General features: G+C 39.1%; 2 protein-coding genes across 2 annotated transcripts; both read right to left on the reverse strand.

The window, feature by feature from the left end:
• Positions 1-5,146: 5,146 nt before the first annotated feature.
• On the reverse strand, positions 5,147-6,082 carry LOC121439362 (putative olfactory receptor 5AK3). The gene has a single exon (XM_041639876.1). The coding sequence runs from the start codon at positions 6,080-6,082 to the stop codon at positions 5,147-5,149; it is 936 nt and encodes a 311-aa protein (XP_041495810.1).
• Positions 6,083-24,056: 17,974 nt separating this feature from the next.
• Positions 24,057-58,823, reverse strand: LOC121439354 (fatty acid desaturase 2-like protein FADS2B). Its single transcript, XM_041639867.1, has 12 exons — positions 58,515-58,823; positions 47,652-47,762; positions 42,123-42,320; positions 41,736-41,837; positions 35,739-35,864; positions 33,095-33,155; positions 30,507-30,583; positions 30,242-30,339; positions 29,106-29,202; positions 27,108-27,187; positions 25,605-25,730; positions 24,057-24,409 (listed from the first exon to the last, which is right to left on the reverse strand). Exons 1-12 carry the CDS (start codon positions 58,821-58,823, stop codon positions 24,361-24,363), a joined length of 1,434 nt encoding a protein of 477 aa, XP_041495801.1. The 3' UTR covers positions 24,057-24,360.
• Between the last annotated feature and the right edge of the window lie 2,548 nt (positions 58,824-61,371).

The following is a 61,371-nucleotide window of genomic DNA, read 5'->3' on the forward strand; positions in this document are numbered from 1 at the left end:
ATTTCCCTTTCAAAATAGGGCAGGCCTTCCAGGGATATCAACTGAACATGGCTTAACAATTACAGTAAGACTAGACATCACCCCTCATATCATGGTTAGATGAAGCAACCCAGCAGGAGAAAGGGCCCCAAGTGCAGGCAAAAGAGTCAGAGACGCCCACCCCTCCACCCACTGTAAACACAAGAACACCAAGCTAACAACCATAATATATATGCAGAGGACCTAGCTCAGGCCCATAAAGGATCCATGTTTTTTGCTTCAGTCTCTGTGAGCTCCTATGAGCCCTGCTTAGTTGATTCTGTGGGCTTTGTTCTTGTATCCTTGACTGCTCTGGGTTCTACAACCCACAATCCCCCTCTTCTGCAAGGTTCCTCTGTCTTTGCCTAGTGTTTGGCTGTGGGTCTCTGTATCTGCTGGAGGAAGCCTCTCTGATGACAGGCTACCCACTGTTCTATGAGTATAGCAGAATATCATTAGGAATCATTTCATTGACTTTTTTCTCTTTTTTTCCCAGTCACAAAACCTTCGATGTATTATCTGTCCTGCCTGCAAGATGCAAGATGTGCTGCGGTAATGGTAGTGCAGAACTTGTGGGAGTGACCAGCCAGTGACCAGTCCAGCTTGAGGCCTGCGCTTGGAGAGGGAGCCCAAACCTGACACTGTCTGGATGGCCAGAAACTAGAGGTAGGACAGCTCAAAGCTGAAGTTTTGTAAGGAAAAGCTTTTAGCATAGATTTAAATATGAACAATAAGGGAAGGAATGAGAGCAAGAAATTGTTCTTCAACACCGATGATCTTTTTTCTTTGTTATGAACACTTTTGCACATCTTTTCCCATGCCAAAGAGCTCATGTTCAGTTATGTATAAAAATCAATGTCAATATAATTAGTAAATAAAAGATAGTCTTTTGTAAAACAGAAAATCTGAGTGTACCTGAAATCTAAAGGCATATGATATTCATATTCAGTTTGACAAACAGATAGAGTGTTACATTAATTCTATAGTACAACATTTGTCACTGTCCATTTTATACTTGATTTTTTTTCTCGCTTTTCTAATGAAATCAAATATAAAAAGCATTTCAATGCAGAGTAATTTATTCTACTTGTACTTTATTAAATTAGAATATTTCATTTCACTTTCTGGGGAATGAGACTGTGAGTTTCATTTACCTCAAACTTTTAAACCTTTGACTTAATGGATATAGAAAATTCTTGCCTGAGTGAGTTTGTGGTTCTTTGGTTCGTTGGTAATGGAATGAAGAGAAAAAGGCTGCTGAATCGGCGTTCAGCAGTCCTCACTGATGGCAACAATCCCAACTTGGAATTTAATTGCTCATAGAAGACCAAACATTGACTTGAATGCAAGGATTTATTTTTCTTTCAAAACAAATGTTTGAGAGTCAAGATGTTTATGCTTCCCCTAGTATTTCTTACGTGCTGGTTACCTCACAATCCAATGCATATGTTGTAGCTCTGAACTTTACCTTACCCATTGTGGTTTGATAATAACAGACAAAGAGACTAGAGTGACAGCCACACCTGCGAGCTGGCCCAAGAGACAGAAACTTCCCTTACACTTGGTGGTCTTGCACTTAGTGCTATTGGTTAGGGCTGCATAAGACAGCAGCAAAGTCTCCGTCTTGTCTCATCAGCACTTGCTTTTAGAATACTTGCTGCGGATAGTTTTGTTTATCCCTCTACGCATTAATATCTTGTGGAACCTCCCCTCTAGCATTATGAGTTTCTGTCTCTTAAGATATGGAGGAGAAATCATCACAGTTATGATATATGTGTGGAGATATTAACATCTACAAACTGCCATCCAATGGAAGAGGAGAGTTGATTAAAAATCTTGTCCACATGAGACTCAATGTAGACTTGATAGCTTTCCAGAATCCCTTGTAGAATTCATCATAACCCAAGTGAGCATTTTTTCCTTTTGTATCTTTTTGCTTACTTTATTGGCTAGCTAGGAAAATCACTTTTAAAAGATTGATAAAGCTACACTTTATGAAGAAATAGTTTCCACAGAAGCCATTTTCCTTTGTACATCCCCAAAAGGTAGTGGCTTCCATGGTCACATTTTAAAAAACTTTTTTATTAATTCTTTGGGAATCATGCATCCCAATCCCACTCATCTCCCCATCCCTCCATATCTGCCACCTGCCTTTATAGCCTCCACAAAGAAAACAAAAAATAAAAATGATAAAAAGAAACACACACAAAAAAATCTTGCCGTGGAAGCTTTGGTGTGTTATGGTGTGTTGCCCAATCTGCCCTTTGCCCAAACAGCTTTACTTGCAACGAGTCATTGACCTGGTTCCAGGCTTCTGGCTTCTTCTGCTAAGCTCTCAGTACTGGATCGTCATCCGGACCCCTCTCGGATATCCTGTTACTTCCCTGTGTCGTGGAGATCTTGCACCTTTGGTTCTGAAGGACTCGGCATTTCACATGCTCCAGCAGTTCTTAGATGGGGTAGATGTTAGGGTGGACCAACTCAAAGCACTGAATCTGGGCCTGGGTGGTTGCTAGGTTGGTTAGCATACCAGCTTTCCTATACCCACACCACCTGCGCCATCTCTTGCAGCTTTGTCCAAGTGAGGGGCGGAACCAGTTCTACCGCCTATGTTAGCTAGCGAGGAACAGGACAGGCTCTCTGGCTCTCAAGTCATCGGGGCACCCACACCAAGTTCATTTGGGGTGCTCCAAAATTACTCTTACATAATAGTTCACTGGAATATATCAGAGAACTTTAGTGTTATGGATCAAATGTTTATGTCTTATTACTTATGTTAGTACTCGTTCTGAAAACCCCAAAACAGAATGTGCCAGTATTAGAAAGTGAAGTTGTTGGGTATCCACAAGGTCATAAGACTGGGGCCCTAATGAATGAGAATTGGATCTCCATGTTCCATAAGAAAGCTCTATTCCCCTCTTTTCTCTCCCTCAGCTGTTTGAAGTTGACATTGGAAGATGTCAGTCTGAAAGTCAAAAGTGAATTCTTCCCAGAGCCTGATCAGGTTGATGCCCTAACTCCACACTATTCCTCTCCAGATCTGTGAGGAATATATTTCTGTTGCTTAGTAACAAATGAGGCTATAGTAACTCGTTATAGCAGCCCAGACTTCCCAAGACCGAAATTTTTACACAGAGAGAAGGACATCTGTTTCGAGTGTTTAGAAATAGGAAAGCAGTTCTGGGTGTAGGTCGTGAGTAGAGGCAGGAGGAATTTCAAGGTGCTGCAGAAAAAGTTAAATGATTCATACCAGAACTGATGGGGGGATGGAGAAATTTTTGTTTATTCTTGGAGTGTAATTAAGAAACCATGTATACTATATTGGTAGAAACATGATGGATATAGTGTTCATGAGGAAATCTCTCAAAGCAAGTTTGAAAGGCAGTGCCACCCCTACGTATTCAGGAGCAGTGTATGGGGTCAAAGGAGATTATTCCCCAACTTTAAAATATCAGAACTCACCTCCAAGAACTCAAAGCCCTGAATCTGGGCCTGGGTGGTTGCATGTACAAGTGCCTGCCAAAGGACAACATTAGATATTCTTCCTTGTTTTTGATACAGGGTCTCTCCTTGATCTGCACATGGCTGAAGAACTTAGGTTGGCTGGCATAAAGTCCCAGAGAGTCACTCTCTTGGCCTCCCTGCTTCAGCGACTAGAAATGCCTTCCACTATGCCCAGTTTTCTCATATGAGCGCTGGGATTAAAAATCAAGTTCTTTTGCTTGCAACACATGCACTTTATTGCATGGCCACTCAAGCTGAATGAAGACTTGAGGATCTACAGTAGTCGTCAGGAACTACTGAGTTTGCACCTCATAAACCATGATTTGCCATCAAGAGTTTGTTGTAGCAGGGGTGTAGGTACTATACATTCTCTCTCAACGGCCATAGTTAATTCATTTGTGCTCATGCTTTTTTTTATTCATTTAAAAGAAGCTATATAAGAAGACTTATATAGAAGAAGACTCAACAGGTTGGACTACTGGCTGCTCTTCCAGAGGCCCTTGACTTTATTCTGAGCACTGGCATGACAGTTCACAACCATCAACAACCCCAGTGCCAGGGCGTCTGAAGCTCTCTTCTGGTACCAAACATGCAAATAATGCACAGACATACATTCATTAAAAATACTCATACGCATAAAAATTTAAAAACTCTATTAATAAACAACTAGTAAATTTCTGAAATTTAATAAGCATGGAGGGTATAATAATGAATATCTTGTTTTAACAGAGATCAAGTGGCTAGTTTTTGTATATGCATCTGCAGTAGGCATATCATACAGTCTATTCAAGGTGTACCCTGAGAAACAGTTTACTTGGAGTGACAGTCTACTGTTCTCCAATGGATCTTTCCTAGATTCCTTCAGATTGTTGATATGAGGTACAATATGGTAATACAGCTTTCCTGCTAACTAGCTCTTTGACTTAAAGTGTTTCTTGGTTCTACTGGAATTCCTATTCCTATTGAGTTTCTGAGAAAAAAAAGAGATTCATATGCATTTTTAAAATGGATATTTATCGGAAAGTTTTTAGATTAATTCACTTAAAATTATCTCTGTTGGAGACAGAAATAGAATATGCTCCCAGTAGTTCCCTTTCCTAGAGGTGTAGATAATTATATTAAGAGGATTACTTATGACATAAATAAGTACTTTCAAGTACCAGGGAAGGTAGCAATTGTGTAAATATTGAGTAGAGATGACAGCTTGGGTAAAAAGGATGTTTTTAAATAGGAAAATTTATTTAACATCCTTGTTATTTGCAATAATTTGAGCAGAATTAGCAATGGACCCCATTATAGATAACTTAGACAACTGTTTAAGTGATTATAATGACTTAATTTTGATAATGACAGCGAAAGTAGGGATTTTTAAGTAGTTAAAATATGCTGGAAATAACACTTTTTCAGATGTCCATTTACTTCTTAATATTTGAATGATATCCACAAGTGTTTCGTCAGGAGCTGAGATGCTTTCCAAAGCTGCTCTAGGCAAGAAAGATATTCTGTATATGATTTCAAAGATCAGGATTATGAATGAAACAAGCTAAGTGATGGTTTGTAGATAATCTAGAGGAATCTCAACTACAACAACAATCGTCTACTGTATGATATGATATACTAAGTTTTAATAACTTAAATTCAATCTAAAGAACCTTTTCCCTGTGGCTTTTATAGCGTCTTTGACCTCCTTGTTTCTCAAGCTGTAGATCAGAGGGTTCAACATGGGAATCACAATGCCATAAAACACAGAGGCCACCTTCATATTCTCCTCAGCCTTGTCAGAATGAGGCTGTAAGTACATGTAAGCAAGGGTTCCGTAGAAAATGGTGACTGCTGTCAGATGGGAGGCACACGTGGAGAAGGTTTTCTTCCTTCCTGCTGTGGAGGACATCTTTAGGATGGCGAACATGATGTATATGTAGGAGAGGATAACGACCAGCACAGTGAATGTCAAGTTAAATCCAACAAAAATTAAAATTAGCATGAAGTTAGTGTCCTTGCTGTAGCATGAAAGAGTGACAATTGGGGGAATATCACAGAAAAAGTGATTGATTTTTAAATTACAGAAGGACAGCGAAAATGTAAATCCTGTGTGCACTGAGGAGTTTATTGTTCCCATGAGATAAGAACCAGCTACCAGCTGGATGCACACTTGTCGAGACATGATTATGGGGTAGCGAAGGGGCTTACAGATCGCCACATAACGGTCCACTGCCATAACAGCGAGGAGGTAACAGTCACTGGTTGCAAATATTGCATAAATAAATAATTGTATTAAACATCCCTCAAAAGTTATTGATTTATCTTCTGCTATGAAATTCTGTAGCATCTTTGGCGTGATGGCAGATGTGTAGCAGATATCAACAAAAGCCAGATGTTGTAAGAAGAAATACATGGGGGTTTGAAGTCTGGAGTCTGTGTTGATGAGGAGGATCATCCCAGTGTTACCCAACATGGATGTCACATAGATGACAAGAAACACAATGAAGAGAACATCACATTGGACCCCAAATCCTAGAAGATAGAAGTCAATGACTTTGGTGTCATTTCCTTGGGTCATGGCTATCAAGAGTCTGTAGGTGATAAAAAAAAGGAGTTGAATAATAAAGAAAATCTTTTATTAGATTAAGAAAGGTCTTTATTTTTCACTCCATTCTATACTTTGATATCCATAATAAAGACTCAAAAATGGGTTTGTTGCTTTGCATGTGTATGTTAGTAATGTATTTATTTATAGGTAATGAATAATTTATGGAAAAATCAACTTTGAACATACAATTCTAAGAAATGCAAAAATCTCATACTTTTCCATTGTATTATACATGTATCTATATTTGCATATGGCAATATGCAAACATAATTTTGTCCTTCTCAAAAGGCTATATAATTTTTACACATTTATCATTTTAGCCTCTTAACTGTGCTTCAAACTCTTGAAACTAATGGAGTAATGAAAATAATGGAGACATTTGTAAGGTCTACACAATTTTGCTGGCTTCATGATGTTTTTGTCCCTATTTGTTCTAAAAGAATCCTCTCATTTTATATATGTAAGGGGCTGATTTGCATCCCATGGAGTTGAATGGTTTTCTTTTTAGCTATTACCAAGGTTAAGGCGAAGCCATGTGCTAACACTTCGATCTATATACACTGGTAGTTTATTTTAAAATCACACGTATCTTTTTCTTCCCTGAGCTATAGAATCTCTGCGCCTGACTGGGTGTAGAGTCAAGGTGCATCCATATGTGATCTTCCCCACAGTGCAGAGCTTTCAGCTCCATGAATCCGTGTCTTTACAGTTATTTCCTTCCAGATTGTAAAGCATTGCTCAGGTGGAAGTGTCTATCATCACCCTCAGTTTGGTAGAAACCGGTTCCTGACACACGGATGCACCTGCCCTTTCCTCGGGGAACAGGGATGAGTTTCAGTCCCAATCCCACTTGTGCACTGAGATGATTTCAAGGCCCATGGTCACACTACTAGACTCTGTCCAATGGGATACGGACAAGGATAAAGCATGCGGCATCTCAGGCTCATCTAGGCTCTCAATCCTGTTCCTATGGAAACTGAAATTACACAAATTTCTACTGTTTTTATTTCTCATCTGTTACATGGATCAATATTTAACAAAGTTTTGTAAGCAATATGTTAGGTGACTGGATACCAGAAAGGACATCAGGTTAAAATTCAATTTTATCAAATAACATAATTTTCATCATAATGGACCTTTAGATTTTTTATTTTTTTATTCTCCAAGACAAGGTTTCTCTGTAGCTTTGGAGTCTGTCCCAGAACTAGCTCTTGTCAGGGTGGCCTCAAACTCACAGAGATCCACCTGCCTCTGCCTCCTGAATGCTGTGATTAAAGGCATGACCCACCACTGCTGCCTGACTTTATTATTTACTTTTTATATGGCAATTAAATTTTATTCAGTATCATTTATTTTTATTTATGAATTCTGATACCCCACTTCTGTTGCTTATTAAAGCCTACTTCAGATGTGTTACAGATATCAACAAAAGCTTTAGGATATATAGGAGTTGGAAGTCTGAAATCTGTATGGAGGAGGAGGGTCATTCCAGCATTATCTGCCACGGAATGAATTTACAGAGCAGGGATCTTCTCTTACTATGCTTTGTGTTACTCTAGCATTTGGTAATTTATAAAGAAACTTGGTAATTTATGTGTAAAAAAAATAGGTGTATTTGGATCACAGTTCTGGTGGCAGATGTGTTCAAGAGGAGAGGCTCTATCAAGTTAGAGTCTCATTTGCATTGTTCCATGACAGAAAGTGGATGGTGAACAATATGGGGGGACTAAATCTCTGGCATGGCAAAAATATTTTACCTGATGATAGCTAACTCTGTCCTACAGGGATGTCATTAACTCAATAACAGGAATAGAACCTTTACAATCTAACCACCTTCTCTTAGGAGACGACCCAACATGGTTGCCTTGTGTAATGTTTCCAGAGGTGAACTCTGAGGACCCATTGAGTTTAAAGTAGTTCTTCATACAGACCCTCTGGAGTTTGGGTTACACGCACTTGTGAGTCACTTGTGAGTTACACGGTGTGAGTGCTGGAACCACTCTTGTACCCTCTGGAAGAGCAGCAGGTGCTCTTAACTGTGGAGCCATCTCTCCAGTTCCTGATTGTCATATTTTAAAAAGATAATAAAGATTTTTTAATTAAAGGGCATAAATCTATGAATTTTTAATAACTACACATTTGTACCTCAAAAGGTGGATTCATGTTTGCTAATTACTGATTTATTAGAGTCAGGAAGAACCAATCCTAAGGAAAAAGTATGTAATTGTATATATGCTTATAAAAAGCATATAAGGAAAACATATAATTAACTACATTTACCTGCAAAATCCCTGGCTGGTTCAGGGATTGGTATTGACTTGTCTACTGGGAGATGACTGAAAGGAATATTAAAACAATGAGCACTGGTCAGAGTCCTCTGGAAAGCAATTCCCTAGTTATAACATTATCAGTGCACCACAGACAACAGAGTTTCTATGACTTACAGTGTGAATACCCAACACAGGCCACCTGGTACCTGAAGCCTAGAGATAGAAACAGTCACCATTGGAGGAAGCACAAACTGAAATGAAAAAGCTTCATCTTTGGGACTCGGAGAACTCATTAACCATAACACACCCTTCATAGAGAATAAGTGGAAATTTAATTACCGAAGGGCAAATGCTAGTACTAAACACTAGGTTTTGTTTCCATTCTGAAGTATGCTCAGCAGAGGTGAATTATTGTTTGTATAATTATAATTCTTATAAACACACCTTTGCACCTGCAAAACAGTATATAATTAAAGAAATTCCTCATGAACAAGTAATACTCCAAGTACACACACATGGGGGCAAACACACAAAATAAATGAGTGTAATTGAAAAATGTTGTGGAGAATTCACCAAAATTAAGGTGGAATTAAATACTATGTGGAAAGATATGTGACTTTTTTGGGTGACTTCTCTCTATTACTCACAGTGCCAGATATAGAGAGTATGAAAAGAGAAAACTACTCCCCAGCATATCACATCAGTGCACAAGCAAGATTCTTTGAAAACAAAATATCAGCAGTTTAATTTTGACACACATGTAGAATTGCATATATGATCAAGTGGGATTCAGCCCATGATTATTTTGGTCTCAGATAGGGAAGTCAGTTGGCGTCATCACATATATTCATATCAGAAAGAAGAAAAATAGTTAAATATATTTATGGACAAAGATGTTTGGAAAAAATTCAACACTTCTTCACTATTGCTAGGAAAACTTCTTAATATTAGTTCTGAACTTGATGGAGAAAATTACAGAAATCACCATTGATGATTAGAGATGAAATAATTGCCTCCTAAAATCAAGAACAAGATGAATATATCCTCACCCCTGTTATGATATTCATCATACTTCTGAAAGTTCTATCCGGAGCCTAGATATATAAAAGCAGCACATTTCAGGAACCATGGAACATCACTTCTTGCAAAAGACACAATGGTCTATATGCTGAGAAGCTGAAGCTTTCAGAATAAAAGATAGCCATATGGACATCAATAGTATTTCAATATAGCAATAGACTAGTGGGAATTGAGGAATAAATATATTTTTATTGGTGTCTGAAAAAATGAAATGTTTAAGTATAAATGTAATAAAATACACATAAAATTAGTAAGCAGAATATTAGAAAATATTGACAAGAGAAATGAAAAATATTAGAAAAGGAATACTGTTTTAATGAGTTGTAACACTCAAAATATTGAAATATGAGTCTTCTCAAACTGATAAACAAATGTGACAGTGCCTATTAATTTTCAGACATTCTTTAAAAATTGATGTTGAAAAGAAAGGTTAGAATATCTAAAACAATTGTTGAAAAAATTTAAGTGCACAAATCAGGCCCCTCTCCATGTCCAAGACCTCCACCATTTGGGTTGCCCAATCTCAGTGGCTGCTTTGCAAAGACTGCCAATTTGTGGCTATGTAGGTAATAGGCATTAAAGTAGACTCTACTACTATTATTTTATAAAATTGAAATAGTGTTAAAGCAATTCCCAGTGACTTACCACTGTGCCCTTAGATTAATGCATTTCTAAGTTCTTACCAAAGAAGCTTCTTTATGCAGTAGATGGCTATGAACTTGTCAAGGTCAGAGAATGAGTCTGCAGAGTTCTCAGCCTTAAATAGCACATCCATGTCACATCCTCTTTTCCCATGGCTTAGGGATCATCAAGGAAAAGAGAGCACAATGCGTGTAAGAGGCAGAGGCAGTGGGTGACGATAAGGACACTGTTTTCAGGGTGCAGCAGGACAGTTGTGCAGTTATCTCACAGCAGTTTGACAACAAGCACGAGACCTGTGTGAGCTCAAGTCAGACGAAATCCCAGGGTGGAGAGAGGAAGTGGCATGAAGCCAGCTCTTAGTTGAAGAGCTCTTGGTAACTGCTAACTGTGGAGCAAGAGGCAGTCAGTTTCCTTTAAGGTGTGGCTCCTGGCCAGTTGACGATGCTTCAGTGGGTGATCTCACATATAAAAGTATTCGGGTAGTGCAAATTGGAGTCAATGGGCTTACAAACGTGTGTAAGGGGTGTGGAGCAAGGTTGAGTTTACAAAGAAAGAGGGTGTGGATTGTGGAGGAGTTGGGGGGTGAATATGTTAAAAACATATTGCATAAAATTTTCAAAGAATGAATATAAAATGAAAAAGATACATACAGCATTCCACTTGTTTTCAGGGCTTTTGTGCCTCTATGCTAATGAACACTCTAATATTAGGGACAGACACACAGGGGAAGCACAGTTGGGTTCTGAAGAGTAAACTGCACACAGATGTATGCACTAGTTTTTGATGAAGATAAAAAATTATTGAAAAAAAGGGAAAATAGAAAATTGGTAAAATACATAAAAAGACTATTTTACCAGAGGGATATATGTAAAAATATATGAAAACCTGACAGATGTATCAGCCATTAGGAAGATGGGAATTATCAACATGATAGGATATTGTTGCATGAAGCTCGATGAGCTATTGCTGCATGGCCATCATCACTGCTGACATAAAATCAGTGACAATACTAAAGGTGGCAGAGACTCAGAACTCTGGATCTTTTATAGATTGTTGTGGGCACAGAAAATGGCAAAAATCACTCTGCAAAAACAATTTGGTTGTATTTAAGGAATCCAAACACACAGTCCAGCCCCTGCACTGCTAGCCAGATTTGCTTACACAAAACTTATGCTCGTGTCAAAATGGGAAAATATTTCAAAAAAGCTTCACTGGCAATAATTTAAGCGTCAACAGCTAAAATGTTCTTTAACAAACTGTTGGTTAAACACATTACGTTACCACACCGTGAAATAGCACTTGCAATCTGTGAGATTGAATCCTGGGCAAATGGTGGCTCTCCATGACAATCTAATCTGCAAAGGGTTGTGTATGATTTGGGATATAATCTTACCAAGATGGCAAGATTTTTAAGATAAAGAAGAGAGACGGGAGCTGGAGAGATGGCTCAGAGATTAAGAGCACTGGCTGCTCTTCCAAAGGTCCTGAGTTCAATTCCCAGCAACCACATGGTGGCTCACAACCATCTGTAACGGGGTCTGGTGCCCTCTTCTAGCCTGCAGTCATACACACAGACAGAAATTGTATACAAAATAAATAAATAAAAAAAAGATAAAGAAGAGACTAGTGATTGACTTGAATTAGAACTAGTAGGTGGCTGGGGTGGTGTGTTCAGTGGGGCAAAGGTGAGAGAAGTTTACACGGAATCAGATCTCTGATGGGTATTTGACATTTTAACTAATATGGCAGCTACAGGAATCTATCTAAAAAAGGGAGAAAAATGCCATCTAGTCACACAGACACTACCAATAACAAAGCTGTGGTCTTAATGCCTAGGGTTATTATACAAGATGAAACCATAAAGAGAGAATCATCCAAAGGTGTGGGTGGGATTTGCTGCATTATCTTTAAAATTTCCTGTGAATTTGTAAGTCTTTAAAACCTGAAAACAGAGTTCATAGAGAAGCAGAGTCTGCGGTGCAGTAATGGAAGTATCAAACAAGCAAATTTATGCAGACTTCTCTGCAGAGCAACCGACATTGAGTTGAGCTCATCCAAACAGCTGTGATAACTCATGCCAACCAATAATTAGATGACCCTTTCAATTATTTGTTCTTTACCATCTTTCCCAGGAAGCCTCAGACATATGAAAACACCCTCATCACACTGTTACCTCACCCATGGTGGAGTGCAGCCTCTAGGCTCTAGGTGACATTCTGGGACTCTATCTCTGACCCTTTTGTTCTGCTGCTTCCTGTCCACACTGCAGTGATTACAGCTGATGCTGAAAAATGACATTTACTTACACTGAGTAGCTTGCAGATTTTCTCTCTGCACTTGGTTGAGGTGATTGCCGACCAAAGCCTCTGTTTCTTCCTCATCAGAGAGTTTATATCTGGGGCCTAAGGGATTTATATTCTCTTGACAATCTGAGGTCTCCAGGGCTGAGTGGAAATTGGATAAACAATAATCATTAGTGATTTTAAAAATTAGCACATATTAATCATAATAAAGTCACTATGATAATTTTGAATGCACATATATTTTGATTATGTTTGTTTCTTATTAATCTCTCTTATACCCTTCCACTCCCTTGGTTTATCTTTACATTTAGCAGTTTGTCATTTTAAATTTATTTGCTCATGTAACTGTGTGAATGTGCACACATATGTGGTGTGAAGGTACAGGTACCTGGGAGTGAGTAGAGGTCAGATGGGGCATCGGATACCTGGCAGCTGGAGTTATTACAGGTGATGTGGGACTCCCAGCTTGTAATGAAGGAGCTTGGACCTGAACTCTCGTCCTTATGAGCAAGTGTTGTTAACTGCTGAACCTCTCCAGTCTTCTCTTGCCCCTAGCTAGTTATTTCTGACTAATCAATTTAAATGTTCTGTATAAAGCTTTTTATTTAATGTTACTTTATTTCCAGAAGGGACACTTCTTTCTCATGCTACCTAGTCTTAACAATTATTATCTCTTGTTATGAATCAAGTACAGCATCTTTTCATATTGTTCAAGGATCTATATTTATAAAGATATTGGTGTAGAAAAAAATAGATGCCTATAGAATCAGTGAAGAGAAATCAGAATCTAAGCTAAATGGAAGGGCATTTTGTCCCTATTGTGACTGTGTGGGAAAGTGCTTTGTAACATCACGTTGACTATTGGTATTTATTTTAAAAACTGTATTTCTTTCTTCTTTCATTTCAACCTAAAAATTCTATGTTCTTTTAATTCAGTTGTAGGCAAATACATGTTTCCACTTGCCCTTTATAAAAAATACTTCTTTCTATGATTATAATTTTATAATTTTCTGTTTGCTTTTCCTTCTTCAAAATCCTCCCATTTGCCTCTCACTGAGTTTCTGTAGCTCTCATCAGTGCATTTATATGTGCACTTTATAAATGCAATTGATTTTAGACATCTATTTCTACAAGTATTTTATGTATAATATTAAAAAATACTTTAAAAAGTTCTTCCTTGGGTAGGAAAGAGATGGAGTAGGAATAACAAGGGTAATTACTGACAAATTGCTCTGAAGTGCTGAGAATGTCAGACATGTGAGATGTATTGGGTAGGAAATACTACTTTAACCATAAGGTAATATTAAAGTGATATATGTATTTGTAGATTTGTGCAAAAATTAGAACCAAGTTCACAATAGACTTCATTGTAGATGATTTAGGAACATTTTAATATTAATATACAGCATCAGATAATTTTCTATTAAAATATTTGAAGGAATATTTTTAAAGTTTTATATATGTTTCTTAAATTTTCTTTTCTATAAAGACTTCCTCCTGAGGAATAAAAGATGCTTTATAAATGACATTACATAAAAAATCAGTTTTAGGAGCAGGTTTTAGGACATTTCTCACAATCTAAGATATTACATATTGATATATCGTATTGATTCATAAATAGCTGAGCATGTTTTCAGATTCAGGATGATTAAGAATGATAGACATAAGACTATCAGACATGTTGATATCCCCAGTTTCAAGGCTTTGCGTTCATTCTAAATGTCCTCACTTCTGCAGTTGAGTTTGTTGGTTCTTTCTCACTGGCCTTAGTTATTGGACTTCCTGAAGTAATTTTGGAATCCATGTTTTATATCTTTCCTACTTTTTATCCTTTAACAACTGCTTCAGTTCATGTCTTCTTTTTTCTTTTTATCAAGATATGGTTTCTCTGTGTAACTGCCCTTTTCTGACTGTTATGGAACTCTCTCTATAGACCAGGTTGGCCCCTAACTCACAGAGATCTGCCTACCTCTCCCGACCTCTGCCTCCTGAGTGCTGGGATTAAAGGTATGAGCCACTATGGCCAGGCTAATGTCTTTCTTATTTCTGCTTCTCAGTCAATCTCTTCCATACCGGGTTCACTTTTTTACAAATATAGACTCTTAAATGTGCGGTTAGTGATGTTTCTGCTGACTCAATTCTTTTCATCACTCCCAAGGTCTTTCGACATAAAACTAGAGAGTTTGGCTCAGTAGGCAGGAGCTTTCACAATATTCTTACTACTGATTGCACTGTTGCTTCTCATGAAACCAAAGCATTTCCTGCATCACACTCTGAAATCTCCTTCCTGCTTCCCTTTCCTTCCTCACCATTCACCTTCTGAGTGATCAGTACTTGTCCCATTGATTTGTCTTTGTGGGGAATGTACACCTCTCACTCTTCATTGTCTTTCCATTTAGTTCCCATAGAGTATGGGCATAGCTATCCACGGTCCCTATGTGATGATTAGTAAGTGAACAATTTGTTTGCATAAGATATTTTACGCACTTTAAAGGCAAGTGTGGTTTTGTGTAACTGTGTGCCCCTGTGGAATTTCTTTTCCTCCCTCCCTCCCTCCCTCCCTCCCTTCCTTCCTTCCTTACTTCCTTCCTTTATTCCTTCCTTTCTCCATTTCTTCCTTTCTTTCTTTTCTCTTCCTTTTTTTTTTTTTACCTTTCCTGGAACTCACTTTGTAGACCAGGCAGGCCTTGAACTCATAGAGACCCACCTGTCTCTGCCTCCCAAGTACTGGGATTAAAGGAGTTACGCCACCACCACCCAGCTGCCTGTGGAGTTTTATGGTCTGTAACCAGAATCTTCATTGAATAAATGAGAATAAAAATACATGATTTGTGAAAGAGAAATACAATCTAATTTTTACTTTTTGAAAATAACTGCTGTGAACTGAAAACCAACACCAATAACAATAATGATAAAGTTTACTGAGTTTAACATTTCAAAAGCTTATAATCTAATAGATTTATGTGTAGTGTTTTGTTCAATATATAAATAAGTAATACTGTGTCTTAAGAACTGTCGGTATCTGCATTTTACAGATTAGAGATCTGAGACTCAGAGACATTTGAAGGCTCAGGAGGAGTGACTTTAGTACTTTCTTTAATATGTAAAGCACTCTGTGTCATAAGTGTTGTTCATATCTGCATTTTACAGATAAGGGATCTGAGACTCAGGCTTGAAGCAACTTGCCCATGTTCATGCAGATAGCACTTACCAAAGCTAGAATTTAGGGACTTCGCAAGCTAAACAATAGTTAAATTTGATAACTGGAGACAAAGTGCTACAAGCAACCCATGGCTGCTGGGAGAAGGAGAATTGACCTTCCCAAGGATGAGGCTCCTTATTGGTTGTGCAATGCAGACTGGTCAGCCCTGAAACCATAAACACATAAGCAGCAAAACCAGACTCAGCCAGTTGTATTTATATATGTTTGTGCACATACATACACATACATATACATGCTTTAATGTATACTCCAAAAAGACAGAGTTTATACTGATGACATTCAGACTGAATTAAGGAGGTGAGGTAAACTTTGACTCCTAGATTCTTATCGTAACCATTCATGTGAGCTACAGTGCTGTATAACTGTGATGGAAAAGACACAAAGAAAGGTTTACAAGAAAAATGCAGTAAAACCAGATATGATTTTACAAAGCAAGCGAGCAAGCAAGCAAGCAAGCAAGCAAATAAAACCCTAACCTCAGTTCTCAGTGAAGTTAAAATATAACAAAGCATGTCACAAAAGAATTTTAAAGGACTTGGTAAAAACTGAAAAAAATGGTAAACAGCTTCTAACAGAGATCCAAGGAGATAAATGGGTCTAATTGGCCTTTCCTGGAATTCCCCAGTAGACATTTGCTGGGCGCATCTCTTGGCAGGACAGAGTAGGTACTGATCTAGGCAACCTGCTGCCAAGGCTAAGGTCCTATCCATTTTGTCTCCTCATTCCTTAAACTGGAGTCCACAAGGATGAGGTTAGTTAAGCTATAGACAGCGGCCTGCAGACATGAGCAGGTGTCTTACATTAATTCTAATGCTTTGAGCAGCAGGGAGGCATATGTGGTCTCAAGACTATTCCGTTTCTGACAGTTTATAAACTTGTATTGTGGCAGCATAAATAAGGTGTATTGATTCTTTTAACCTCCAATGCCTACTTGTCGCCTGCTATACCATCCTGCTATACAGAGAATATGAAACTGACTTGGTCTCCTGACTTCTGTACTCTTTATTCACCTTCTTTATGTTAGCTAACACTGGAATTTAGCTCTCAATTCCTAAAATATCTATTGATAGACTGTTCCCTGAGCTAGTAATTGCTTCCTGAATATTTAAGCAGTTAACTGGACATTTATCTGAGATATTTTTAGTGATACAATTTTATTAGACTTTTCTATTGTCATAATTCCTGCCTGGTTAAGAGATTTTGTTACACAAAGTGGGAAGATAATTATCCATTCAATCATTCAACAGCTACTTATGAAGACTTTCACTTAATCCTGGTGCTGCCCTAGATCTAACAGCTAACTGGTTGTAGGGCTAAGGATAAAGCTCAATGGTACTGCTCTGATTCACATCCTTGGGATCTTGAGCTTGGTTCTGAGAATGAGAGAAATACGCACAATGACACATACACATAGACATGCACACACAGAGAGAGACAGAGAAAGGACAGACACAGAGAGAGAGAGAGACAGAGAGACAGATAGGAAAAAAGAAATAGAGATTTGATTTGATTTGGGTTCAACGACCAGAAAGCCTAGCCTATTTGGTGAGATCTAGGCCAATGAGAAACCTTATTCCCCAAAATAAGGTGGATGGAGTCTAAGAAATTACTGACTTTTGTCCCCCTCCGTATTCATACACACACACACACACACACACACACACACCTGCTCATGGATGCACGTACTACATGCACACTTAAATAGGCAACATTAGGAACTGGGCAGGTTGCATCTCTGTGTGTGTGTGTGTGTGTGTGTGTGTGTGTGTGTAGTGTATATCTGTGTAAAACTGGAAAAAAAAGGGCACAAATTTTTAAGTAGAGGAAAGTGGGTGTGTGGTACATGGCAGGGTCTGGGGGGAGGAAAGATGACTCTAGTTTGTGTCAAGTGGACAAAAAACTAAACAGGAGACAAGGTCGCATATGCCTATTCAATCCTTTGAACTGGAGCTTGTTTCTATCTCGGGCACTTAGCACTAGCCTCTGATGATGTCAGACTCACCTGGTGTTTTCCTCCTTAGCTCCTCTCCTGATGATGGTGGAGATGATAATGATGACGATGGACTATTAGTATTGGATCTTTTGAGACAAGGTCTTACTATGCAGACCTTAACTGCTTGAAATTTACTATGCAGGCCATGCTGGTCTCTAACTCTTAGAGACCCACCTTCCTCTCCTTTCAAGTTCTAGGATTAAAGACTTTTGCCACCAGGCCTGACCAGCATCCTGATTATGAACATCTTGACACTGTTCTTTGTTTTCTTTATATTTGATTATTTTGATTTTCTTCCACTAACATGTTGATTAATGGTCTCCCAGAATTCGTACAGTTTCCTGCTGCTTTCTTTTTAATCCAAGTCAATACCTGACCATGCAGGTGTTCAAGAAATATCATCCAATGAAAGAGAATAATTAAAATACATGAAAGATATATAAGCACACGCAAACTAACACACACAAATGTAAATCTGTGTGAAAGTTTGTTCTGCATTGAGTTAATTGGTCTTGCAGAGAAGGTAACTACATTATAATTCTTTAGAAATAAAACTGCAACACGTTTTTATGCCATTTTTTTTACTAAAAATGAGAAAATACACCATTCCATTTGAATTACCTGAAACTTATTTTTTTAAGTAACCCCTGGAAATTTACTTTGAAATGCATAAAATAGAATGTGTTAGTAGATAGATTGAGATGTGGTTAGGTAGAAAGATACAGGATGAAACAAGTTTGCTAAAATATTGATCTTGAAATCATTTGATAGCTACAGAAATGTTCAGTGGAAAATTCAATTTTTTTTTTGTTCCAAGCTTTTATAAGCAACCCTGGGAAAGAAAAAAATACCCAAGCATATTCACACTTTCAACAGAATTTAAATCCAAGATTCTATAATTTCTGCACTCCTAAAATTGAACGCAGAGAGTAGTTGGCTATCATGGAGGCATTCAAGACAAATCTTTATTGTATATTAATCAACAAACAGTATTCTTATGTTTGGTAAGATTTGTTAGAATAACAACTGGGCACTTATATTGTTAATCAAGAGTTGGGTAGCTAGAACACTGATTTCTTCTATCCTTTCAAACTAAGATCTGCATTTGGGTTCCAGGGAACTGAGTACAGTCAGAAACTGTAGGTGGCTCATAATTGATACTTGTTGCAACTGGAAAATTCATGTTCTTATTTGTGACTCATAATCCTCTCATTTAAAGAAAGCATCCTCATCCTTGTAAAGATGAGTCAGTGGCTTTCTATCCTGTCGGTCTGTGTACTTAGGTCCTCTTTCAATATTCGTAGTTGTACTATGGGGAAACCCCTGATTATAATAATTACAATATGAATCTAAGGGTGTTCCCACTAAGCAACCATTCCACTTGCCTGACTTTTGATTATTACAGTCATGCTAGTAGTGTGTATAGGCACATACTATTATGCACCATACATAATTTACAGACATGGAGATTGAGGTAAGTGATCTTGATAATTTCACTGTAGAATATAAAACTAATGGTTTAGGATTAGAATGCAAATTCCTGGAGCTAATTCATTTACCTAGCCAAAAAAAAAAACTAGTCAAATTGTCATTGCTTAATTATTTTAAGCAAAAATAATGAGGAGCCAAGCTATGTGGGAAAGCCATCCAAACAACATGGGTATGGTGAGCCCACAAGACTATGCAGCCGAAGCAGAGATAATGGACCAATAGACAAATCCATAGGAATGTGATCTGGTGGAGAACCCGTATTGCAGAGCTGCAGGAACACTTGTTTTTGGACAGTCACTGTCAATTCTGTGAAAACCTTGTGAAGCCGTGACTCTTCTCCCTTTCAAAATGGGATCCTTCCCCAAATATTCCAGCAGTATATAAATCATTTGTTAAAAAATTCTACCTGTATGGGCAACTGTGTACCTTTGCCACATCTTGAAGGCCTGATGTGAAAGCATTCACTCACCCAAATCTTTGCTCTCATAGTCAAATCTACATAACACTAGCTCCTCTCCTGCCAGCTATCCTATTGACAAGACTTCCACAAAGAAAGGAGCCCTAGGCAGGAGGAACTGAGCAGAGAGAGTACATCTGGGTGGCCCCTGAATTCTCTAGCAGCAGACTCAGGAAGGTGTAGTCTACTGGACTTTTTGCTCTAACCTAACAAGCTACTAATATTCTGTATTTCTTCTTCACCTTGGTTTCAATTAATGTAAGGTCATAGCCCGGGAATGTAACTGTTTATGCCTTTAGATTCCTTTAACCCAGACAGCTAGACACTGATGCAAATCGAGCACCTTACCTTCCTCCTAAGCCAACAAATTGCTATGGTTACCAATGTTGTGTCCCAATCACTGGTAAATGATGCAAAAGTGTTCAGAGTGCAACAGCCCTGTTGTGTTTTTCTGCAATTATTAATCACAAACTTCTAGTTACACTTAAAAAATGTGGTTAGTGCACAGAAACTTCTTAGAGTTTTTACTGATTCCTAACTAATCCTCCAGGTATCTGCAGGTGAGCTTCACAGCCATGCCCCCTTTGAAAGGTAAGGCGCCTCCTTGTCAGATGCACAGGTTTCTGTGATTCTGTGAAATGCATTCTTGTTAGCTGTCTATATACAAACTGGAAACCATGTGGGATGGGTAGAACAGCGAGAGAACAACAAAAAACATCGAGAGAGCGTTGGAGGAGGCATAGAAAGAATAATGAGACAATGATAAAAAGGACTTAAGTGGGTTAATTTATTTCTCAGACCTAATCAGTAAGTTTTTGCCGGCTATAGTAAAACTATCTGAACCCTGAGAGGTTTAGTGGTTTATCCCCGACATAAGCCTCCGTACGTGGGGAGTATGGATTTTAGCTGGGTTGATTCATGTTTGTTACAAATCCTTAGATTAGTCTCCCATTCTGCTATTCTATATTTAATGCAGGATCCGTCATTCTGAAAGGTTAAGACCCAGCTTGAGTCACTCCCGTGGGAAACTATCCTGATATTTAAAAGCTGATGTGCGGAAGTCAGCCAAGATGGACCTTCCCTGTGCTGTTCCTGGTACCTACCGTACACTCCTTTCCTGCCTCCTGTGTAGGTCTGCACTCTGGTGAAGCACACTGGTGCCGAGGGCTAAGTGGTATTCAGTGCATATGCCACCAGCTTGCAGAAAGCTGTCAGAACATTCTAAAGATGCTCATACCTTTGAACGCCTCACTGAGCTCCCCTGCGCTGGGGTTTCTTGGCATGAAAATGAGTGGACATTGAGGGTAGAGTCATATATTCCTAGGTCTGAAATCTACTCCACCAATTTGTGAATTCATACAAAATGCTCATTATCTCTAGGTGTCACATTTTTGATTTTTATAAGGAATTTAACAGTAGCATCTGCCACATAGGGCTGTGGTAATAAATGGAACAATGCCCATTAAATACTATAGCTCATTACCCAATGCCTTGAACCAGTAAGAAGTTTGTGGAGTTTGTGTCTAAAATAATTAAATTTAGGATATCAAAAGATATTTGTTTTTCCTCTTCATTGCAGAAATATTCATTATAGTTAAGATGTGTAATTAACCTGAATATTCATCAGTAGATTAATGAATTAAAATTAGGAACATATGTACAAAGAATGTTACCCAGCTTCAGGAGAGCAGAGAATCATGCAATAAACAATAGTGTGAATTAATCTCAAAGATAACACACTAAATGAAATGAGAATATAAAAGATATAGCACCATTTTATTTTTAAATATTTATTTATTAGCTCATTCCCTTGTGTGTGCCCATGACACATGTGTGCCAGCATTGTGTGGCATTAGGGAACAGCTTGCTGGAGTTCTCTTGACCGTGAGAGACTCAGAGACTGAATTCAGAGTGTCAGTCTTAGCGGCAAGTACCTTTGCCCATTGAGCCATCTTACTGACCCTAGAAATGCTTCTTAAATACTCAATAAAGCTTATTTCTACCTGATTGGAAGGGATTACATTAACATATTTTTGAAATCAGAAAAACCATGCATCATGAAAAATGTTAATGGTACTTTAGCTACGGAGTAATTTTAATTTGTCTTGTTGCCAATTAATAAAATTATCATCTTTCTAAATTCCCAACCAAATAATTTTATTTCCCACTGATGATGTTTGGTGTTTGTGTTGGGTGAGGTGTTGGCTGTGTTCATTTTTTTGTTGTTGTTTAATTGTTCCATAGAGGTAGAGAGCCAAAACATGCTGTTTTTGCAACTTCTCTGATGAATGATCACAGAATGGGAGAACTGGTTCTGTAGGTAACTTTACTTCTTCCCTTCATACTCCAGGAATCAGATGTGTGGGTCAAAAAGTAAAGTGGCTTAACTATCCTGGCTCTGGAGTCTTTAAATGAAATGACCTTGAGAGCTATATTAAAGGCCTACTTTTTAGGGGATTCCCAATGAACTTGTAATAAAGATAATCAGCTCCTCCACTCTGAACCTCTCTGGCCCTTGATCCTGCTGCTTTTTCAAGTCTTCATCTTCTTTCGTCCACAGGGTCTTTTCCCTTGATCCCAATGTCTGACTTGTTCTATCCCCTCACATTTTACAGAGCTGAGCTGTCATTCATCTCCCTTCATACTGTCACATTTTTTTTCACAACATCCACTATCCCGAATTTTGTTTCTATAATTCCCTAGGTTCCTTTTCTAACTACTCTTATGAATTGTGATATAGCATATGGCTTAGTGTATTTTTTGGCAATGCTCAGGAATATAGAACATCATATTGGAACACTACAAAAGTTTCACTCTGACAAGCTGTGTAACTTAGAAGGTGTACATAAATTCTTAGAACAACACAAATTAACAAAACTGAATCATGTAAAATAGGAAATATAAAAGATTAATAAGGAGTAAAGTATCATAATAGGGTGTTAACCCAAACCTACCAAGAAGGAAAAGCCCAGGACTTGCTGACTAGATCTATTTCTTATTTATTTAATTAATTTTCATTTCCCCAATATAGTCTCTCTACATTTCCTAACATTTCTTTAAAAATTCATAGTAATACAATGTTTGCAGAATTTCAAGGGTAGTCAGGTTTTAATACTGACTAGGAATTCCTTTGAGGTAATTAGGTTTGGACAGCAAAAGCTCTTTGCTTTTTCTAAGGACTCCCTTCCCCCCTCCCAAAAAATACCCAAGAAAAAGCAATACTTGAGAGCATCTAGGAACTGAACCAGGTACACCTAGGGACACCCACCAAATTGCAATTTCACCCCACATGCATGTTTGAGTCTAGGCAGGAGAAATTACCCTTGGCTCTACTAACACTGGGAAGAATCACTGAGTCAACAGAGTTCTGAATTCTTCTCATCTTCTTGCTCAAATTTCTTATTGGGCATTATGACCATTTCATAATCATAACTTTCTTCTCCAGAGAGTTGATTCCTATTTTCTTACCTTTGGTATGTGTGTTTGTGAACCTGCAGAAATAGTGAGGAATTGAATGTGTTGTTCTTTGCAGGGAATTCGATCAGGATGCAAACAAGTCTGGAGTATTTTTAAGACCTTTGGGAGAGTGAATGACATGAAAGCCTACCGAAGACTTCAGACAACAGATCAGCCAGCAACACTTCTTTGCTTAGAGCTATAGAAGAAAGTCTTGTCCTGACATGCTTTCTCCCTACAAGTAAAGTCAAGTTTTATTATATCCTTTATGAATAGTTTAACAAAAGAAACCAGTGTGGTCAGAAAACGTCCATTCATTAGTGTGTGCCTTTTAGTAACCAACAGACAGAAGATCCCAAGAGATCACTACAAACAATTATCAAGAGTTAGAAAATCTGTAAAAGGAGGGCAAGTTCCTAGAAATATGGGCTGAAACCAAGACTGAACAAAAAAAAAATAGAAATAGTGATCACTTGCGAAATTCACTCATGAGAGAGAAAATGGTTACGAGTAGGCTGAATTTGCTGCTTGAGAAAATGGCTTAATATAGCCCATAGTTCTTCCCTTCACCCAAGTGATCCAGTAAGTGATTCCCATTTGGGGAGTTTTGTTTTGTTGGGTGGGGAGTAAGAAACCTAGTCCTATATTCAAGAAACACTATATTCTTTAGCCAAACAGAAGCACCTTTAAACAGATATTCTTTATCAACTGTTACTGGGATTGGAGTTTGTTAATTCTTTAAGGAGACTTTAGAGAAATTCTAATTTCTCCACATAGAAACACATGCATGTGTACACTAACTACACACATGTTAACCACAATACAGAAAATCCAAGGTGAAGATGAACATATGAAGATATTTTAATGTTAATTATGACAAATTTTTAAAGAAGTTTACTTATTTGAAAGGAAGTAAGCAAAAATTTGTATTTCAGAAGGAATGTCTTAAATAAAAAAAAATTCTCTTCTGAGAACCATTACACTGATTTCCAGTGGACTTTGTCAGAGATCTTTATTACTTTTCTCCATTCCATTTATGTCCACATCATCTTATACTCCATGTGATAACAGTTTCACTAGGTCCAAAATCCTACTGAAAACGTTGAAACGGTGAGCTACCATTTCCCTTTGATTAGTCTGACCAAAGTCACCTGTGTTTCTCCCCCCTCTCAGTTACAGAGAAGATCTTCAAAGTTTACATGTGCCTTTGGGATTCACATTCCTGGCACTCCCAGCTGTGCCAACACTGCCAGCTAATTCTCAGTTAATCAGACAAAAGCTCTTGCATGGGCACCACCCCCTCTAGAGACACCAATAAGTGCACAACTCTCCATCATTCATAGTAAGCTTCCATCCAGAGTGCAGCAGACTTCTTTAAGGACCTAGAGGAGTAAACAAAATAGTCAGAAAATAAAACTCAATGCAAAGGAATTTCCCATGAAATTTTTGGGTGCTTTGCTTGTTTTAAGAAAATGTAGTTTCTAGCCGCTTTTGGTAAGTGTCACTATCTGTTCATCAGAGAAGGACATCAAATGCACTGAATTCCCTTCAGCAGATGAGTTTGGCTTTCTTCCAGCAAAGTTTGAGTTTTGTTTTTATTTTACTATTTTTATACAATATACTTATATATTAACTCATACCATATTCACCTACCTATCTATTTTATAATAGAAGATGTATTTCTAGGATCTTCATAGGTAATATCAACAGAGACAGAAACTAATCCTTTTCATATACACTTTTGGCCTTAATTGAAAGATAAGCATTAAATAATTGTTTACTCAGCAAGCTCTTTAATCAAGGCTATGACAAAGACTGTGATAAGGATAGATTTATTTAGTCTTGAGACCAGTGAAGGCTGACATAAGGGAAATATTGCAATGAGCCTTAGAGAGTGGTAGGGAACTGAGAAGGTGAAATGAGAAGTAGTTTTGAAGCATGTTGCAGGCAGAAGAAACATGGCAAAGGGATGAGATACTCAGGCATAGGGAGTTTTGGAGCAACTGAAGGATGCGGAGAAACTGACAGAGGCAGATGAGATCACATGTGACCATGATGGCCTTTACAATATTCCTCTGGTATTTTTAAAAAAGAGAACTTTATTAAACTCAGACCAGTGGTTGTAAATTTGTCCAGTCCCATGTCCTGCAGGGAAATGCATACATATGCACATGGATTTGCTGCTAGACTCATTAGGCATGGCTGGTTACCCAGACTGATTCATGCCATCAAATCACTCTAGGTGGTAACAATTTCTCCAGTGGATCAAAAGATTTGATGGTCATTCCTATCATGTTAAAGTCTAAAACATGTCCAGGGATCTATATGGAATAAAAAGACAAATCCTACATAACCACGATTTCAAGACATTTGAACTATGTAGGACACTGGGGTATTTCCACTAAGAAATACCTAGAGTCTAGCAGATAAATAGTAGATATTTATATGTCATTATTATTGTCAATACTGGTGTCTCTTCATGAATGAATGGTTGTTGGATGAAAGATTCAAAAGTTTCTGAAAAGCTTGGAAGAAAGGGAAATTAGAGCTATGAGCAAAGATAAATGATGTTATTACCTGACAATATCTCCAAATGCCTTCAATATGGGCTTATTTATATACTGCAATCCGTGCTTGGCACACAGTGACTTTACCAGAGGTGCCACTTTGTGATAATTATGACGTGGCATTGTTGGGAAGAGGCTAAGAAAACAAACAGGAGATGTGAAACTTACACCTGAAGAGAAACACAAAGAAGTTTTATTTATTTCTAAATAAACTCTCACTAATAATGCAGACCCAACCTTGACCTCGCACAAGCTTTCTAGAAAGCCAGAGTGCCTATTCCCCAAACTTCGATCTTTCAACATCTCTGTAAGTCATGTGGATGACAAGCATTTGGGAAGTGCTAAGAGAATAAATATTAACTCCATTTAATATGCTTAGTTTTGGTCAGGTCAAATGAGAATATGGATAAGCTAGCATTTTGAATTACCTGGGAGAGCAAAAGATTACATCTTTCCCATTCTTGACTCTCTTTCATTCTTCCTATGTAAAACCTATCTGTTGAACAGTCAAATAGTCACTCACTTGGGTCTGGCTGTGATATTTAAAAGTAAGTTGGTCCTGCCTCAAGTAATATTACATACTTTGTCCCTCTTTAAGGACTGGATGGGAGTGGGGTGGAAGGAAGGTGGGGAAAGTGGGAGGTGGGGAGAGAGAGGGAACTGGTATTGTTATGTAAAATAAGATTGTTTTAAATTGAAAAAAAAAAAGGAATGCAAAAAAGTTCTCAGATTGGAATTTGTGGCAAGAAGGTATGACTTTTATCTAAGGTTTGGCCATAAATTAGGCAAGTAATCTTCCTGGATCTGAACACTTTCTTTAATAATATAAGGATTGTGGTTCTTCGTTTTCTAGGGTGTTCAAGGATTGACTAAGAATAAAGAATGAGAAAACAGCATTAAGAACATAAGAGTTTCTTTCTCTGACTCCTAGATGCAGCTTCACAGAAGGAATCATGAGATGCATCTTGCTGCATATTCTGGGGAAGATGAGCTATCCAAGTATTATCACTTTCCATTTCTTTATTGCATCTCCACTTAACTGATTGATTGGGAAAGTATCTTCAGATTCACCTGAGAATTGCAAAAGTGACTGGATTTCATTGATGATTATTTAATGATACTTACATTAATATACTTAAATTTCAATTAATCATGGTTACTTGGTGCTATACTTTTTCTTAGGTTTCATTAGCAAATAAAATATGCGTGGGCACATGCACTCATCCATCTACATACCTCCCTCCTCCCTGACCTATAGACGTCACCAGTTCTCAATACTCATAATATATGGAAGCAAAGCTACTGGTCCATTTCTGTAATTCCAGTTTGCTTTCCACAACCTTTAGATTTCCACTTCTTCCCTTCCCAACCCAACCACTGGCACTGATGGCAAGCAGTCTTTAGAGAACCTTGGTTAAACTTCTTAATTCTCTGAGGCTCTTCACTGAACGGTTGCCGACTCTGCTATATTGGGTCAGCCCTGGCTCCATAACGGATCATACGCTTCACTTACTGATGTTCAATTTGGAAGTTCAAGTGCCCAGTGAACCAATCATTGAAAAAGGACTGCTCAATATTGCAGGTGGCCACAATCTGTCAAGAAAGAGCTTTCATTAGCTGTAAGTGACCGCAAGTGTTGAAAATGCTACTTATTTCATGGAATCACCTATTAACCCAGGGTTGTTATTTGTTTATTTTTAGTAACTATGAGTGATACACAACAAAGTCCCACCCTTCATGAAGCTTACCATTTAAAACACACTAGAATATTTTGCTAAGAAGTACATATGAAGGAATATATAGGATTGAAGGAGAAAATGTCACAGCCATTCCTTAGATACAGAAGAGTAAACAGTCATGAATGAGGAGTTTGGTTGAGATGAGTTTTTTTTTTTTTTAAGAAATGTTGTGGAAAATATATGGTTAGGACTTGAGGTATTCTGAGTGATATAAAATAATAAAATATTAATAAAGTCTACAATAAAATTACAGGGTTAAGTACCAGGTAAAAACATGTTTACAATATGGGAATGTTTTAAAAGCCCTACTTTATAATATATCATCAAAAAAGTATTAATGCTCACATAAATGAAAGGTCAAGTATTCTGGGAAACAATTAATATAAATGGTATGTAAATCTAACATGAATGTGGGAAGCACCTAGTCTAACTAATGACTAAAGAAATGAGTAAAAACTAGAAGATACAGAAGTAGTTCTTTGGCTGAATGCCTGAGAAGCATTCTTCGACTGTAAAGGGTGAGGTTTTCTGAGTTTGTGTATGAGCCTGGAAATAAACGAGATAATGACCAAATTCCCCATTACGGTAACAGAGCCAGTGGAAAGAACCATGAGTTAGGAGGCAGGAATGTTTTGGGTTCGCCATCACTTTGCTAAGCATTAGCTGCATGTGTGGTGAGCACACCATGATCCCTCTCTGAAATGTGTGGCCCATATAGTAAAATCATCATTTCTAGGGTCCCTCCTGGTGTACAACTCATCCTAGAATTTTGAGTCTTATATTTACTTGAAAGGCTTTGTTACATGAGTGATTAGAATAGGAAGTCAGCACAATTTTCTATGAATTCCCAGGTAATTAATCTTATCTTTAGATTTTTTTAAACACCCATTTCTTACCAAAATAGAATTATAACACTTCCTCCCTTCATTTTCCTTTTACAGTCCTTCCCAAATACTCTCCCCCAACTCCTTCAATGCCACATTCTATCTTCAAAGTTATAGCCTTTTCCTTTGATTACTGTTGTTCCATATATATGTCCATGTATGCACAAATATATGCATTATTGTTTGTGTGTATACAATTTCAGGGCTAGTCATGTTGTATTGAATAGGGAGTAGTTTAGAGTTTCAATACTAAATTTCTTAATTTTATCATCAGTAATATTTTCATAGCAAGGAAGTGGCCATGGATAATATATAAATAACTGAACATGATAATGCCTCAGTCAAACTTTATATGTACAAACAATCAGTGGGTCAGATTCGGCTGTTGGATTACAGGTGACTGATTTGTACTTTGCATGCAAGATTCTATAATTAAACTGCTTACGTTTAAAAGCTGCTGCAAGCCGGGCGGTGGTGGCGCACACCTTTAATCCCAGCACTCGGGAGGCAGAGGCAGGCGGATCTCTGTGAGTTCGAGGCCAGCCTGGTCTACAAGAGCTAGTTCTGTGACCGGCACCAAAGCTACAGAGAAACCCTGTCTTGAAAAAAAAAAAAAAACCAAAAAAAATAAATAAATAAAAGCTGCTGCAATCCTTATTAGTTGTGTGCCCACATACAAGTTACCAACCTTTTTTACAAGTCAATTTTATCATTTTGTAAGGTGAGAATCATCATTATGTCCTCCTTGTGTAGTTAAATGCAAACCATTGCACAGTGCCTGTCCTCAGGGAAGTGCTTTATGAAGGCAAGTTACCATTATTGTTTAAGGCAAACAGATTATAAGACCGTCTGGCTAGAAGGATTGTCCCTTGGGAATGCCACCATCACCTGAGTGCTGAGCCAGTCGTGATTCTCATCCTTGCTCATTTTCATTGGTATGTGACTCATCTGGGTAACATAGGCAATCCAGGGGCTCTCAATAAACCTTTGGAGGAATACAAAGTAGTCTTGGTGACTCCTTTGGTGTGTTTTAGTTGAAATCACTGAGCTTGCATGACCTCTGGCTGAACTGGCCAAACACTGGAGAAAATGAACAAGGTTCTAAGGTTCTAACGGCGTTCCATTTCCTCTTTTAATGCCAATTCTCACTAGGGTTGACACACAAGTATTTGACAATATGCTTTGTACTACTTCCTAACTCACAGGAGCACGACCTGGAAGCAGTCTACTCTAGCTTTGGTGCAAGGATGAAATATACCAGTGGCTGAGTGCTTGCCTGGCATGTGTGAAGCCTAGTTCAATTCCCAGCACAAGAAAAGAAAATTACCAGGTTCGCTAAGGGCATTTGTAAAGCAATTGACAGTTTGCCATCAGATAGAGCTGGGTTCAAGTTCTGTCTTGACATCTTTCTTGGCCCTTACTTGTTCTGTTACCTTAGGCAAGTGATTTAATCTCTCCAAGCTTCAGTTCCCTGAGCGGAAAGAAAGAAAGATGATACTATCTACATCATAAGACTGTGTGGGGATTACATCAAACAAAGCGACGACTGTCAAGCCTTTAACCGGCTGTCTGATGCACAGTTGCTCTCATTATCCTTAAAACTAGTAAGAGTTTAATATAACAATGCAGCTGAATGAGAAAGAAACAAATTAGAAGTTTGGGAAGGGCTATGTATGCAAAATAGTGGTTTGAAGCCTTTTTGGTTTGTAGAAAAATTTCTCGTCATGATAGAACTTTTCTTGCTTCATGATGATTCTTGACAGAGTTTCTGGTGTCAAACCTCTTAAGCTACAATGCCTTCAAAGAACAACTGGCATGGCTTAGTTGGAAATCTAAGGAAGAAGGGGAGATTCAACCGGGACAAATTCTTAGAGGGAGCTTGTGTTGTTCAATCCTTTAAACTACCACCTTTCAGCTTGCTTTCAAACTTCTCATGGCAGTGGATCATGCTGTTATCATATTTTACTAACTACAAATGTTTCTGGTAAAAAACAAGGTTATAGAAATAAAAAAAATATTCTTACTTGACCAAATATATGAGCAACACCGTTCCAAAAATGCCATAGAAAGGTCCAAATGTGATGAAATACCGAAGGTAAAAGCTGCTGACCCAAGCAATGTCCTGCAGAGATAAACATTTTGGTAAGAAGTCTTAAACATGGTTCCAGATCCCGTTCTTTGGATACTTTCTCAATCAGATGTCCTGTTACACCTGGAGAACAAGCAGCACTTTCAACTCATTTTCTATCTGGTCTAGGTTTTGAAGATGGGATAAGTAACTCAACTCACCACCCAGTACTTTCGAAGGTACATCACTTGCATGGATTGGAGATTGAAGTAGACAGGCATGAGGAGGGGAAGAGCAACTGAAAGAGATCCGAAAGAAAGTTGATGGATAAATGAGCAATGTGAACCCTGGTGCAAGTCAGTAGGTGTTTGTCTATTCCACATGCCCTTCCTAGAGGGTTGGCTTTGAGAAGGGTTGATACCCAGAACCACATTCTAAACTCCATTGGGATTTCACACGTCAGGGACGAGGGGGACGGGGGGGGGGGATAATTTGGCCAACAATTGCAGGTGCAAGTTTCCCGAAGTAGCTAATGAAATCCTGTAAGTAAGAGTCATTCTGATAGACACTTCCCCACTCTTCTGTTGTGATCTTTCAAGGTTTTCTTAGGTTCTGGAGTCTTTTAGGCCCTCTAAGTCCTCAGATATTGATTCTGTCACAATACTTCAGTATGACAGGAATGAAGTCGTGTGCTCGTTTTCTGGACAGAGAGCTATCTACCTGATTTTCTCATCACATCAGTAAGGCTTCCGAGAGCACAAAACAATCTCCGAGAGACTCTTAGACTGTGGACCAATATTTTTTCCCTGGTCAAACTTTAGCTAGCTTCCTTTGAGCTTCGTTCTCAACTAGATCCCAAGCTTGATCCATGAGGATGGCTAATTGTCAGCACAATCGATTTCACACATACTCACTGTAGCAGCTCAAAGCCAGGACACTCAGCTTCCTTAAAGTTCCCACTTGGGAAAACCAAATGCTGCCAGAACAATTTACTTTGTCCCATCCCCCTTGATAAGAGGAACCTGGCATCATTTTCCATAGAGAATTATTTAGGCTATGTCTAACTGCAAATCATTTCTCTCTTCCTTTGAGATTTATTTGCTGGAACTCAAGGACCAGGGGACCTTCCTCTTGAAATATTATAAACAAAGCCTCTTTTCCAGTGGGAACAAAGCCCAGCACCAGTGAACGCCAGTTGCAGAGATGGTCTAACTGTATCACACTCCTTCCGACTGGGAGGTCAGTATCTTTCAATGCATTTCTTTAGTATTTGGAAAACTTTCCCTGCTCGCCATTTGTTTCTGCAGAGTTTAGCTAAAGTGGTACTGAAGCTCCTCTCTCCTTTTGCATTAGTCTGAACAAAATTTTCCTAGTCATCTTTAACAAGTTCATGGCCATGTTTCTCTGTGACAACTGGACTTATTTATACATAAGAGGCTCAACTGGCATTTCAAGGAGAAGTGGCACCAAGAAACCGTGGAGGGTTTGTGGCGTAGGCATGCTGGAGTGAGTTTATACTCTGTCCTCACTGTTTATAAGCTAAGGGGGTATTTAACAGTTACAGAAATGTGATGTGAAGACATAGTACTTAGCAAAGTTCAGAGAATAAATGCTTTTTTGTGAAACTACATGTTCAGTGGCAGCTGCGATTTGGAAATTGGCATAAAAAGGGTGCAGTGATGGGTACCAGGTGGAGACACCAAATCCCAGTGTGGAAGAGAGATGCAAGCCTACTTGATAAATAATTCATCTAGTGGCCATCTTCCATAGGCATGTTACAAGTGACCACTAGTTGCCTACGTGGGCAAATAGGCCACTGTGAGGGTTTCTCAGTCTCAGAAGTATTGAATTATATGGCTGGGCAATCATGTATTATGATGGACTTTTCCTGTGCATTATAGGATTTTTGAAATTATACCCCTTCCCTTCCATACTGAGAAGCAAGAATGTCTCTAGACCTTGTTCAAATGTCCCCTGAGAGAACATATCCTCGGTAGACAACCTGTGGTGTTCAGGTGGTGTTTGTTTCCTTCCCTGATGTTAGTGTGTTTCTAGATGTGCAAGTATGTTTTAGATTGATGGACTTTGGAGTTACTTGAAAACTTGTTCATAAGTTACCAGGAGTTTGATTTTATTTAATAAGAATATTAATATTGCTATCAGAATTAGTAAACTAAATGGTTTTGCATTCAAGCTTGGCATTATAGTGTAAGATCTCTTTCTCTGTCATCTGTCTGTCTGTCTACCTACCTTTCTACCTTCCTACCTACCTACCTACATCTATCTATCATCTATCTATCTATCTATCTATCCACTTACCTATCATCTAAGTGTCTGATTTACGTGCATATGTTATAGCTGCTTGCTGATCTCAGCAGCTGCAAGGTTTCTTCCATGTAGAAACTTTCTCGATGCTCTTTACCTTGGGGGTCTACTTTTTCTGGTACCACACCGCAATTTTTTTCGTGTTGTTTTTCTACCTCTTTTTTTCATTACAAAGGGTTATTTTTCTTTTATTTCAATGTTGTTAAAATTTTCTCATACAAGGGTGTTGACTCCCTTTTTAGCATTCTGACCCTCTTTAAGTATATCTTTTATTTCTTGCCAAATACCTAGTATGATGAGGCACCTGTTAGAAATGCCTGTTTACTTTTCTATTTTCATTTCATACTTTCCCACCAGTGAGTCTGAAATAAGATCTGTTTATTTTCTCATGAACAAATCAGATACGAGTTGGTTTCTGTGAGACAGTTCCAATCATGCCTTCAGCATGGCTCACTGACAAGAAAAGTGGCTGCAGGAGACTCACCCATGTAGAAGTATAGGTGCTGCTTCTCATAGTCAATGTATTTGATTTTCTTCTTGCCATACTACAAGGGCAGAGGATAAAAGAAAAAGTCATTATTCTCTAGCACGTGTGTGTGTGTGTGTGTGTGTATGAGAGAGAGAGAGAGAGAGAGAGAGAGAGAGAGAGAGAGAGAGGAGGCAGACACAGAGAGGAAGAGAGAGACAGAGATGGAGTGGGAAGGGATGAGAGAGGGGAGGTGTGAATTTAGGACTCACTGCCTATCAAACTTGAGACACTAGAAGAACCAGAGCAGGCTTGGGAGTAAATAGCCACTTTAACTGAGGGTAACTCTTGCTCAGAGTTTACTATCATTTTAAAATAATTCTCAACTAAATAAAAATTTAATATTTTTTATATTTAAAACACTGAAATTCATTCTCTTCTCACGCAATGTTAACTTCAGAATAAACGTTTCTGTGAGTTCTTTTACGCTCTCATTAACTGTGGTGCTTATACTTTAGCTTGAAATTCTGTCTCTGTCTCTACTGTCCCCATCTAATGGAAGCTCACTAAGAGGCTTTGTGACAAAAGGGATATACAGGCTACCTCCCCTTTCTCTCCTCTCTTTTCTTTTACATTCTTGTCTTGAGTTTCAATTACTATACTGAAACATCACGATAGTGTATATAATATTTTTATAAACATTATATGCAGTTTCTCATCATGTGCAACTATATGATTCCACTCAGAAATTAGAATATGATTCATTTCCTGGATTTCTTGATAAGTCTGATCCATGCTCAGGATGCAATGGTAGCAATTACTTTAAGGCATAGGATTAATGATTGTATATCTATAATATCTAGCTGACATTCATTAAGGGATTAAATGAGTGAATGTTAATTCATACACACTCTTTGTTTCCCTCTGGTAAGTAAGTCACAATATTAGAGGACGTGTTGGACTCATTTTATTTTGTTGTCCCTTGCCCTTCTATGTATAGAAATCTTCCTTTATATAGATAATGCATCTAGCACCTGCTTTTATTACCATAAATACAAAGAAATATTATGGTGATGAAATACTAATATCTATTTGTGGTTGCTCTCAAGTTTCCAGACACCGGAAAGTAAGTAGTGAGAAACACCGGAAAGGGGTGAGATGGAATATGCTTGGGACCTGATAAACCTAGACGGACTAGTTGAGTACCACCCTGAATAAAGACATTAAGTCTTTCTGGACAGTCAAAGTGGGCTAAGAAAGTCCTGTTTGAATAATGGGCTAAGGTTTGAAAGGCTTTCAGGGAGGATATATGATAGGAAAAACTCGTAACTCAGACATCACTCTGTGGAAATAAAATATTGAGTTTCAGAGGTGGAATAGCTGCAGTTCACGCTGTAGGCTGTAGCATCTAGACCTCGAACAAACATTCTGTGAGTGGGCCCACAGGTATCTTTCAGAATCTATTGAGATGGTTTCCATATTTGTGAAGTGGCAGCATTTATGCTAAGCGCAGCTCTCTAGAAGGTGATTTGGAGGGAGTCAAGTTACTTCCTTACCTGTGCTCTGGGGAGGTATGTCAAAGACACAAACACATCACTATTCTAGTGTGGAGCATGGAAGTCCACAAGCACCAGGGGAATCAAACAGTTGTCGAAAGCAATTCGTTCGTAATAGTAGGTAACATCTTTGGCACATACTTAAGCAAGAACCTTTATGTTCTCCCTTATTTGGGGCAGATGATAAGTTCCTCAAAGATGGAAAAAAAAACTTCTAAAAGTTACACTGTTTTTGCATGCTGTGTTAAACAGGTTCAGGCAACAAGCAACAAAGATGAAATAAATTTCCTAATACTCTTAAGTTCTTCTAGAAGATAGAGATCTGTGTGAAAGTATGTGGTTGTCGGGAGAGATCATTCTCCTAGATAAAGGGTAAACTTCAGTCAGGATGCTTCCTTTGTTTAAGGAACTCTCTTTTTTCTATAAAACTCAGTAATTTAAATACTCTTATATAACAGACTAAAGTTGAGATTTTAAAGAAGAATCAATGACTGAAAAATTCAGCATATTACTTTAACATACCAGTTTCTGTTTAAAAGTCCAAATTATGAGTTGGATCTACACCTGTTATATAAGTCATTGAGCAATGTGGCTCATATAAATCAAACATACCAAAAATGAATATCTCTTTTAACTAGACTAGAATGAGTTGAGTCAACCAGTTGTTTAGATATTTGCAGTCTAGTGCTAACCAAATGCACTAAGTTTATTTTCTCTCAGTGACCTTTCTTCATATCCTTGCTTTGAAAACTAATGTTGGCCCTTGTAATCTGATTCTACTCCCTGAAAATAGTTTATGTTACCTCAGAGGTAGTGATAAGGACTAGAAGTAAACCTGTCATTGGGATTGCTCAAGCAGGGTGATACAGGTTATTATATCTTCTGCTGTGGGAGTCTGGACTGAGTGACGTTTATGGTCAAAAATTTAGAACTCTTAAACTTCTTTTATACTTATAACCCTAGACTTTCCTATTCGGGTCTTTATCTGGACCTTAAAAGGGAGAGAAGCTCTGAGATCCTCTGTGTAGTTAGAACAATCAAAATTGACCTTTCCATGAGAAGGATCACTTCCAGGAACATTTTCCTAACATGGTTGCTAAATGCACCTTGACAGGCTGAGTATCTCCAACCAGGAAAAGTGGGCCCAAATCTATGTCTGGATCCTTGGGGTAGATGTTTGGTTTCACATGATGCTGGAAGTGTCGATAATTCCACCAGTCAGCGGAGAGGCCCTGAGGAGAAGAGAGAATTAATTAACTAATAGAATTTTCTCCCCAGGCACCCCTCATTGTTGGAGTGTTCTGAATCTTCAAAGAGAAAATAAGAGATTGGTTTCTCTAGCTGACCCTGATGCTGGGCCACAGGATGATTAGACAAAGGTGCTCAGAGCTAGGAAGAAATACTTTTCTAATTCAAGAACATGACTTCAGGCTAAGAAGATCTCCTGAGAAGGGAAACATAATGTACTCATATGAAATGGTTTTCTAGCCTTCTTTTATAGGAGCCAAATCTAAAAAATTATTCTGAAGGTAGATGGAGCAGAGAGCTGTATTCCTATTTTACATATAAAGGAGCCTCACAGTTAAGACTTCTAATTAGCTATGGAGGAAAAAGTGACCCTAGGAATCTGACTTCAATGAATATTTCAAAGAGTCAAGAATCTGTGTTCTCTCTCCTTGGAGGCCTCTGCTCAGATCATTGCAAGTCCCAGCTTACTGCTCTTCTATGAAAACAAATGAGAATAAAAACTTTCTAGCTGGAGCCAAGGTAGAATCATCTTTGATTATTCTGCTCATGATTTTCTTTCTCACTCTAAGTTTGAGAGTTTTGATAAAGCAAAAGATTTGAGGTCTCTCAATCTTCTTTCATATACTAGCTGTTTAAAATCTGATGTGTAGCTTTTGGCAAATCATTCATCTTCTTTGAAGCTCAATTAATTCCATCTCTGCATGGTAACATTTAGTTCCATGGACGGCTCAGAAAGATGTGAGATGCTGAAGCAACAGCGCTGGCTTTTTGAGAGACCCAGTGGCTTCTTATTTGTGCTGTTTACAGAAGAATGAACAGCAGTAATATTTTTATTACCACATTTTCCATCTCTTAATAATCCATGTTTACATATTATAGATCATCGCTGTCCATTATAGAAGCTACTATTTGTGGCTAGATAAACTAAGTCTCAAGATTCATTTTGCAGAATCAGTACACAAAATAGATGCAAAATATTTCACTAATTTTTAGGTTGATCACAGATTTAAGTCATAGTATTTTGGATATTTTATTATAGATTTAAATAAGCAGTTTAAATATGGCTATATAAAATTGAAGAAGGATGTCCTTTCGAAAGTTTTTCATTTTGAGAATTCATACAATACTGTGTCTATCTACATCTTCACCCCTCTGACTACTTTTGTGTACCCTACACTCCCACCCAAGGTCATGACCTCTTCTTTAATTGCTATTGTTACATATGCATATGTACACATATGTACCCATATACATTTATACACGCATATGCCTACATATACAGCCATTGAGTCCATTTAGTCTTACTCATATGTACATGTGTCGATGCTGACTTCTTGGGAGTAGACTCTATGCGGAGTTAGTCTCTTGAGGAGATTCTCCCTCTCTCAATAGCTGCTGATCACCTCTAGCTCTTGGTCTATGGGTAGGACTTTGTAGTATTGCCCATGTCCATGTTGGTATGCCTGTTGCTGTTGTCATTATGCTAGCTTTGTTTAGGGAATCTTATTGTTGAGGGTCTGTGAATGCATTTTCATTGTTATGCCCAGGGGACATGATCTAACAGCAGGCACCTTGGTCTTACGATGTCATTTTAATATAGCTTATATACTGTTCCTACTGGAGAAACATGGTGTATAAACCTCACACCTCAAAGGTGATGAGTATGCTTTGAAAGCCCGTGAGCATTAGCCCTGCCTTTCCATCTTCTTTCTGGAAGTTCTACTCTGAGACATTGCAGTTATCTACCTACTCACAAACAAAAAGAATGGATGTGTGTTCCCTTTACCCTCCAACACTTCCTAACACTTTTACAGTGGGATTTCAAACTCCACTTAATATCTATTTCCTGACTGCCTGGGGAGTCACTTCCCAGATACCTTATGGTTGCTCATACTTTTGTCCCAAGTTGTATTTATCACTCGCCTGTGGGGTCTCATTACACTCAGTCCTCTTCCTGTCAAGCTACACAGTCATTCCCCTTTTCACTCATTGGTTAATCATCTTGAAGTATATCAGATTCTGAGCTAGGCAGGCACTTACGATACTAAGAAAGGTGTGAAATAAGAGGTTCCCACACTAGTAATATACAATCTAATGGGAACTGTTGACAGCAAAATGCTGCATGATAAGAAATGATTCTCTTTTTAAATTATCTTTTCCCACAGCTGATATTTTGGCTACTTCCACCAGCTGACTGCCCTTTTAGGCAATGACTACCTGTGGTAACTGGTATCATGGAAGACAGGTTTTAATGCACAGTAGATCTGGGAACAGATCTTAATAGCAAAAAGCCCTAGAGGTTAGAACAGTGGCCAACATAATGTTGGGTGTGAACTAAACAACCAGTTCTACCTGAACCCCGTGTCTGGAAAACATTCTTACCAGAGACAAAGGGGAGTTCTTCATGGGCAGGAGAGGACTTTCAGCCATATGCCTGGCTACCCGAGACAGTTCTATGTGAGTCTTACTTAGGTCATTCCTTATTTCTAAATTATGTCCTTAATTTGGTGCAGGAGAAGGAATCTAGGCTTTAGACTGATGTCAAATGGAATTTAAATTCTTGTTTGGACATCTACTAGGTGTGTGACTTAGGAAATATCCTTAACCAGGATATGGATGCAGCTCTTCCTCTTCCTTTCCACCATATCTTTAGAATATAGTCACAGATGTCAGGTCAGGTCTTAAACATGGAATAGTCTGCTCCATTATCTCTATAATGATACAGGATTCTTACTATTTGTAAAATTTTCATATAGGGAGATCTTGAAAAAAATGTTACCTGATGTCTATCTCAGGGGTCAATAATATCTTTAATTTCATTAAAAAAAAGACCCTTTGGGATATTTGTACATATACAGTGTGAGATATGGAGATGAGAATTAAATCTAAATCTAAAACTCATTTGTTTCCCATATACCTTGTCCTGGAGATAAATTTATTTAGCATTTTAAAGAATATTTTGGCATGAATCAAAGTTCGATGATATGGAATTTTCCATTCCTGGTATCATTTTGATGTTAAAAATATTTAGATTTAGAAACATTTCACATTTAAGTTTTTAATTAAGAATGTTGGATCTGTAATACACAAAATACAAAATGTATGTAGACATTTCACATTTCATGGTTCATTTTCAGAAAGGATATTTGACTATTTGTGTACTATAAACATCATGCACACACACACACACACACACACACACTGGAAAGATGCTGAATAATACCCATGCTTTTCTGAGTTATGGGGGGAAAGATATTAGGCCTAGTGTTGAAATTTAAAGTTGTAATGATCATAAGAGGCGGGGATGTTGCTGCATATAATTTTCTTTGTCATCTCCTTCCCGCCCACTTCAGCACCCCACAAGCAATTTTCTCTTCCGTACATGTTGAAGCCTATGTTTATTTTGTTCATGAATCACTGGCTTTGCCTGCTAAAAGGCTCTGCTTTTAGAGCCACTTCCCATTTTCTCATTCAAGTCAGGAGTCGTCAAAGATACATACATTTCAAACTATGAAAACTGCTTTTTAGAGACATAGCATGGGAAGACCTTTGTGTAAATTGGGATTAGCGGGGAAACACTGGCTCTAAAAAGAGCCAGTAAGGGTAGAACTCACCGGAAAATTCCACATAGTTGGTACCAAACCAACTTCTAATTAGCTTGAGGGCAAGTGACTTTTAATTCCTCTGTCTCTTCAGCTTAGGGGAGGGAACACATGCAGCTTTACTATCTGGATCTCATAGTGACAGAAAAAACAAAGCCTATGTTTTTATTTTGTGATATTTCAGAGTGAATCCAGAAAATGTATCTACTTAGCAAAGGTGGATATAGGTACAGAAGAACATGACTCTAGGAATTTTCTGATTAAAAAAATCTTGTCATATAATGTGGCAATTGCTTTTTGAGGGACAGACATGTCTCTAATGGGAATGCAAGTTCAGCTCTGTTGCTTAGTCTAACCATGGCTCCATCAGCTGAATGAGAGAGACAGTGGCTAAGAACAAATGATTTCTGTAACCCAATGGCAGTCGGACGTATAGGCTACTTCTTAGTACTATCATGATCAAACATTTTTCTTATTGATTCTAGATCCTCATTCTGGTTGTGAACATATTGTTCCTTGTATTATCAATAGCTTCCATGATTATTTCTAAACACTGTTACACCTGCTACTCAAATATCACATATAACTGCCAATAATCTCACAGGTTGAAGCTTTTATCCATCTGTTTTCATTTTCTTTTCAACAAAGAAACTAACGTTCAAAAACATTAAATAACTTGTTCAAAGTGACCCAGTTCTATTGTTGGAGTAGTAGTTCTCAGTGCTGGCTCTAGGTTAGAATTATTCACAAAGCTTCCAAAGAGCTTCACCCGCGCTGACACCCAGGCCTTGCTGAAAATAAATTAAATCAGACCATCTTTAGTGGTCTAGGCATACCTACATTTACCAAGATCTTCAGTTTCCTCCAAATGATAGTTCAAATTGAGGAGCTCCACTCTGGCCTGTATTATTTAATAGTCTGGTATGAATTTTTCTAAATAGCCAGCTTGCAGACATTGGCTTAGATAGTCAATCCCCTTAAAGATTCCTCTTATCTGAAAAGTAGGATTCTGTACTATCAATCTCGTGAGTCTTATGTGTAAGACTCAAAAATGAGACTCAAAGGAGACAGCTCCGCACTTGGCTTTATCTCCTTTGAGCTCAACCATTCCTTATTATTTGTTATACATGGCTGCATGCGACTCACTGCTCTCCAGGGTTTTGGCTCTAGCATCCTCTTCAGTTCTCTTTGCTCTGTTAATTAGTTGCCTATTTCCAGGCTGGTAAACCAGGTGAATATCCTTGAGAAGTAAGCATTGCCTGTTTCCAGGCTGGAAAACCAAGTGAATGTCTTTGAGAAGTAATATAAAGAGACTGCGCTAAAGAAGAAAAAACAAGGTGACTCAGTGCCTGAGGACTTTCCCTAGGAGGATCTATCTTGAAGGGATTGAAGGAAAGGATTTGTTTGAGATGGTTTTTGTTTGTTTGTTTGTTTGTTTGGGGAGGGGAGTACATATTTCTGAGTCAGAATACTTGATTTAAACTGTAAACATTTAGAGAAAAGCTGAGATTCAACTCATCTCCTGATGTTACAAAAGGTCAGAGACGCACATGGTAATATGATGGCATACTGAGCATTGCCAGAGACAAAGCCCTTAACAGTGCAGTTCTGTCATCTCTGTTCATCTGTGCTTTCACTCATTCACACAAGAAGCTTAGTGAAGAGCTATGTGAACTCACTATTGCTGTGTAGGATAGCACATTTCATTCTCAGAGAATAATGCCTGTTTTTATTTTCAACTCTAGCAGAAGTCTTGCAATCCTCCTCTTCAATAGAATCACCTAGCCTTCCTCAGCTATTCTTCATCTTAGTTTTTGTATGTCTTCTGGGATAGCATTTTTCCTGTATGTACTCAGCCTCAACTTTCCAGGATTGATTAGATCTGATGAATTCCCCTAAGGAAAATCTTCACGTCTCTTCTAAGAAGATCTTCATTCATGATTTTCCAGAACATATCAAGATTTTAAGGATACAAACATTCTTCTGTGAATATTCCTGAGAACAATGTGAATTGAGCCAAAGAGTTTATCAGTCATAAAAAAATAAACACTAAACACATTCTTCTTAAAACTTAAACTTGATCTTGCTTTGTATTTTGCAATGTTATATTAAGTATAATGATTATAAAACCTATATTATAAAGATATTTTTACTTAATGCTTTTTGCTGCTTCAAGTGAACATACAGGACAGAACAACCCCTGCCTTAAGGGTTACATTCCCAATCTCCATCATAATCCCTCACATCCTGTACCTTGAGGTGACACATTACAAATTTGTGCATCAGGCGGTTCCACTTGGACTTCTTAAACATGGAATTGTGTCCTATGTCATGTTGTAAAAACGAACTTTGAGCCTATGAAAGAGAAGGAGGTTAGAGAAGTTGCAAAGTTCCTTGTGCATATGGGCAGTGCTAACTGTACTCAGTGGGATAAAAAATATCATTTATAAAGATGGGCATGATGTTGGCAGGGAGATACAATGAGTGGTGTCTTGAGTGGGCTAGGAGGGGATAGTGAGCACTGAATATGATCAAAATATATTGAGTGCATGCATGATGCTTTCAAATGAAAAACAAAAGGATGAAAACACCCCAAGCTTCTGTCTGAGGCTGCTGCCCAAGCTTAGGACACCTGCTTACCTGAGAAACTGTAAGGAGAAAAGAAATGAGTATTGTAACAGTCCAGCCACTGCCAAAATGACGTAGTATTAGCCATGCTAGGACTTCCAAAACCAAGATCTGGGCAAGGTGGAGAAAGAAGAACCCCAGGTTGGCACTGAACATATTCATGGTCTCTAATGTCTTGCGCAGTTGCCGAAAATCTTCCACCAACTGTGGCTGTGAAACAAACATTCAAGGTTGGGATTAGTTCCTTCGGGGGCTGGGAAGATAAATGGGTGCGACATGCTAACATTTACAGTTGTTTATGGAAAATTCAAAGTAATTCATTTAGAAGCAAAGAGTTAAAATGAGGAGAAATGATGCTTGTCTAACATTTTAATTACATTTTAATACACATCTTAAATCTTCATTTTCAGGGACAACTTTCCAATAATAGATTTCTACTTCTGAGAAGTTAGGTGTTTAGAATATGGAATTTTATGAGTGATATCATGCCCCTAATTTTTCTTACGAAGGTTCAGAGTTGGCCCGAGTTTCTTTATGTGCTCAAGAATGACATGCTCATGCATAACCATCTCTGACTGAAACACAGAAATCAACACATTCATCTGTAGGGAAAGCACTGTCGTGTCACATAGGTTCGCATTAAAAACTCTTTCTCCCTTATAGCAGGAGAAAGAAGAAGACCTGGAAGGTGTGGAGGGACAGAGGAGAAGCAAACAGGAGAAAGATGGAAGGAGTTTTTGAAGAACTCTGTAATGCGTAAAACCCTGAACAGTAGATTCCTTACCCACAGAGAAAACGCATCAAAATTATCAGTGTATGTTTGAAACCGAAGAGAGTCCCACCTCATAACCAGGATGACTAAAAAGATAAATGGGTAGGTGATTACACACTTTGACTATACTGCATAAAGAGATGATTCATATCCTAGAAAGAACAAAGGAGGATGGTAAAAATTTTGTCGTACCACTCAGAATAATTGAAGATGAATACATCGGCTCTTTCTAGAATTTTGTATGGGATGTTATGGAACTTTGGTTGCTCACTGAAACTATTGAAAGTGAACCTCAGCTAAAGGAGACCGACTTGTGTTGTTTTCAGCAACATACACTATGTATCCATTTTACTGGTGAGAGTATTTCATCTAGATATCTAGAAGCTTATTCTTCTGGGAGATGGATAGATGAATAAGAAGTATCACAGAACCTAGTTCCTGGGTTACACAATCACCAAACTGTGAAATTACAGAAGGAGCTTATGGTGCTTTATTTAGGCCAAATTAGTTTAAACATATCCCCTAACTGTTTGTGGATTTCACATTCTTTTATGCATGTGGGTGTATTTGTGATTGATGAAACCTTTAAGGGTCCCATTGTCAGCCCAAATGTCCATAAGCTTATGTCCAACAACCATCAAATTGGAATTCTGCTGGCCATATGCACTTTTAATTAGCTTCTGATATTAATTTGTCTCTAGGGTTTCTCCTGGCTTTTTCTTTTCCAGTAAAATTATACAGAATAGGAGGTTACCAAAATTCAGAAGAGCAATTGCCTCAAAATAATTATCAAGCCAACGTCAGATGTTGGACTTAAGCGTACACCTTCTGACACTCAGTTTTGCCAGTTGTCTACAGTTGTAGCTTCAGTAGCTACACAGATGTGAAACAGAAAATTCAAAATTCAATCAACCTGAGTTCTCAGAGAAGAACAATAGTTTAAAAACTGACCATCCCTCAAAGGCTAGCTGAATTTGTTTGCCTTTCGCAAACTTTTTAGGAGTAGCAATTAACCTTTGCTATTACTTTTTTTTTTATTTTTTTTTATTGAGAAAAGGAGAAAAAAAAACAAGTTTCCACCTCCTCCCAGCCTCCCATTTCCCTCCCCCTCCTCCCACCCTTCTCTCCCTCCTCCCACCCTTCTCCCCCTCCCCCGACTCCTTTCCCCCTCCCTCTCCAGTCCAAAGAGCAGTCAGGGTTCCCTGCCCTGTGGTTAGTCCTAGGTCCTCCCCCGTCCGTCCATATCTAGGAAGGTGAACATCCAAACTGGCTAGGCTCCCACCAAGCCAGCACATTAAGCAGGATCAAAATCCCTTTTAAACACAGGATCGTCACCTGCTACAAGCCACGGGGACATGTATGGAGGTTTGTAACTTCTGATACCACCACTGTGTTCATGATAATGATATCTTTATTATGGAGAATTTACTATGTTTTAAATACAATTTTATTATCTTAGATGTTTTCTTTTGAATTACGGTCCCAATAATTCAAAAAGGTAGTGGTAGTGTCACTATTTTACATTTAAAAAATAGGACACAGAGAAGTTTGAGAGTTTGAAATGAGCAGGTTAGGGTGAGCCTCAGAGTCCAGTCTTCTAGACAGAACTATGCTGTTGGGTGCTTTTACTGTCAACTTCATAGTACTGTATGAGCCAGTTCTCTGTATAGATGATTTCCGGTTATATACTGGACACATTTAAATTTCTACAGAGATAAATTTCAAGCAAGCTAATTGTTTGTTATTAAGTAAAATCCTTTTACGTTTTAGGCAAAATCATCCCAACAATGTTCTAGTCATGTAGAAGCATTAGAAGACAGTATTTAAAACACTCAAACTAGTAAAAAAAAGAACAATCATCTTGGGGATCAGTTAGTAAACTGGGCCAAAGAGAAGTGGTTTTGAGGCCCAGTTCTTTGATAAAGTAGCTGTGTTCAGAAAACACAATTTTTTATTTTTGAATGATAATTTCCCTAAGCATAAAAAGGGCCATGGTTAAGATTTATTTACATCTTTCATTCAACAGCTAATTGTAGAGGTCTCGCTGCATGTCTGATCCTGTGTAGGCAGTTTGGAGGACACAAGAATAAATGAGATGATAGTCTCTGTTCCCAAGCAACAGAGGTTAGTTAGGCTTCAAATACATAATTAAAAACAGCCACAGAAATAAAACCAGGTCTAAGTTGCCTGGCATGAATTAATGCTTAGAGACATAGACCTTGTATAGGATGAAGTACGATAAATTCCATTGCTTTGCTATGATAATAAAGTATGATCATATTTCATTAGATATATGTTTGAAATTATAAAAATAAAGAGAAAATCTTCCAAGGAAAAATATGATACTTGAAATATGCAGAGTCTACTTATTTAGAGATCAATAAAACAAGTGGTAGCTCATGCTGGAGGAGATGTGGAGTAAGGGGAACTCACTCCTCCATTGCTGGTGGGAGTGCAAACTTGGACATCCACTATGGAATTCAGGGTGGTGGTTCTTCAGGAAGATAGGTGTCATCTGTTTCAAGATCCAGCTATACCACTCTTGCCGGCATATACCCAAAGGATGCTTCATTACTACCACAGAGACACTTTGTCAATCATGTTCACTGCTGCTCTATTCTTAATATCCAGACATTGGAAACATCCTAGATGTCTCTCAAAAGAAGAATGGATAAAGAAAATGTGGTGCATTTACACAATGGAGTATTACTTAGCAACTTAATAAATAACATTATGAAATTTGCAAGGAAATCGATAGAACTAGAAAAAAATATCTTCAGGGAGTTAATCCAGAACAAGGAAGATAAAAATGGTACGTACTCACTTAGATATGGATATCAGTCAATGATAAGAAAGCTACAATATAGAGTAAGGTATTAGAGGGAACATATAGCTCTTGTTAGAAAAGGGAACTACAGTAGATAATTATGAATGAATGGGTGAGGGTCTGGAGTGGAAGGATCAAGAGATGAGGGGAAATGGGGTTGAGGGAGGGAAGATGGGGAAAGACAGAACTGAGTGACATTTGAGAGGCAATATAGAAAACTAATACAATAGAAATTTCCTAAAAGATTACCATATATGAAGATTATCTAAAAGAAATTGTCAAATAATGGGGAAGAAGGAGCCCCAAATGACCATCTCCTGTCACCAAATGAAGTTTCCAGTATCAGGATTAGGTTACATGCATTGAGTTTTTGACCAACAAGGTCCAATGGGAATCCCCAGATAACTTAGGCTCTTGCTGAGACAATAGATTGCTCTCTTCAAACTGGTAACAAGACCTCATTGCTGAGGAAAACATTATACAGCTCATTGGACATGGAAAAGCTGAGCTGGTGCCTTCACTTCTACACTCCAGTATCTTTAGTACAGAAAGTACTCTGCATGCTACCAAAAGAGAAATGTAAACACCCAGCCAACCACAAACCCTTTGATCTACAGTGTTGTTCTGCCTGCAAGATATGCTAAGAAAGGATGTCACAAAGTTTGTGTAAAGTAACCCAGTCAATGTCTGATTTGAATTAAGGCTAAATCCATGAGATGTAACTCAACTCAACAAGGGCCGGTTGGCCAAGAACCAGAGACTAGACAGCCCAGAGAACTAGGGTGAAACCAAATAATACTGATATAATATAATAGCAAAACCATGAAACATAGTGTTTCTGTTGATATTCTGCTATACTCTGATTCAGACATCATTAGAAAAGCTTCTACCTTCATATGGGAACAAATGTAGAAACTTACAGCAGGACGTTACACAGAAAGTGAGGGAGACCTTGGAACGCTCAGTCCTAAATGGGATTTTTCTATATTTCTTCCCTCAGAGCTCAGGGAACCTCACAGAAGAGGAGGCAGAAAGTGTGTAAGAACCAGAGATGGAGGACACCAAGCAAACAAGGCCCTCTAAATCAATCTGAGCAAAGCTCTTTTGAACTCACAGAGACAAAAGCATTCACAAATCTTGTGCAGATCTGCCCCAGGTACTCTGCATATACATTATGTCTTCCAGTTTCATGTTTTTCTGGGGCTTTCAAGTGTGTAAATGCATGGGTCTCTGATTTATGTGCCTTCCCTCGGGTTCTTTTCCTTCTGTTAGTTTGTCTTGTACAAACTAATGGTCCTTGTGGTGGTTTTAATTTTATCTCATATTTTAGTTTTTATATTTTATCATTATCTTTTAGAAACCTGATCTTTTCTAATGAGAGACAGAAAGGGAGTGTATTCTGATGGAAAGGTAAAGACAAGCAGAAGCAGGAGGAGTAGAGAGATGGGAAAACTATAACTAGGTAATATCATATGAGAAATGAGTCTAACTTCAATACAAGGGGAAAAGTGCCCTCTTTCTTTCCTGTGGGTTCATTTACTTTTAGTTATCCTTGGTCAAAATGTATTAAAAAGAAAATTCCAGAGTTTGCAAGTTATGCCTTGTTTTGAGCATAATGATGGAATATCCTGCCATCTGCTCCACTCTGTCTTTAACTTCAATTACCCCTTCATCCACAGCCTCATGAACCTACCACCTTCTGTCCACTTACTTAACAGACATCCTGGTAGTCAAAACTACTCTCCTAGCTTCATACTGCTTGAAGATGCTGCTCATATCATCCATTATTTCAGGGAAAGTCTTAGGCTGTACACCCTGAAAATAATAGGGAACTATCATACTTCACTACAGATTCATACTCTCACAGAAAAAAATAACTAGGCCTTGAAATATACCTTATCCGCAGTTGTTATATGCCCGTGGATCCTGCAGCTGTACTTACATTTTTGTTTTTCTCCTGGCTGGGTTCTTCAGGAGAAAGTTCTCCAATGAGCAGTGGCTGGAGGTACAGCCGCACAGTACTGAGATTAAGGTGCATGGCCCGGAATGCATCCTGTAAAGCAGAGATGTATGTTAGAAGCTTCCAGAAGAAGTGTTTATCCTCAGATCTGCTCCTTCCTTGCCCATCCCGGACCCAAAGTAGCAACAGTACAGACCGGACTACAGAGCATTTGCTTCTAATCTCATGTGGTGCTTCAAGGTGATTCATCAACTTTATCCTTGAGACTCTTCTAGAAGAGGATGAGGCTGGTGACCCACCCAGGGCAGGCTCTGTTTGTCTAAAGACACAATTCCTAGAACATTGATTGCATCACTGCTTCTTTTCCTAAACACTGGAAGGAAGAGTTGCTTAAGTTAATTAGCCAGGGTGAGTCTTCAAGGTCCAGTATCAAGATTTATGTGACAGTTTCTTAAGCTGTCCAAGGCATGCAGTAAACAAGCTCTCTACACAAATTACATTTTCTATCAAGGGCTCCCTCTTGGCTCTTGACTAAGGTTCAGAAGAATGAGGCCTCTTCAATTAGTTATTCCAGACAACGGCAGACTAGATTTGATAGCAACACCTTAGAACGAAGACACAAATGATTGGGGGAGCACAGTCCTTGAGCCCTGTGCTGTCTAAAGTAATATCCTCCCAGCTGTATTCTGCATTAAAGGACTCTCATCACTCCGTAGAAACAGTGTTGCTAAGTAGCAATTCCACATTACTGCGGGAAGCAGAGGAGCATATCCTATGTATGTTTGGAAGTAAAAGAGTCCTTCCAAGTATTTTTATAGTTTTTTTCTGGGAGGGAGGTAAAGAAATTTTATGATACAGATGATTAGTTTCTTGCTATTATGACATTGTGTTTACAACTGAAGAAATAAAACCAAAGTTGTACCTTGAGTATATAAATGGGATACAAACACTCTGGAACAGTGACTGTTGCACAGTACAGGTGGCAAAAAGCAGACCCTGGAGCCAACCTTCCTACTTCTCAGTTCGGGTTTTGCTGTTTACAGGCTGTGAAACTTGGTCCTTACGTATTTTTGCCTTATATATATTTTATAGTTTCTTTCCTAAATGGTAGTAACAGTTGCCACTCAATTCCTAAGTTATTATGAAGCTTGAATGAATTGATTAGGATGTTGACTGGCATATATTAACTCTATGGCACCTTTTCTGGGTAACCCTGGCTGTCCTGGAACCAGACTGGCATCAAACTCACGCAGATTCACCTGTCTCTGCCTTCTGAGTGTCTGGCTTAAGGCATGTGCCTCCACCCACTTGACTTAAATAGTAATTTTAAAAGAAGATTTATCAGTATTGCTAGAGGATAGGGTCATTTCAGGTTCCCTATCCTCAGCTGCCCAAGGAACTAACTGGGGACCTTGGCTTGGGCATCTGGGAGCCACTCTAGGTTCAAGTCTCTTGCCAACTCTAAGGTGGCTCCCTTAACTAAGAATTGTGCTTCCGTGCTCCCCTATCCAACCTTCCTTTATCCCAATCATCCTTTTTCCCCAAGTTCCCCCCATTCTCCCCTTCTCCCTTTTCTCTCCCCATCTTGCATATCATCATAGAACCTTCATCTGGTGATGGATGGAGATAGAGACAGAGACCCACACTGGAGCACTGGACTGAGCTCCCAAGGTCCCAATGAGGAGCAGAAGGAGGGAGAACATGAGCAAAGAAGTCGGGACCACGAGGGGTGCACCCACCCACTGAGACAGTGGAGCTGATCTATTGGGAGCTCACCAAGGCCAGCTATCTGGACTGTGACTGAAAAAGCATGGGATAAAACTGGACTCTCTGAGCATGGCGAACAATGAGGGCTGATGAGAACCCAAGGACAATGGCACGGGGTTTTGAACCTACGTAATGTGCTGGCTTTGTGGGAGCATAGCCAGTTTGGATGTTCACCTTCCTAGAAATGGACGGAGAGGGGAGGACCTAGGACTTACCACAGGGCAGGGAACCCTGACTGCTCTTTGGACTGGAGAGGGAGGGGGAGAGGAGTGGGGGGAGGGGGAGAAGAGTGGGAGGAGGGAGAGAAGGGTGGGAGGAGGGGGAGGGAAATGGGAGGCTGGGAGGAGGTGGAAACTTTTTTTTTCTCCTTTTCTCAATAAAAAAATGGACAAAAAAGAAGATTTATCTCATTATCAGTTATGTATATGCATATGTCTGGGTATGTGCATAAGGGTGTTGTCTGGGTCCGGTGCTAGCTCGGACCATAAATTATTTCTCTTGACCAGACCCCTACATAAACTATCTCTCTCTGGACTGGCGTGAAGGCACAGGAATAAAGACAACTCACACGGTTTTATTGGGAGGGAGATTCTCAGTGATCCCTCTTGAAGTCCTGAGTTCACATCCTGGAGAATTCCTCCTGCTTTATTCTCCAAACAGCCTTATATATCAAAACATAAACTAAGGGGTAGAATCATTAGTGCTCTGTTTCCTAGGTAACCAGGTGAATGCTTTTAGTTACATCCACATCTACCTATCTGGCTCTGTATGCTAGCTGTCAGGTAGGCTTGATTAGCATCTCTATCAGGCATTCTCCAAATTACTAAGAAAGGAGCAAAACCACATCCTGACCTTTTGTTAGATTAGCGACCACCTGTCTGGAAGGTTACGTGACCATTTCAGATACTGACTATGGCTTTAGAGCCTGGCTGCCACACCATATAGAAATATGGGCCTCCAGGGTGTGAGTGACTGGATTCAGCTCTGCAGGGGCTGGAGTTAGAGGCTATTGTAAACTGCTGGATATGGATGCTAGGAACTGAGCTCTACAAAAGCAACATTTACTTTTAACCAAAGACCGTTTTTCCAGGCAGGTCTCACTTTACAGTACTTTTTAACCATCTTTATTATATGTTCCACTAGTGGGGGGAACTCACTACCTACCTTCTCTTTAACGTAGAAATTCAGGCTTTTATGATATACTCTAACAATCACTGTGGAGTCGACTCTGATTATACGAGTGAATATATTGAATCCTACATCTCTAATGTCATAGGACTTTGCATAAGCCTACGTCTGAGAACGTGTGTATATACTGAATATGGTATCAGAAGCATTACAATATCAACTTTGTAGACTGATTTCACCAACAGGTCCATAGATAGGATTCTAGGATCCTTTCGAACTTTATTCTACGGTACACACTTCTCACAGAACCTTTGGACAACAATGGGCTGCACTGTTTCAAAGATGCTTTAATTTGTTTTAACTGGAACTAGGTCTCATAGACCAGGCTGACCTCAAACTCACTGAGATCCACATGTCTCTGCCTCCTGAGTGTTAGGATTAAAGGTGTGTGCCACCACCGCACGGCTGATGTTTTAAATTTTTCACCTTCTGTGAAAATACTAAAGCTTAGATTTATTAACTGGTCAAAGAATTAGTCAGTGGTTAAGGGAGTGAATTTTGTATCTTATGGTTATTTATACTGATTAAATCATCATCTGCTGTTTCTGAGTAGGTTAGAATGGGGAAACATATTGGTGGGTCAGTTTTCGGAGTACAGAAAAAAATAATATAATTTCAGAATATGTAGCACATATTATAAAGATGTAACCCAGCACAGTTTCGAACTGTGTTGATAATCGATTTTTCTGAGTACTATGTTCCTTTTGAACCCAAGGGGTAATCAGAAGTCTGTGTTTTGGGGACAGGTACTGAGGAACCCCAGAGTTTTGTAGAACAGTAGCCAAGGGTTTGCAGAGCCCTTCCCATTGGATTACTGAGGAAGTACAATGAAGAAGAGTTTGTTTAATCTTAAAACACTCAGAGCTTTTCTAACAGAATCCATATACTAAGTTGTGAAATCATTACATGGAAGCCCACAAAAACAGGTTCTGTTCCCCACATTCTTGGGCAAGTGTGTTCTTGCTGAAGGACGTGGAGAGGTGAAAGGAGAAGGGGAAGGACCAGAATTTTCAGAATGCACCCTGTGTACAAGGAGCATGCCAGTCTGTAGTTACGGACTTACTGCTGTGAGGTTTATTGCTTCTTGTACAGGGAGACATCAGACTTTTTTAGGAATATGGGATGGAACTCTTTCCTCCACATACCACATTGAGCAGCAGAGCTAGTGTTCAAATTTGGGGCTAAAAAGAGCAGTAACACTCTAAAGATCCACCCCAGACTTCAGCGTCTATAATCCTTTTCCTGAGAAACATGCTGCTAGATGACCTTGCGATGGTACTAAAATCAGTCTACATCTTCTGGACAGACGGCGACAGAGTCTCTTAGGTGTTTGTCTCATGAAGTACTTTGCCTCTGGTTCTATCTGGGCTCCTCAGGCTTCATAGATCATATTCTTTATCAGAGCCTTACATCAAATAAGATTCTGTTCCCTTTTAGAGCTCTGAATGTTTAGATTTTATACTCTTCCCTTCACTTCTTTCTTCCATTTTTCTCCACACAAAAGTTTTTCTTACAATTTTATCCCAATATTAGATATGGCCACTCCTTCATATTCAGGCAACTTGTTCACAAGTACCCCTGAAAGCTCATCACAGTTGGTTCATTTGTAAATAAAATACATATTTATCTATTTATTCATTGTGTGTGGGCACACACATGGATGTTAGAGGAAAACTTGAGGGAATCAGTTCTCACAGGGATCAAACTCATGAGATCAGAGTTGGCAGCAGCAACTTTACCTATGAAGCCGTCTGTCTCACTGACTGCACAGCTTTTCCTTACATTGTAAAGAAACTGTATACTTGCTGTTTCTTTAGAGAGTGTTTGAAACTGAGACTGTGTACTAGGCATCGATGGATGCAGTCCTAACATCTACCACTGCACCTAGAATAAAACACTCCGTGAATACACCCTGATGAGTAAGGGAAAGATGAGAAGCAGGTAGGCAGAACGGTTCTGCGTGAGGAGTCGGGATGATTGAAGCGTGAATAATAGGCTGCTCCCATTTTCCCTATACTACCTTTTACTCCCTTTTCAATCATCACTCTGCTCTTCAAGTTCACCATAAATTGCATAATATTGCAGCTCATCTTGGAACTGATTATTTCCAAAAATCATATCAACAAGTTGTGGTATTGAACATGACTTTATGTTTCCAAGTACTCTGAAAGATGCAGATCTATGGATACTCTTTCCTGAGGGCTGATTGCTTACTGCTTTATCAGAAAAGCAACAAAATTCCCCACAGAAATAGAACAGTAAAATCAGAAAGCCTCAGACAAAATTCTGATTTTTTTTTTAAGTTTAAATACTGATGTATAGATTGTGACCTGCACAAAGCAACAAGGTGAAATGGGAAGCTTGAAATATATCAAGGACTCCATTTGCTAAATCTGCAATTTAGGGAACTGCAACCACTCAGAGACAGCCTGCTTCTTAAAACCTCTAAATGAAGGGCATCAGAGGAGTGGGCTTCTTCATGTTTGGCACTTAATTTTACCTAATCATTTTGTCGTTAGTATTGTTTTGTTGTTGTTGTTGGTGGTGGTGGTGGTGGTGTGTGTGTGTAAAAGCTACAGCACAACTTTTGCAAGTCAATGTTTTTTCCCTGCAGGATCAGACTTGGTGGCAAGTGCCGTTGCTGACCTGGCCCTTCCTACTCAACCCTCAGTCTTTATGTAAATACACACAAATAATCTACTCCTCCCCGTGTGCTCATTATTTCTTTGTTGAGTCAGGTGTTATGCAATCTACACAGGACCTAACCTAGTGTCTCTGAGCTTATTCTTTGCAATCAGATATAGATAACTTACTTTTATTATTATTAGTTATATACTTAGTGTCAGATCTCAAACTTGAAACAAATGGCCAAGACCTGTTTGATAAAGCCTGAAATTTCCCAAAAGCTGTGGATTAAGAGACAAATATAAACTCATGAAAGACCAGCAGAGAGAGTTTCAATGTCACAAAACAAGGCACTCGGGAAGTGGAGGCAAGAGCTTATTGTTGGCTACCTAGTGAGTTTCAGACAGCCTTAAAAAAGAAAAACAAATCTCAAGCTTACTTTCCCTTGGGCAATTTCTTCCCCTCTTCTGCTTCCTTTTCAGAACCTGGGCCCTTCAAGGCTGTGTTACACAAGAGTCCTGGTATGCGAGAGGAGGATGAGATGGAAACAGACTGAGTTTTGGGGAGAATGCAACTTTGCCTTGGGAAAGAGCTGCAACCTGGGAGGCTGAGGTGGCTGTGCCTTCACAGGTGTTCCTATTGCCACCAGAAGGTCTTCCTTTATACTTTGCTTTCTTCTGAACTCCAGTCTTTTCTCTCTGTCTCCCTCGCCCTTCTCCTCCATTCCTTGTTCTGCTTCCATCCTTTCGTTCTTCATCTACCCCCTAGACCTATGTATTCTTCTGATGGTCTCACTCCATAATGGGCAGCCAGGTGCCTGAGTGAGGTACCCACATCAATTTAGACTTGCATCCTCCTTGCTTATTTGGTTACCCTTCAATTATTAAATTATCTCTCTTCAGTGTTCCTCCTACTCATCTTCTCTTTCCAGTCTTGTTGTCCATGTTCTGTTTGGACTTTCAGCTTATTCGCTGGACTCCATCTTGTTCTCCTTCCTTTTAACTATATTTTCTTAGTTCTTTACTTGATTGCCAGGCTGACCTTTCAGAGTGACAACATTTACCTTTACACGGTCCATTCTCTTTCTTCATGTTTTTGTAATTATGTTTTTACTAGCAGATGTTAATTATGCATACTAATTGGTTTAATTAGGCATTTTCATGTACATACATTTTCCATATATGTCATTACGAACATACAATTTTACTGCATTCATCCCTTGTTTCCCTCCCACTCCTGATGCCCCCCCCTCGCATCCTCTCTCTCCTTCTCACTTTTATCTCTTTCATTTGATGACCTAATGAATTTCATTAGGATTGCTTACAGGACCCTGAGTGAGGGATTATTTACAGCAGCATGGATTCCTTAAATTCCTTATCCATGACTGCACAACCCAAGAAAATATCCCCATCTACCCCTGGGACCATTAACTGCCTAGAGATAGTCAGGAAGCGTGAGACCTCATGTACCCCTTCCTCTTAGCTGTCACGGTCCATTTTCATCTCCTAGAACCTGGACTCTCTCCCATCTGCCTTTCTCAGACATCAATCACGCGTGCACTTTTGGCCGGCCTTATGCTAAACAGAGGAAGTGGACGCCTAAGCTACTTGGGTAACTTACTCATGACTAGTCACATGTATGCAACCTGTCTGTTCACACTCTTTCTTCCCTTCAGCCAAGCTTCACCTCTGTCAGCTCAGCTCATCCCAAACCACATGGATTCTTCCTTTTGTAGCTGTACATAATTCCTTTCCTCTGTAAGAGCCCTCCAAATAGTGGAAGAACGCTCTACCATATTTTCTGTAAGCTTCTGTCATCTCTCCCTTATATGAGAAATGACTTGACTGTATGTAGTGTGTGTGTGTGTGTGTGTGTGTGTGTGTGTGTGTGTGTGAAGCGTCCTTCTGAGTGTGTATGCAAGTGTGTATAGAGGCTGGAGACTGAAGTCAGGTAACTTCTTCAGTTATTCTCCACCTTATCCTTGGAGATGGCGCCTCTCTCTGGATAGTGTCTCTCCCTGGATGGCGCCTCTCCCTGCATGGCGCCTCTCTCTGGATAAAGCCTCTCCCTGGATGGCTCTTCTCCCTGGATAGTACCTCTCCCTGGATGGTGCCTCTCCTTGCATGGCGCCTCTCTCTGGATAATGCCTCTCCCTGGATGGCTCTTCTCCCTGGATAGTACCTCTCCCTGGATGGCGCTTCTCCCTGGATAGCGCCTCTCCCTGGCCTGGAGCTCATTTACTCAGAGGCAGAGTTCAGAAATCTGCCCGTTTCTCTCTCTCCAGTTCTGGGACTACAGGTGCCTGTTTCAGTGCCCAACGTTTTAAGTGAGTGCTGGCGATCCAAACTGAAGCCCTCGTGTTTGGATGGCAAGAGCCATCTCTCCAGCCCTGACATTGCCTCTTCTAAGGTCTGATGTTGAGAGATGAACAGATCGACCTGTACTTGCTTTCTTTATTTCAAATGTTGCAACCTCTGTATATCTACCATCACGATTTCACTTCATTCCCTTGGAACTTATCAGCATCTAGTATAAAATATGCGGACAAATATTTATTCATACATATATCTTGTCATCAAAACACTTAGCAATCTTTGTTCTAGAGACTGCAAAATAACCTATCATGGTGAAATTAAATGAGACTCTGTATAATCAGTTCTTCCTGCTGAAATTTCTGTCACTGACATTTTCTCAGTAAACTCACATGGATGAAAACTCTCGAGCTACAAACTCTGATAACTGGCCCTGTAACATAAGCTTAAAATTATAGAGCTTGTAAACAACCAGATAATTCACACATACAATAGTAGAGGCTTATGTGCCGACTTTGTTTTATAGGTTTATTTAACTGTCGTGGAGAGCATTAAAATCCATCTTGGAAGAATAAAGTGATGATTAACTGCAAAAGTCATCACTTGTTGAATATGTAATCTCTGCTGAGCACCATAAGGGGTATTTTATTTGACTCCATTAGTTTTTATAATAAAACCAAGATTAAGGTATTATTACCTCCTTGTGTAAGAAACTGAGACTTGGAGAACTTAAACACTCTCCCCAGGAGATCCCTAACTAGTGTGGATTCCCAATGCCTACTGAGCCTATTCCATTCTGAAACCTATAGTTCTAAAGATCAGGCCACATTCCTACCAAAGATTTGGAAAAATGAACGAGTGGTGGTTTAATGACCCCACACTACTGTACTCACTACTTAGGTTCTTTTTATCCACCTTTTAGGAGGCCTAGAAATGAGCTTCTATGTAAATAAGAGAAGGTGGAGGTCAAGAGTTCAAGGCCAGCGTGAGACACACAAGGTCTTGTTTCAAACAAACCAGGTTGTCTACTTTCTCTGAGCTATAGGAATGAGGGGATGGACTAGCTAAGGAACTGTGGCTATTTTATTTTATTTATTCTTATTTTCTTGTCATTTGAAATCGTTAATTGTCAGTCTCTGATTCTCATTCATACTGCCCTGCTTTGCTTCTCCTTCCCTCCCGTCTCTAGAACTCTGCCTGAGTGTGCTTTTCTGACACCTAGCATGCCCCTCTCCTTTGCTCCCAAGGAAAGATGGAACATGGTTTACAAACCATATCAGAACTGAATTAGCGTAGATATGACGGGGCTTGATTGGACATCCATTCATCTGGCTGAACATGAAGCCATAGATGACAGAAGAAAAAACGCTAAACAGTAAAGAGGAATGGAAACTCAGGAAAACTGAGACTTACGGGGAAAGGTGTTGATGGCATCACAATCTGACTTTACAAATCCATTGGGTAGCTACTAAGTCCTGTTTCTAGAACATCCCATCTGCATATAGGTGTGTCCAGTCCTATGTCTAGACACCAGTCAGAGAACTTCTTTGCTTGTGCATGAAATGAATGAATGCAAAAATATCAAGTCTCAGCTTACATTCCTGTTCTGCCTTATACTGATTGGCTGACCTTGAGCTTATTAGGGCCTCAAACTCTGTGTTTATCTGTACTATGATAGAAAATATCACTTTCATATCATGCACAGAATACATAAGAAGGGATTTTTAAAAACAGGATCTTATATAACTTTGGCTGGCCTGGCCCTCTTTGTTTAGGTCTCATTGACCTTGAACTCATAGAGAGATGTGCCTGCTTCTGCCTCTTGACTATGTGTACTACCACACCCAGATTAAAAAGATCATTGAATAAACTGAGAGAATCTGGCAGACTTCTTTAACAAATATTGAATGAAATTTAAAATATTTTCTTATTAGTATTACTTATGTATTATGTGTATGTGTGTGTGTGTGTGTGTGTGTGTGTGTGTGTGTGTGTAAACTCATGCATGTGGAGGTCAAGAAACACTCGTTGGAGTTGGTCTTCACCTTCTACCAGGTAGTTCCTTAAGGCTGAACTCAGTGTCAGACTTGAGGGCAAGTGTCTTTACCTGTTGAGCTATTTGCTGGCTCTAATTTTTGTTTTCATTTTTTTTTAAAGGAACAAGATGTACAGGGCTTTTGAGGCAAAACAAAACAACTTGAAGCTTAGCATTGTCACTATCAGTACCTACTGTGTAAACGGCTTTACCTTTGCATATCAAGCACACCATCTGTGACACGGAATAACATGCACGCCCCTGGCAAGAGTACCTAAGGTGGCTCATTTGAATGCATCTGTCAGTGGGAATTGCATCACTCTTGTCAAACTGCTTGAGCTACGCTATGCAAAAGAGAACTGTAAACTCTCCAAGTCCAGGCAGTTCTTGGTTTTCACTTTTATTAAAAATGTTTGATGCCCATGAGATGAATTGCTTTCTGTCAACTCCCATTTAAGTCAACATCATTCTCTCCCACCCCAGTTTTTAATCACCTATTTATAACTTGCTATTTATAAGACAGTTATTCTACTTCAAGAAGAAGAAGAAGCAAAAGAACACACACGGGGGGGTACAAAATTCAGAATGCAAAAACACAATAATTTCCACCATTGACATATGAATGTATACTATATTGAGCAACAGTTAGACTCTGAAGTCCCATTTTGTTTCTAGATTCTTGTTAGATAGGTAGGAATCCTGAAAAAGTGGTTTGGGAGGAGATACTGACTGTGGAGCCCAGGCACGGCATGTACTTCAGTGTTTTGGGGATGAGAGCCAAGATCTCAGCTATTGAGTGGCAGGGAGACGGAGAGAGAGAGAGAAAGAGGGAAGAAAGGAGGAAAGAAAGGGAGGGAGGGAGGGGGAGAGAGAGAGAGAGAGAGAGAGAGAGAGAGAGAGTCATGAGGGCGTCCTTACCGTAGCATCTTCCCCAGCATAGTGGTTGAGGACCCGATGTCCACCTGGATGCTTGCCTGCCCAGTCAGTCACATTGTAAACCTTGCGATCAATCACCAGCCACTGGTCCGTCTCCTTATTGTGTCTCTGGATCTCCTCCCAGGTGTACAGATTGAGACATTTCCCCTTGCCATTTGCTTCCTGCTTTTCATAGACCTCCACTTTCACATTTGCTCTCTGTTTTCCATTCGCCTGATGCGCGTCATTTAGACACGGCTGACAACTTCTAACAGAGCTCTTGGTGTGCTCAAGTTTCTCCTCCAACTTCATTGTCCCTGAATCCCTGAGAGTTTCCTAGTTCTATAATTGGGCCATAAAATGACTCCTTGCCTCCCCTTTTATTCCTCTGCGGTCCTGATGCCTACACAGAAAGCCTTCTGGCTAAATTGTCTCTTCAGAGTCTAACAGCGAGCACCTGCCCTGCCTAGTCCTGTTTCGGTCTGTAGTTAATCTTTGCTGCAAGAGGACAGCTAAATCACATCTCCCTAGTCACCTCTCTCCTGCTGGCTTTAAGTGCATCCTCCTTCATCATTAAATATCCCAGAGTACAGAGCCGGAGCCAATTGCAGTCTGGATGGTTAGAGGCCACACCCAGTGGGAGGAGGGGCTCAGATCTGGTCTTTGATTTTCTAGTGACATCATCATGGGTTGGGTTTACTTGTTCTCTGGAATACCTCCAACTAACGACCTTTAGTAATTCAACATGTGAACAAAAGCTTTCAGAATTTCCTGGATGGCTAGAATAGCTGTTGCTTGGATTAGAGGAATTTTCTTTGGACAGCTGTCATCTCACCCAAGGGCTTTCAAATACGTTTAAATCCCACCCACTCCCTTTTTTAAAGTGTCATTTTCAAAAGGGGGGAAAATCTAAGTGAACGATGTAAATGACTCCCCCACTCGATTTCACTTCATTAACTTTTTTTCTGAATCTGCAAACACCTCTCAAGGTAGCATGAGTGACACATGGTGATTTGGAGCCCATGTCACCTGATCCATCCCTTAATCCTCTCATCCGTGCTTGTCCTGCGAGGCCTGTTAGTGCCCCATCTTCCAGCTTAGAAAACAAAGGGCAGACAGTCCAGGTAACCTATCATCATGTCATAGCCAACCCATGAGATGTCACCTGTCTTTTCCTCTTCTGCCCACATAGGAATTTCAGATTTGCAGCAGCAAAATGAGATGGTTTGGAAACAAAGCAGAAGAGGAGATTCCCACGTCATGGTGGGAAGCTTCTGCGTCTTGAGAAAACAGGCTGCACAGAACCACAGCAAAACTGAACTGAATCTTCAACACAATTCAAAATTGCTACAAAAGGAGTTTTTTGTACTGATATTAGCAGCTACTAGAAGTGGTCTCAATGCTCAGCTCTAAGGAAGAAGTATGCATCTGTTTTACATGTTGAATAAGATGCTAATATTTGAAAATAAAACTTCACAGATTTTTTTTTGGTAGGCACTCCTGACTGGAGTATTATTAATACAGAAGGAAAGGTATTCAACAAACTGTACTTTAAAGAAATTTTCTACAGAAAAAAAGGCACTAAGTAAGTTGTATTTACTGGATAATTTCTGATGGGAAGGAGGTAGATCAAAGCGTTGGCCTTTATCTTTGGGTTGTACAGTCATGTGCTATTATGCTTTACAATGTTATGGTACTTTCCAAATTTTGACAAATTAACAGATGGCTTTTTTATAACTTTAAAATTAAAAAAAAAATAACAGAACCAAAAATAATGTATAGGCTTGGACACTAAATAGATCATATTTCATCTCAACGATTTACTAGTTATGGGACATTACTTAAATTACGTCTTTGCATTTTCCACCTATAAATGAAAGGAAAAGGATATTTCTCATGACTCCATTTAACTAACACCATAAATTCTCATCGTTTCCATGATCTCTGAGTGGAGGTATCCTAAACACAGCAAATGTACCTGCGTGGACGTTCGTAGATCATATGTATAAATCCAGGAAAACTCAAGAAGGTTAGTATTGGGGAAGTGGGGAACAACAGTCAGCTTAGGGCATAGGGTGAGGCAGGTCAGCTCTGCAGGGGAGTAGGTTGGCACATTCCATGAGCTGGACAAAGCATTGTTTTTACCATATCATGCCATGCAGACATACCACAAAGTATGGTACCTAAATCCATCCAGAACCCTCATATCCACCCTTCAACTGTCATCCACCTTCTCAACTGTCTGGAAGTTTCAGAAGGCACTGATATTGGGATGTTTGCAAGCAAGAGTCCTCAGAACAATTGTCCCCAAAGAAATGTTCTTTTTCAGAGTGGATGTAAGTCTGTCAGTATATGGTGATCTTTGGACTGCTTGAATCCTTCTGAAACTTGGAGGGGCTTGACCCAGATGGGTAAAGAGCTGTCCCCTTTTCAGTTACTGCTCTTGATTTTCTCACAATATTCAGACTCTTCCTTAGGGGGACAGTTAAGTATAACCTTCATCTTAAAGGTAATCCTCAGATTGATTATGATTACAAAAAGATGGGTATAACCCAAAGTTTCTTGCAAGGATAAGATCATAAGATATTAACCTTACAAAGAGCTTTTTGAAAGCTGCCATCTGTTGCCAAGGAAGGGTGAGTCAATGGTTTATTTACAAATCCATTCATCAAGCCTATATTGAGTAGCTTCTGTGGGATGGCGCTGTGCTAATCTCGAAAATCAGCTGATCCTGATATCATCACTAAACAGGACAAGACTGAGCAATGCCAGGTACTGAAAGGACCAGGCAGTATCTCTGAGCCATTTGGGTTCAACCATCAGAACACCGGTACCCCTCCCAGCTCAGGAGTCATTTTTT

Source organism: Microtus oregoni, unplaced genomic scaffold (genome assembly GCF_018167655.1).
Source record: "Microtus oregoni isolate MIOR12 unplaced genomic scaffold, Mior012 000060F_ref0000265, whole genome shotgun sequence".
NCBI classification, from domain to species: Eukaryota; Metazoa; Chordata; class Mammalia; order Rodentia; family Cricetidae; genus Microtus; species Microtus oregoni.

What these genes read in the sequence shown, in the direction of transcription:
- LOC121439354 (XM_041639867.1), bottom strand. Translation starts at nt 58,823, where the DNA reads ATGAAGTTGGAGGAGAAACTTGAGCACACCAAGAGCTCTGTTAGAAGT. An exon ending in ATGCTGGGGAAGATGCTACG is followed by an intron (nt 47,763 to 58,514) that starts GTAAGGACGCCC and finishes TCTGCTTTACAG; the next exon opens with GATGCATTCCGGGCCATGCA. An exon ending in GCCAGGAGAAAAACAAAAAT is followed by an intron (nt 42,321 to 47,651) that starts GTAAGTACAGCT and finishes TTTGTTTCACAG; the next exon opens with CCACAGTTGGTGGAAGATTT.
- LOC121439362 (XM_041639876.1), bottom strand. Translation starts at nt 6,082, where the DNA reads ATGACCCAAGGAAATGACACCAAAGTCATTGACTTCTATCTTCTAGGA.